Here is a 68,532-nt window from a genome sequence, read left to right on the forward strand (position 1 = left end):
GCCAGTAGATGAAAAAAAACAGAAAACATCACTTTTATCCAGGGTCAAAGCAAACCTCAAGTACACAGAATTGGAGTCAGATCTGGAGTTGAATGTAGGTTACAGCTCAGCTTTTACACATGGAACTGGAGCTCGCAACAGAGGTTAGCTACTAGAATCGAGAGTTAGTGCACGGGCCTTGGAGCTTCCACTCTGGCCTGAGCATCTCCACTGAGGGCCTGCCATCAGCAGTGGCCAGCTCCTCAATGCCTGGGCATCCCTTTCACTTCTGGCCTGCCATCAGCAGTGGCCAGCTCCTCAGTTCTGCCTTATTTCAGCGCCACAGTGCCAGCAAACAGAGCCAGCCCAACCCCTTGTTCCAATAGAAGGACGCAGGGGAGGGGCAGGGCAGTTGGCTGTTCTAACTCCTTGGGTGCCCTGATGGAAGCTTCCACCTCCCTATCATTGTTTTCTTCTGTTTCTAGGTAGTTAAAATGAGTTTCTAGTTGAAGGTTACTGAAGCTTAAAGTTTATACTTTCAAGCATGCGACTCAGGCGTGGTGCAGAGGTTCAAAACAGGTCTCCAAGCCTGCTTTTGTCCACTGACCAAGTGGTGGCACAGGCTTGCACACAGGAGCCTCACAGACCTTCAAACCAACCTGGCAAGAATCCATGGATGTTGCTGCCCCAGCTGTGTTTCAGCCACAGCTGCTGCCCACTGCTCCGAGGAGCTGGACAAAGGGAGAACCTGGCACCACAGAATTTTTACAGGCATCTCACCAGAGGGAAAACCCAACCCTTAGTCACCACAGAAAGCCTCCAAGTGTCATCTTCTGGAAAGGAAACCAAATCCCTAGGAGTGCTTAGAACCTAAAGCCTGAGCCAGGCCAGCAGGGGGAACTTCTGCAGCCCCAGGGAAGAGGATTTGAGTTGGTAATAGTCCAAGCTACAGTTACTTGAAGTCTTGCACTGGGGTGTTAAATTGGCTATTAGTTGTCCTATTGAGAGCTGGTTCCAAGCTTTAGCTCAGCTCTTTCAGTAGCAAATTCCACTGGGATTGAGCAACAGAAACTGGGTTGGAAGTGCAAGAAGTGCAGCAGTAAAAGGCAGCTCTCCCTGTTCACCCACTGACCGCTCAGACAAGGAATGTTCAGGTACCAAAGGACCATTTCCACTTCCCACCACTGCACATTTTTTTCTCCTTCTGGGTGTTTTTGTTGTTTCTTTTTCTAGTATAAAGATGAGATTCTTTTTGCTCTGTAACTCATGAACCTTCCCTTGCTAGGAAGAGGAGAGAGCTACCAAGACAGCTCTCCTCAGCTGTGGAAAGAACCACACCGCACGGCTAGAGGGATCCATGGCAGAGGTAGAAGGCAATGCAAAGATAAGGAGGTTTCCACTGAACTCACCACTCTATCATGTTACTCTAAGACATCTAGCTACTAATTCTGGACACAGGACATTTCAAGGAACAAGGAGAAGTCCCCACCCTGTCACCAAGTCACTAAGGCAAAAACCTTTGGAACCTCCTTGGGCTGTGAGTGAGCTGCAGAGTCACAGCCCTGTCTTGGACCCATGGGACAGAACTGGGGGATGCACACAACTACTTTCAACAACTTCCAGGGATGCTTTTTTTTTTCTGGGGGGGAGGGTGGTCTACTACACCAAAAAAAAAAAAAAAAAAAAAAAGGGGGAAGGAACACAGGAAACCAGTTGGACTTTTCCAGAGTTGGCCAACCTGCCGTTGTTGGCTTGACCAACACACCTAAGGAGCCACTGCTGTTGAAGACTTGGTGAGGGGCTTGCACCACCAAGGATGGGCAGAGCCACACCTCTCCCACTCCTCATGCTTCCCTGGTGTGTCTATTGGCCTACTCATGGGTACTTGGACATGGTTTAGATGGCAAAAGGAAGGATTTTTTTGGTTGGTTGGTTGATATATATACACCCAACTCTAAATCTCTGAAGAAAAAACTCACTGGTTTTAAAAATTCAGCAAATTCCAAATCAACCCTAGGTGACAATTAACATTTTTTTTTTAGCAATTCTCAAGTTCTCCCCTCATAAATGAGTTCTGATGGCAGAGCTGTGAGGTGACCAGACATAAAAACGTCTAATGGTGCTTCTGGATCAGTTTGTTTGCTGCACTGTTTAAGGTTTTTGCCTGTTTCACCAAATCCTTTTCACTGTGGAAGTTGAGTCAGAATGAGGAGGGATGAGGAAAAAAAGAAGCAAAACAATGGAAAAATAAAAACAGCAAGAGAAAAAGAGCAGATCAATTAGCTGAGGAGATACCATCAAACATTTGAAAATACAGACTTTTTCACCCACAAAATGACCTTTTGTGTACAGAATATTCAGAACATAACCAAGAGAGCATTAGTTCAGTGCAGTCACCTACTCAGTGACTAAGCCCAGACATGCTGCTGAGTGATGCCTTCCCCTGATCTGCTCCAGGGTAGTAAGACAGCCAAGGCAATCCACAGAGGCTGAAGTTCTGACCCACCACAAAACCTGGCTTTGAGAACCAGCCAAAAGAAGCACTGCTCCTTCTCAAAGCAACCTGACTGCAATGCTAAAGCTCTCCTCACTTCAGCAGGGTTGGTAACATGACAGCAATGCACCCCCACTAGGAGGGAACTTCATAGAATGCCAGCTTGGAAGGGACCTTCCACCCAAAGACCATCTGGTCCAACCTTTACCCACCCCAACAGCCCAGCTCTCAGCAGATGCTGGAGTCAGGCAGGTTTCTACCACACGTCAGGCCCCAGGGGAGTTCCTCAGAGCTCCTCAGATAAAAGCAATAGCTGGTGCCCAAGGGCTACAAGAGAACTGAGAGGGAGGCACCAGGAGCTTGGAGGGCAGCAGGCTCTTGAGTCCCAGCTTTGTTGCTGCTGCAGAGGACACCCTGGAGTCAACACCCACAGGACAGGGCAGCTGGAGCTGAAGCAAGCATGGAGACAACTTGCCCCAGTCCAAATGGACATTACACCTCAGGGCACGTCAGCTTCTCATCTTCCTCCATCCCCATTTCTCTCTCTCAGTGCTGTCAGAATGATGGCCATGCAATGCCTGGCCAAGACCAAAGTGCAGCTGACACAGATAAGCAGAGCTGCCACCTTCATCACTGCTTTGGCAGCATCTTTGCCAGCAGAAGCCCTCCTGAGCACACCAAACGCTTCTCCTAGCAGCACCTCACCAACTACAGCTCTCCGCCCCATGCTCTGTAGCTAAGCAGAGCACTTGGACTCTCACCTGGGCCACTCAGGGCCAGTGGGACACTATCTCTAGGACACAGAGAGTGCTTGCTGAGTGCAGAAGTGCCATTTTTTACCTTTGCTCCAGCTGTTTGATGGTGGCAGCCATCTGATTTGTTTTCTCTTCCAAGCGGCTGTTTAATTCACTCTTCTGTTTCGCTCCCATGTCCGAACTCTGCAAAAAGCAGCCCCGTGGGGTGGTGTGAGCAGCAGCAAAGCCACAACCACCCATGAGAAACAAGGTGGCAACAAGAGGGGCATGGAGTCATAGAACTAATGGGGTTAGAAGAGACCCGTAAGATCACTGAGGTCCAACCATCAACCTAAGCCCACCATGGCCATTAAACCGCATCCCAAAGTGCAAGTGGAGAAGCCAAAGAAGCAGAAAGAGGTGCCCAGAAAGCAAATGCCAAGTCACTACTGCAAGGACAAACATCTTGCCACCCTGGTGGACACGGAGGGGGTCCAGAGGAGGCCACAAAGATGATCTGGGACTGGAGAACCTCTGCTATGAGGACAGGCTGAGGGAGCAGAGGGTGTTCAGCCTGGAGAAGAGAAGGCTCCAGGCAGACCTTAGTACAGCCTTCCAGTCCCTGAAGGGGCCTATGAGAAGGCTGCAGAGGGACTGTTCAGAGAGCCTGTGGTGATAGGATGAGGAAAATGGTTTGAAACTGGAGCAGGGCAGATTTAGGTTGGACATCAGGAGGAAGTTCTGCACAATGAGGGTGGCAAAATACTGGAACAGGTTGCCCATGGATGTGGTTGAGGCCCCATCCCTGGAGACATTGAAGACCAGACTCAGTGTGGCCCTGGGCAGTCTGATCTAGTTGGAGGCGTCCCTGCTGCTTGTAGAGGGGTTGGGCAGGATGACCTTTGAGGGTCCCTTCCAACCCAATGCACTCTGTGAATCTGTGAACTTCCCTACCTGCAGCTTGAAAGACAGCTCATGCTTAAGGGCCCTGAGATCATCCAGCTGCTGCCTGAGTGCCACCAGTGCATCCTGCTTCTCACAAACATCTTTCTCCAGCATCTTCATGGCCAGCTCCATCTCCTGCCGCATCCCAATCTGCACCTCCAGCTCCTTCTCCACATCCTGGAACACAGGATCAGGCAGTATTACCATCCAGGGGGACAACCACCCTGAACTGGTGCTCCTGCCAGTGAGGGCACTGCCTGGCAGTTGCTGCCCTGCCACAGCCTCACAGTTACAGATCTGAGCCACCAAAAACCCTTCAGGACAGCAAATCCACGCTCCCCTTACCAGCCGCAGCTGGGTCTCCTCCTTCAGCTGTTTCCGTGCCTCTGTCAGTGCTTGTCCATCAGCAGTTCTGTCCTTAGCAACCTAAGTTAATGAAGACACCCAATTAAGCTCTCATTATGTGCTACTGACCCTCACACTGTCTGATGATTTGCTTCCTCCACCACTTCAGAAACAAATTCTGCCACTAGCACAACCCAGGGCTCTGCTCAGTTAAAGCAGCGCTTGGGGCAATGACTCACTGCCCATCTCCTCACCTGCTCAGGGCACTTGTGGATATGACCCAAATGGACCCAAAGACCATTTCAGGACTTCACAAAATCCTAATTCTGGTGACAAAAGCTCAGAAAAAGATCTTAAGGGTTTTAAAAGTAACCCCAGGTTCTGCCACAGTTACCAGCAGAAACTCTTTCCAGTGAGGGTGAAGGTTGTGGTCACAGCCATGGCCAAGGAGGGGTCACAGCTGGGTAAGCAAGAGGAGGAAGGTCTCACAACCAGGGAGGTTGTGGATGTCCCCTCCCTGAAGGTGTTCAAGGCCAGGCTGGATGAGGCCTTGAGCAAGGTGGGCTAGTGGGAGGTGTCTCTGCCCATAAGCAGGGGGTCAGAACTGGATGATCTGTAAGGTCCCTTCCAACTCAAACCATTCTATGAATGCATGAACCAAAAGCCACTAAAATCCTGCCCCTTGATTTCCACAAAGGGTAACATTTCAGGCCAAAAAAAGAACAACTCCTACATCCAAATTTTGTGCCAGTCCCTCAGATCATCCTCCCTCCTGTCCCTTCTGCCACCTCCACCCAGCCAGCCAGGAACACGCTGAGCTAGCTCTGGGCTCTGGCCATCTGTTCCCCCTGGAGTCACTGCTCTCTAGTGCAGTTTGTGTGTGAGCTACAGAAGGGAATGAAAGCCTCTTCCAAACCCTGACTCCTTGGTGACTTTGGGCTGGCACTGCCCAAAAGGCTGAGGAATCACTCCCACAAACCAACCTTACGATTGGACTCTAGGATGTAAGAACTTTCTTCTTTAACCCTTTCCATCTCTTCTTGCAGTGTAATGATCCTGTTGTTTGCAACAGCAAGCTGTGAACAGAACAGAAGTAACAAGAAGAGATCAAAACCATCCACACCAACTTTAACCAAGCTTGAACCAATTCCAACTGCTTAAAACAGAGTTCCCAACTCATCTTGGCTCAGAGGTTCAGCAGCAGCCCCAAGTCCTTTCCTGCAGGGCTGCTTTCAAGCTCATCCCTCAGCCTGGACTGATATCGAGGGGTGCCCCAAGCCAGGGGCAAGACCTTGCCCTTTGCCTTACTGAACCTCCTGAGATTCCTCTCTCTCAGTAAAGTTGCTGACTTCTTCAAGTCTCTACCTGCTGTACTCAGTCTGTGGTTAGTACAGCTCAGCAGAAGCCCTCACTCCATCGCCCTTCCTTTGCCAGAAAACTCCAAGGGAATTCTGAGCACATGGAAGCTAAGATTTGTTGACTTCTTGTCAACAAAGACTTGTGTGGGTTTGCTGAAGCTCCAGCAGTTTAGGTGCACGGCTAGGTGGAGCATCACTGGTGTAAGATGTTCAGCTTTCTAGGCAGGAGAAGCACAATGAGAACCTCAGAGGAGGAAGACTTGGCTGGAAATGGAGGATCAAGAGCACACACCATGCCTACAAGACAGGACATCTGCCTCAAAGGAATTCCCAACTAACAGAAGAATTCCCAACTAACAGATTACTTTGAGGCCAAAAGGACTTCAGCAAACTCCTTCTGGCTCTGTAAACCAGAATTCAGGTAAGCCTGGCACAGAGGGAAAGCTCAGGGACATCCCAAGAGATCAGCAATGTCACTGAGTGCCAAACCAGGCAGAAGCTGCCCTGCTCCAAATGAAAGTCCTTGGTAGAGCTCAAGCCAAGGCCACCTTCACAGAATGGGACCTCTGGAGACCACTGAGTCCAGCAGGACCACTTAGAGCAGGCCACACACCCCTTCAGTGAGGGTGAACAAGCAAAGAAGAATTTCTAGTTCCCAGCTGTGCTGCACAGGCACTGAGAGCCCAAACTCACCCTGCTGAGCTCAGTGACTTGCAGACAGGGACAGTGCTTAACATCAGCATGGGCTTAGTTTTCTACCTCATGCTCAATCAATACCAACAACCTCTGTATCTCCTTGGCAGTCTGCTATTCCAGATCAAACATTAAACATGCACCAGGAACCTGAAGGTAACTCCTCTTTTACTTTTTGAACTCCCAATTCCAAAAGGACATCAGATGACTTTTTTTATTATGCTTACCTCCTCAGTCAGTTTAGTGTTGGACTTCTCCAAGGCATCCACCTTGGCCTGCAGGTTGTTTACTGTGGCACTGTTACAGAGAAGAAAAAAAAAAAAAAACCACAACCTTACAGTAATTCCACTTTTTAAAACACTCCTGGAGTTTATGCTAGGAATAAACAATAAAGCAAAAATCTTGCTTCCTAGTTTGTTATGCAATTTAATGAAGAATAACTCAATCATGTCCTACCTTAAATGTCTGTTGAGTTCTTCTACATAGTTCTTCTGATCCAAAATGGCAGTTATCTGACCATCTCTGGAAACACAAAGAGATGGCCTTCAGCAAAAACATCTGGACTCAAGAACTAAAAGAATCCTAGAATGGCTCAGGTTGGAAGAGACCTCATCCAGTCCAACCCTCCTGCAGTCAGCAGGGACATCCTCCACTAGAGCAGGTTGCTCAGAGCCTTCTCAAGCCTGACCTTGAATATCTACAGGGATGGGGCCTCAACCACTTCCCTGGGCAACCATCTTCCAGTCTTCCACCACCCTCACTGTGCAGAACTTGTTCCTCACATCCAATCTCAGTCTGCTCTTCCCTCATTTCAAACCATTGCTTCTCATCCTATCCCTGCAGGCCTTTGCAAACAGTCCCACTGCAGCCTTCCTGTATTCCCCTTCAGGGTCTGGAAGGCTGCTCTAAGGTCTACCCCCAGCTCCCTCAGCCTCTCCTTGTAGCAGAGGTGCTCCAACCCCCTGATCATTTTCGTGGCCCTCCTCTGGACCCTCTCCATCAGGTCCATGTCCTTCCTGGGTTGAGAGTTCCAGAGCAATTCAGTCTACATAGCTTTTGAATTAAAAACATAACAGCTTGCAGGGCAGCCCAGACTACCTGAGCACAAGTTACCAAGAATTAAGAGCGTGACCTACCCTTCACTGCCTTTTGTGCTGTTCCCATCTTTCAAATACATTGAGAAATCAATAACTCCAACCTAGAAGAGGACAAATTGCATTTGACATTAAACACTTTTTTCGCCTAAGATTAAACACTGTCCAGAGAGACATTCAGTTAGAACATCAGGAGAATCACAGAATGGGTTGGGTTGGAAGGGACCTCCAAAGCTCATCCAGGCCAACCCCCCTGCACTCAGCAGGGACATCCTCCACTAGAGCAGGTTGCTCACAGCCTTCTCCACTCCAGCCTCACCTTGAATATCTCCAGGGATGGGGCCTCAACTCCCTCCCTGGGCAACCTGTTGCTGTGTTTCAGCAGCCTTATGGTGCAGAACTTGATCCTTATATCCAGTCTCAATCTGCTCTGCTCTCCCTTGTCCTATCCCTGCAGGCCTTTGCAAACCATCCCTCTGCAGCCTTCTTGTAGCCCTCTTCAGGCACTGGAAGGCTGCTCTAAGGTCTGCCTGGAGCCTTCTCTTCTCCAGGCTGACCACAGCAAGGATTCACCATGCCAGTGACCTATCTAAAATTAATGAAGCCATGAATATTTCGAGGAAAAGCACACTAAGATAAGCAGCAAGGCCTGGGACATATGGACAATCCCTTGCCACCACCATATCTGATGCAAGCTGCAATACAGCCTCCTTCTCTTTTAGCAGCTACAGTGATCTCATCACACAGCATGAGGGAATCAAGAGTTCTGCCCATTTCTCCTTTCCTTTTGGCTAAACCCTTCCCTGTTTTCATCTCCTTTTTCATTTCACTGCATTTCACTCCACAGAACCATGGCAAAGCATAACAGCAAAGAGAAAAAAAAAATAAAATCAAACCCTGTGTCTCTGAGCTTCCAATTTCAATGAGTAGAAACCCACAGTAACTGAATCCCCAGTACCTGGGAGTCCAGGTCTTCTCCTTTCATGCAGAAGTTCGCATCAATGACATTCAAACCTACTAGGAGGCCAGCAATGATGGCACCTTCTTCTTCCATCATCAGTGCATTAGGCTCATAGAATTCACTGCAGGGTGCACAGCAAGAGAAGACAAATGTTGCATCTTTAACAGGCAACTAAAATGATGTCAGCTAGCACAGGCTCCCTGCTAGCTCACAGGACAGTAAAATGCAGCCTTAGTTAAACCCCAGGCAGCAGCACACAGACCCCACAGAAATGTTCAGATCTTCCAATCAAGCCACAAAATTATTGCTGTTTTCTGAGCAGAGATACGGAGAAATTAAATGAATTGGTCCAAGTCAGGTGGTAATGAAGTGAGGAGGTGAGAGAGAAACATGGGGCCAAGACTTAGCAGACAGAGCAGGGTGTATCCCCTCTGTACCAATATTTCACCCAAATCATCTCTTTGGAACCCAGATTTATGCCATTCCAATGGATATTTGAGACAATAACAACAGCTTTGTTGGCTGAGACAACGGTAACAGGAATAACAGCTCCTGGATTAAAGAAGACTACTGAGCACTCCCAGCCCTCCAGAGCAAGCTCTGCATTCCACAGACTGCTACCATTTCTCTACAAAGGAACACACATTTGGGTGGCAAAGATGGGAAAAGAGCTCACCACAGGGCAGAAGGGAACCTGCCCTAACCCAAGAGCAAGCTCAGCACTCACCTGAGAAGGTCCTTTCTGTTAATCAAAGCTTTCATGTACTCTGAAAGCTTCTTCTGCATCAGAGCCAGGCGAAGCCAGGCTCTCCCTCTCCCCACAGGTGTCCTAGAAAGGCCCAGAGACAAACCAGTTAGGGACATGCTGCAGAACATGGTCACCAACAGCTCTCACCAGCCCACTCTATCCAAAGGTTCTGCACCTCCCATCCTCTCCTTCTGCAGGTCCTTGATTAAAACCAGGGGAGTAATGATCTATTTTTCATTAGCAGAAGGTGACAAATATATTCCTGAAAGTCACATTTGCCCTTCCTTCTCTTCCTGAGGGTCCTCCTTACAATAAAAGCCAGATGCTGGCTCATGCAGTGGAAGATTCTACTTACTTCAGCCCTGGGAGATCCTTCACACTTGCTGTAATCTCTGCAGCCTCAGGAACGAGTTTTTCTACCAGTTCCAGCGGTCCCCAAAATGATTTATTTTGCCCAAGAAAAGTCTTTTTGGCTAGGAAAGAAGAAGATATAAAATGAGCCTGTGGACTACACACAAACATGGTCAGAAGTGAATGAGCAGCTGGCCAAAACTGCCAGAAAAAACTCTTTGGGAACAAGTAGGAACAAGTACTTTGGGCAAGTAGAAAAGATGACTTTTGGTGCTTGCCTGTGGCCTCATTCAAGTAAGGCAAGAGGAGCTGCAGAGGGGTGCCACAAAACATTCCATACATCCCCAAGAGGCCAAACCAGCATCATCCAGTGACAACCAGCAGCACCAGACAGGCAAAGGAGCTGAAGAACACGAGAAGCTCCACACCCAGCCCAGGAGGACTCCTCTGAAGCAAGGTTACCTTTCAAGCCATGTTTAAGGCAGTGCTCCATCACGACAAAGAACTGCTGCAGAGGGGCATAGTCTGAGTCCAGTGTTCTGCCCAAGTTGAGAGCTGACTCAATCAAGCCCTTGATGCTCAGCTTGGCCATGTTCATCAGGTTCATGCGTTCATTAGCCATCAGATAATTAGGATCTGTTGAAAAAAGGGAAGAGAAACACTGGTGAGGAAGAAAAGCTGTTGTTCATTCAGCAAGACATCCCAGCTCTCTTTGTCCCTCAGTTTTAGAATCACAGAATGCCAGGTTGGAAGGAACCCCAAGGTTCACCTGGGCCAACCCTTCTAGGTAATAACCTAGGTGAGATGAGCTGGCCCAGCAGCCTGTCAGGCTGAGTGACAGCTGTGCTGTGCCTTCTGCTGAGACAAATCAAAATGAATTAGTGTGGCTGAAACCACCATGAGATGGGAGCTGGGCACCTACCACGTGAAGGCTGCCTTAGTGTTTCAAATAACTACAAAAGCTTTAAGCTTCTTTGAAACCTGGCTGTAAGATGGAACCAATTCCCACCTCTCTCTCTTTATTTCAGCAACACCACTGGTTTAGACCATGGACAGTAAGGAGCTGATCTTCATGACTCCTCTGACAGCTCACTCCAAGTCCCAACAAGCAGGGATCTTCCATGACTATGTTCTTCCTCTACCATTTTAGAAATATTCAGAGCTTTACACTTGCTACTTGGTTCTCATTGCAAGAAACAAACACAGAGAAACATAGCATGGCAGGGGTTAGAAAGGACCTCTGGAGACCAAGTCCAATCCTCACACCAGGGCAGGGTCACCTAGAGAAGGTCACACAGGAACACAGCCAGGTGGATTTGGAATGTCTCCAGAGATGGAGCTCCATCACCTCTCTGGGCAGCCTGCTCCAGGGCTCCTGCACCCTCACATTACAGAAGTTCCTCCTCATGTTCAGATGGAATTTCTGAGGGTCAAGTTTGTGCCAGTTACCTTGTCCTGTCACTGGGCACCACTGAACAAAGCCTGGTGCCATCCTCCTGCCACCCTCAGACAATCATTTTCCAATCCACACCCTGTCTGCAGGCCTCTTGCTCCCTGACCTGTGGAACATGCCCATGCCAACACCTCTCTCTCCCAAACATTCTCAGCACATTCCCAACACCTCAGTGAACAACCTCCTTCAGCACACCACTCTCCCATAACCAGAGTGAAATTATCCTACATCCACAACAACCAAAGTGTGCTGAAGCTTCAGGCCTGGAGACAGAGAGTGATGGAGAAATTCTGGCTCCTGAACTCACGTTCCATCAGCTGCCAGCTTGCTGTTTGGATCTGTTCCACCTGCAAGCTCCCCCCCAGTTTTGGAGCTAAAGCTCTCCAGCATGAGCAGTTCCATCCCTGTGAGGTCATTCTGGGGCTGCTGGAGGCAGCCATGGACTCTGGAACCAATTTGCCACTCTTGTGAGGTCATTTACTACACCTAACAGCAGAAACATCACCAGAGGGCACCTAAGGCTGCAAAGCTAAGCACAGGGACTCATTTTCTCTGCTCCACTGACAAAGCCTGCTTGTGTTTAGCAAACAAGCACAGGAAGCAAGTGCCAGAGAAGGGAGGGAAGGGATCCATGCAGAGGGAACTGGACAGGCTGCAGAGGTAGGCACAAGCCAACCTCATGAAGTTCAACAAGGCCAAGTGCAAGGTCCTGCACCTGGGTCGGGGCAATGCCAAGCATAAATAGGGACTGGGCAAGGAGTGGCTTGAGAGCAGCCCTGAGGAGCCCTTGGAGGTGTCAGGTGGTGACAAACTCCCCAGGAGCCAGCAATGGTCCCTGGCAGCCCAGCAGGCAGCTGTGTGCTGAGCTGCATCCAAAGCAGGGAGAGCAGCAGCACAGGGAGGGGATTCTGCTCCTCTGCTCTGCTGAGACCCCACCTGCAGCACTGCCTCCAGTCCTGGTGCCTCCAGCACAAGAGGGACATGGAGCTGCTGGAGCAGGTCCAGAGGAGGCCACAAAGATGATGAAAGGGTTGGAGCACCTCTGATGCAAGGACAGGCTGAGGGAGCTGGGGTTGTGCAGCCTGAAGAAGATAAGGCTAGAATGGGTTGGGTTGGAAGGGAAATTAAAGCTCATCCAGTTCCAACCCCCTGCCATGGGCAGGGACACCTCCCACCAGCACAGCTTGCTCAAGGCCTCATCCAACCTGGCCTTGAACACCTCCAGGGAAGGGACAACCACCCTGGGCAACCTGGTCCAGTGTCTCCCCACCCTCACTGTACAGAATTTCTTCCTAACCTCCAACCTCAACCTGCCCTTACAAAACCAAGGTTGGATTTCCTAAGAGAAGAAGCATGAGAGAGATTTAAAAACTGCTTCATTTCTTCTTGCTATGATGTCCTTAATGTTGACTTTTGAGGGGCAAAGTCCACATGGAGCATCCATCAGTCTCTGACAGAACACCAAGGAGAAGTGTTTCCCACACACACCAGGCATGGCAAAGCTCCAATAGCACAGAACAGGGTGGTGGGACATGGGAAACAAAGACACAAGCACAGACAAGACACATCTCAAATGTACCACACCTTGACAAAAGAAATGCAAAGAATCTGTACAATGGGGGGTGGGGGGAAATCTCTTTCCCTTTTTCCACTTCCCTTTGCAGAGTCCCTTGGCTATGGCCTGGGCTGGAGGTGCTGAAGAAGCAGAATCAGTGTGGTACCAGGAGACAGCACATCTCCCAGAGGGGAGGAGAAGGCTGCTGACTCTCTGAGGACAGAACCAAGCAGAGCAGTTAAGAAAGGCACCATCCCCAGCTGCTGACCAGCTAGAGGTCAGTGGAGTTCATAGAATGGCTTGGGACCTTTGAGATCATCCAGCTCCAACCCCCTGCCATGGGCAGGGACACCTCCCAGCAGCTCAGGTTGCTCAAGGCCTCATCCAACCTGGCCTCGAATACCTCCAGGGAGGGGACATCCACAACTCATTGCTTTAAGATGATTTGCATCATCTCAGCTTCCACATAGAAATCAAAATGCAATTTTGCTCTGTCATGGTCGATTTGGCTTTTGGCTTCTGCCAGAAACATGCTCACAGCTATCTGCACTGGAAATTTGCACTGGACTCCCTCCTAAGTGAGTCCCAACCCAAAGTCCATTACTTTGCCATCCTCAACTCTCAGTTATTATTCTCATAACAACCACAGCTCCATATTTTAAGACATCTTTCGTGGTGTTGCTTGTAATAGAGTCCCTTTGGCAAAGCCTTGAGCAGATAAATAGAAATACTTCAGAAAAACTGAAGTTTTGGGGTGATTTCTGCAATACTGATTAAAAATTAGCTTCCACATACTGCTTCAAGCTTGGTATCAGGCTCAGGAAAATATCTGCCTCAAAGAGTATTTAATGCAAGTAAAATAAGTAATATAAGTCTAGTGCAAGTAAACTAACCTCTTCATAATTCCCTTTTCCCCTTCCACTTGAGGTTAAAACACCCCCAAAATCTGGGAAGTCTTTTTTTTTTTTTGCAGCAACATGAGATGCACCAATTGTCAAGTAAGAGATCAGCAAGAATTTAAAAGCCAAAACTGATCTCATGGAACCCAAGAAGGGGCTGATAAAATTTAGCAAAGCCCCACTGTAAATGTAAATTAATACAGTTGCAAGAGGACTACTGCCTCCAGTTCTGGTGTCCCTAGCATGAGAAGGACACATTGCTGCTGGAGTGGGTCCAGAGGAGGCTACAAAGATGATCCAAGGGCTGGAGCACCTCTTGCTATGTGGACAGACTGAGGAAGCTGTGGGTGTTCAGCCTGGAGAAGACTCCAAGACTCCAGGGGGACGTTAGAGCTGCCTTCCGATAGCTGAAGGGATCCTACAGGAAGGCTGCAGAGGGACTTTTCATAAGGGTGTCAACAAGGGGGAATGGTTTGAAGCTGAGGGAGAGCAGGATCAGACTGGAGCTTAGGAAGAAGTTCTTCTGTACGAGGGTGGTGAGACTCTGGAACAGGCTGCCCATCTGCCTCCTCCATGGGGATGTTCAAGGCCAGGTTGGATGAGGCCTTGAGCAACCGAGTCTAGTTGAGAGGTGTCCCTGCCCATGGTGGGGGTGTTGGAGCAGATGATCTCTGAGGTCCCTTCCAAGCTGAGCCATTCTATGAATAAACACACCTGAGTGATGAAAATCATTTTCTCTAGCAGCAGCAACCAAGCACCCATGCGGAGTGCAAGCGGTACAGCAGCACGCTCTGGCTGCAAACCTGGGCCAACCAGACCACCAGCACGTTCAGCCCAAGCCCCAGCTCTTAGCACTGGGAAGGAAAAGTGCCTCTTGTACTCTGGCTCCAAACGTGAGGCCAAAAGCCAAATCATCAGTGAAATACCAGCTGAAAGACGTCGGGGTGGCACGCACCTTCGGGATCAGCACGCAATTGCTCCACCACATCTGTCAAATCCTCCCAAGAGTCTTTGCAAACAGCATAAAAAAAAAAAAAGGAAAGAAAAGAAAGGAAAAGAAAAGAAAAAAATGTCATGCAAGCCAGGATCTGAAGGGAAGAGTCAAAAAAATCAAGGCATAAGGAAAGGGTAAATGAAAGGGAGATTTGCATCATACAAGACTTCATTCACAGTGGCAAGCAGTTTGCAAGTCAGAAGGGTTGATTAGTCTGCATAAAGCAATCCAGCAAAAGGGGTTGGTTGTTCCTTCAGAGTCAACTTAAGGTGGGCTTCAGGGAAGCTTTAGAAGCTGGGCTTCTTTCTGCATTAAGACAAGCAAGGTTTTTGTAAAGCACACCCTAAAAAGCAAAGCAAGAAAAGCATTATTTTGTCTGTGAGATCAAAGAGCACTCAGCTGCTGGTATTTCTGCAAGGTCAGCATTGGAGTCCAGTTCCTCCTACCCAGCCCCAAGAGGAGCCCTCCCCAACAGGGCAACACAGCCAGACAGGACAGCACAGAGAGCACCTTCCGGCAGAAGGACACCAAGGACACCTTAAATAAGGTGAAACAGAGCTTCAGCTCTGCTAGGAGCATCACTCCAAATGAAGGCTGGACTCCATGATCTTGGAGGTCTTTTCCACCTGAAACAATTCCATGACTCTATGACAAGTCCTGCAGAGGTGATGCAGCTGAGCCTAGGCTTTATGTCCTGGCTCTGAGGAGGACTCACCAAGGCCTCCACCAGTAACACACCTCTAGCTCCTTGGAAGTGCCTGCAGATGGCTGACAGGCAGAGGGAGAGGAGCAGGCAGGACAAGGAGAACTCGTTTCAGCACACCCATTGGCTCCTTGGGTTCAAACCTGGAAAACAAAGCCAGCCCAGCCCCGCCCCATAGAGTCTCAGTCCTGCGGGATTTTCAGCTCCCTACTTACATGCTGCTCTCCCCAGCAACAATCTGCAATCAGCTGAAGGTCTGAAGCACAAGGAAAGCTCAACACCCCCCTTTGCAGGCCAACAGTGCCCAAGTCCTGAGCCTAAGTACAGGCACTCCTGGGACCTCCTCCCTCCCATGACAAAGCATGGCCAGCCTCCTCCTGCTCCAGGAACCACCAGCAGCATCCCAGGCACACCACAAGTTCCCTTCTCCCCCCGCAGCTGAGCATCACTGCAATGCTGAGAGCAGCCCCAAAACACCACTCCTTGGGTCCTGTCCAAGGCTAAAGTGTTCACCAGTAGTCGACTGCTTTGGATTCAGCAGGGATTTCTTCTTTCCTTGGCAGGGGTGAAGAGGCAGAGGGGGACAGTGAGTACAGCCCTGCTCCCGCTGCTTGCTAGGAGGAGCAGAGAGTATTGCAGGAGAAATTCCTTGCAAGAACAGAGCCCTGCTGATGCTGTCCCTGCCACCAGCTTCCCCCACACCCTACTTTCATGGAAAAAAAAAACAAACCACTAAAGCTGTTCCTGATGTGCACCGAGTTTAGAAAAGAGGATGACCAAAACTTTTAAGTCTTCATAAAAAGGATTACCTCATTCCAAACCAGATTCCCAGGCAGATTAGCATTAGGGAATTGAATATCCCACAGGAACAAACACACAGTTTCTGCACAAACGAGCTACTATCACTAATATATTAATCAGGGAAATCCCCATTTTAATAATGAAGGGGGCTGGTGTTATTTGAGACAGCAGTGGACCACAGGAGACAGTTCAGCATCAGACTGGGCTGAAGGGACAGTCAGGATTGTGTGGCTTCTCACACAGGAGGCAGGACAGGTATAAACCCAGCAGGAAATTCAAGTTAGAGGGATTGGGAACTGGTGTCTCACAGAATTGTTTTGGTTGGAAAAGACCTCCAAGATCATTGAGTCCAACCATCAAACCACCATGGCCATCAAACCATGTTACAGAGTGCCATGGCCACTCGAACACCTCCAAGGGTGGGGATTCCACCACCTCCCTGGGCAGCCTGTTCCAATTCCTGACCACTCCTTTGTGAGCACAAACAGCAGAAGCATCTCTCTCATATTTTAAATCAACCTAAAGAAGGACTGAACATGTCCCTTTTAACAATGGCTGAGGCACTCCCATAGTCTGGAGCTGCACAAATCCTTCTGGATTCCCTTCCAACTGACAGAACTCATTCATTAAGAAACAGCATGCCATGAACATCATCACCTCAAGCAGAGCACCTCAGTCTATCCTGGGATACCACCTACAAGCTGACTCTCAAGCTGAGCAGCACAACAGCAGTGCCCAACACACACAGCTTCTGATGCCAACCAGTGTCTGCCCACATCCTCTTTACTTTCATTAGTAAACACCTTGTGAGTACAACTTGGAGGGTGGACTGCTCCAAGTGTTCCTGCATCCAAAGCAGCATGGCCAGCAGGTCAAGAGAGGTGATTCTGCCACTTCACTCTGCTCTGGTGAGACCTCATCTGCAGCTCTGTGCCCAGTTCTGGTGTCCCCAGCATAAGAGGGACATGTTGCTGCTGCAGAGGGTCCAGGGCAGGCCACAAAGATGATCAGAGGGCTGGAGAACCTCTGCTATGAGGACAGGCTGAGGGAGCTGGGGGTGTTCAGTCTGGAGAAGGCTCTGGTGAGACCCTTCTGTACCTGAAGAGGCTACAAGAAGGCTGCAGAGGGACTGCTTCCAAAGTCCTGCAGTGAGAGGACGAGGGGCAATGGTTTGAAATGGGAGAAGAATAGATTTAGATTGGGTGTTAGGAACAAGTTCTGCACCATGAGGGTGGTAGAACACTGCAATAGGTTGCCCAGGGAGGTAGCTGAGGCCCCATCCCTGGAGATCTTCAAGGTGAGGCTGGAGAACACTGAGCAACCTGCTCTAGTGGAGGATGTCCCTGCTGACTGCAGGGGGGTTGGACTGAACCTTTGCAAGTCCCCATTCTATGACTCCATGAAACTTCTAGAGATAGAGCATTTTTTTATGGGTAAGGAAAGAAAGTCCTGGATCCACATGGCCTCTTTACAGTTTCCAAGTACCACATAAGAATTGAGTTCCTCCAACGCAGAGTAAATAGGTCAGGATTTTTTGATTTGTTTCTAAGTACAGAAGCTCTCAGTAAATGCATAAAGGAGAAGCTGAAAAGTCAGTAAAATAACCCAAAAAACCACCCCAGCATCAACTTTGGGAAGGGAAAACCCAGCCTGACACAGAAAGTCCTCAGCAACAGAGAACTGTCAGTTATACTGCTCTGGCCCCATGAATGGCTTGACCCAAATCCCTTAAGTTTTTGTGCAGAGGCTTCCAGCAAACATTAACTCTGCTCAAGACTTCTAAACAAACAAAACCACACCAAGCATAGGCTCCCCAGGTTCTGTTTCCAAGCTGTTTTTGAAGCTTGCCTGCAACAGAAACTCAACACAGCAGCAGATGAACACCAATACCAGGAAAGACAACACTGCACTCAGTGCTTCAGAGTTCAATCCCCTTTGCTCCTGCCTGGGGATTTGCCATGACTGGAAAAGCTCTGAAGGAAGAGGCTGGGGTGGACAATCCCAATATGTTTAAAATTAGAGCTGTAAAAGTGCTGAGCAGAGAATGGTAGGGCTTGGAAGGGACCTCAGAGATCATCCAGTCCAACCCCCTGCCAGAGCAGGAGCACCCAGGGCAGGTCACACAGGAACACATCCAGGTAGATTTGGAATAGCTCCAGAGAAGGAGACTCCACAACCTCTCTGGGCAGCCTGCTCCAGGGCTCTGCCACCCTCACAGTGACAAAGTTTTCCCTTCTGTTCCCATGGAACCTCCTCTGCTCCAGCTTGCCCCCAGTGTCCCTTGTCCTGCCACTGGACATCGCTGAGCAGAGCCTGGCTCTGTCCTCCTGACACTGCCCTGCACCTCTTTATCAGCAGGAACAAGGTCACCCCTCAGGCTCCTCTGCTCCCAGCTCCAGAGCCCCAGCTCCCTCAGCCTGGCCTCAGCAGGGAGATGTTCCACTGCCTGCAGCAGCTTTGTGGCTCTGTGCTGGACTCTTTCAAGCAGTTCCCTGAGGTCCTTCTTGAACTCAGGGGCCCAGAACTGGACACAATATTCCAGCTGTGGCCTCACCAGAGCAGAGTAGAGCAGGAGAAGAACCTCTCTGGACCTACTCACCACAGCCCTTCTAATCCACCCCAGGATGCCATGATGATTTAGCTAGGGCATGATGAACTGCACCCTTCTGTTGCCTTTAAGGCTACCATTCTCCTTCACTGCATAGCCAAATATTAATTTTATTGTTGTTACTATTATTACCATGAAAAGGAACCCAGCAGTCACATTCTTATATTTATTTAAATTGCATCAGCTCAGCTTTGTTGCCTGAGGAATGATGAGACATTTGATACCAAATAATTAAAGTAGTCAAGAAAGAAAATTACTCAGGCTCTGTGAACATCACTGAGGAGTGCAATGAGCATTCTCTGATTAGATTTGCAAATCAGGTGGCTCAGGAAGCACTGACAACAGGACCAGCAGGGAGAAGAATCACAGAATTGTTTGGGTGGGAGAAGCTCTCTAACATCACTGAGTCCGACCTTCAACCCAACCCCACCACAGTCATCAAACCCTGGCCCCAAGAGCCACAGCCACAGGTTTCTTGAACACCTCCAGGGATGACAACTCCACCACCTCCCTTCAGGAGCCTGATCCAATCCCTGACCACTCTTTCAGTGAAGAGATTTTTCCTCCTCTCCAACCTAACCCTCCCCTGGCACAATTTCAGGCCATTGCCTCTCCTTCTGTCACCTCAGACTAGGGAGAAGAGCCCAACCCCCACCTCACTGCAACCTCCTCTCAGGGAGCTGTAGAGAGCAATGAGGTCTCCCCTCAGCCTCCTCTTCTCCAGACTGAACCCCTCCAGTTCCCTCAGCTGCTCCTCACCAGCCCTGTTCTCCAGCCCCTTCACCAGAGCTTGGTTGCCCTTCTCTGGAGAACACAAAGTGCTGTGGCACTGCTGCTGCCTCGGGGGAGCTCCATTGCTGCTCCCTGCTGACCTTGCTGCTATCTGCTCCCTGCAAGGAAAGTTAATTTTATCTGCTTCCTCTGAGCACACCAGGCACAGCAGCTCAATCCCTGCACTGCTCTCCCTTTGTTCTCTCCTCACCCAGCATCCCACTGCCCAGAACCTCACATCACAGCCCCACCAGCTGCTGCTTTTGCTCTGAACTGTGACTGCAGTAATTTCAGGGTTAAACAGTTAGGAGATGATGTATTAAAAGCCACTGTCCTCACACACTGCTCCTCATGTGCATCAAGGTCACAGACAAGCACAGACATTTTTCCTGCAGACATTTCTAACCAAAAGAAACAGCAGTGATGGATCTGCAACAAATTGGGAGAAGAGAAAAAGGAAGAAAAAGGAAGATTGAGACTGGAAATTAGGAAGAAATTCTTCACAGTGAAGGTGGAGAGACACTGGAACAGGTTGCCCTGGGAGGCTGTGGATGTCCCCTCTTTGGAAGTGCTCAAGGCCAGGCTGGATGAAGCCTTGAGCAACCTGGGCTGGTGGGAGGTGTCGCTGCTGATGGCAGGGGGTTGGAAGTGGATGATCTTGAAGGTCCCTTCCAATCCAACCCATTCTAGGATTCTATCAACCTATGAAAATCAACAGAGAGGATTTGGGGCTTCCAAGCTCACTCCACATCACACACATGGGACAGGCAAAAAGCAAACATACATCACACACATCAACTGTGTCATCCCAGCCTAAGCTTTAAGCCCATCTCCCCATGACCACCCTCAGGGATTTCAAAGACTGCATCAGACTGGAAGAGACCCTCAAAGGTCATTTCCTCCAACCCCCCTGCAGTTAGCAGGGACATCTCCAACTAGATCAGCCTGCCTAGTATCACCTTCTAGACATTGCAACTACCTGGACTTCCATGGAATGTTTCTCCACAACATTCTTCTTTCCAGAGGGAACCATAGGAGTCTACACATGGGAGGTTTCTGCTCTTATTTTGGCACTCCACAGTTTGCACAAAGAATAGGAAAACCCCAACACCAACTTTTTTCCCCACCCTGTTTTTCATTTCCCCATCTCAGCACCTAAGAGGTTTCTCTGCAACACTTTTGACTCATCTCTGGAGGAAATAAACCTGCACACTATTGACTTCACATTTGTTCTCTTCAAAGATGGTCTCCAGTTCCTACAAACTGTTGACCTGCTGCAGTAAGGTGGGGCTTGGTCTCTTCTCCAAGTGATAGCAGAGGAAATGGCCTGGAATTGTGCCAGGGGAGGGTTAGGTTGGAGAGGAGGAACAATTTCTTTGCTGCAAGAATGGTCAGGGATTGGAAGAGGCTGCCCAGGGAGGTGGTGCAGTCCCCATCCCTGGAGGTGTTCCAGAAACCTGTGGCCATGGCACTTGGGGCCATGATTTAGTGGCCATGGTGGTGTTGGGCTGATGGCTGGACTGAGCTTGGGGGTCTTTTCCAACCTAACCAATTCTATGATTCCATGAAATCCCAACAGCTTGTTGAAAGAAGAATCTGAAGCCTCCAGTTGCTGTCCCTCAGCTCTTGCTGCTTCCTGAGTTTCCTGCCTCTGGCCCCTTCACCCTGTGATCTGCTGTGCCCCCAGCTCACAAGTAACCCTGTTGCCTTCCTCCTCCTCACCATGCACCCCATCATGCTGAGGATGAGCAGCTGCTGCTCCTAGAGTTGCATCCTGGGGGTCTGCACCATCTTTAAGGCCCAGAGCTGCCAGGCAGGCAGTGGGGGCATGGTAAGCAGAGGAAGAGAGCAGTTCTCTGCAGTGAGGAAGTAAATGAGAGCAAGGCTCAAGTGAGAACAGCAGGCGGGGGGGGAGGTTTAAAATCAAGAAAATAACATTTTAGTCTTGAGAACTTTGTCTTAAAGCTCTTGCACTTACACTTTTCTTGGCTATGGGATGAGTTTTTACTTGGCTGTTTTTAAAGATGTTTGATTGTTTTTTTTTCTTGTAGTGCTACCAACAGAAGTGAAACATTTGAGAAAATGGGAAATAGGGAAAGAAATATTTCAAACCCAATGCCTTGATTTGTAAGGCAAAAAAAAAAAAAAAAAAAAAGCATCCCTCTGTCTTTGGCAGAACTCCAGAGCCTTTTCTTTCCTTCCTCTTCATAACCCTACCTTGCAGCATCATTCTTATGCAGGTATTACAAGCCCTACCAGTCTCAGGTCTCCCACTTCTCCTCTCAGAGCAGCCCTTGGTGCCTGCAGGCCCTGTGCCAGGTCCCCTCATCCCTGGAGGCCACAGCAGCAGTGCTGATGCAGTAGCTCCAGGTCAAGCACAGCATAAAGCTGTGTCAGCTTTTCTATTCTCAACGCTTTTTCCTGACCTCATCTCTGTTAAAAACAGGACCTGGGTCACACAATAAAATCCTCTTCCTGCCTCCCACCAACCAACCTTAATTCATGAATGCAAAATTGTTGAGAGTGAGGGTGGGGAGACACTGGCACAGGTTGCCTAGGGAGGCTGTGGATGTCCCCTGCCTGGAGGTGTTCAAGGCCAGGCTGGATGACCCCTTGAGCAACCTGGGCTGGTGGGAGGTGTCCCTGCCCATGGTGGAGGGGTTGCAACTAGATGATCTTCGAGGTCCCTTCCATGGTTCTATGAAGCTTTTATGTCATAATTTATGAATGTGTGGACACTGAAGGTTGGACTTGATAACCTCAGAGGTCTTTCCAACCTTAATCATTCTATGATTCTATCTCCATATTGGTGGTTTTGACACAGCTCTCCCTTGTCATTCATTTTTTATGTCTGAATTAAATTATATGGCAATGAGTAAGTTATATGAAAATAAAAGGAATAAAGGCTATTTCCTAACCCTTTCTAGTCCTTGCAAGAGAGTGACTGTGGTTATAGCTTTAAAACCAATGATTCCTCTAGGTTTGGGGAAGGGTTAGTCCAGGATTCATTTTCAAATGAAGCAAGAGTGTCACCTGCACACTACAAGGACAAACAACCTGTTTCAGAAAGGCCACCTAGAGAAGCTCTTGGATTCATCCAAGCCCACCTTCTCCATCAGTTTCAGTAGAAAAAGAGAGGAAAGAGGCACCTACAAAATAAGGATGCAACAAACTGGCTCACAGCATGACTGAAAGGTTTTCCAGACTATCCTATGGGAAGAGGTCTAAATTTCTTGGGAGGTCAATTACTAACTACAACACCAGGCAAAGGAGTAGTTACTATCGATGGGAGAAAGAGAGAGTAGAGCAGAAAAATCAATCCACCTCCACTGTTCAAAATACACACTGGGAAAAAAAACATACCCTTAAATACATCAAAACTACACCAAAAATACAGCAGTAAGACCAAGCAAGGTCTGGATGAGCCTGGGCCACATACAAGAGCATAGGAATAGGAAGACAGCTGAACTGCTGCACTCTTCATAGATTCATAGAATGGTTTGGGTTGGAAGGGACCTTCAAGATCATCCAGTTCCAACCCCCAGCCATGGGCAGGGACACCTCCCACCAGCCCAGGTTGCTCAAGGACTCATCCAGCCTGGCCTTGAACACCTCTAGGGAGGGAGCATGCATGACTGCCCTGGGCAACCTTGGCTCACCCTGGACTTGCCACTCTGGTTCTGCTGTCTTGAGCCTACAGCACCTCTCTGAAAGCCTGGGCCAGGCTTCAGAGGGAGCTTTTGAAAGCTCTGTCTGGTATCTTCCCGTTTGACTATTTGGTAAGCAAATCCAAACCCAGAAGGTGCTACCATTGCAAGCACCTGTGAAATGGAAATTAAATGATCACCTAGGGAGTTATTTTAAAGCTCCATTCCTCACCACAACTGAAGTTGCCTCATCCAGCAAGACAACACCACAGCCAGGCATTAGTGACTTGACAAGCCAGCATCAAACAGGTCAAGCAGGACTACTTGGTGGAGTTGTACTGCAGCAGCTTCTGGATGAGGGGCAAGGGTGAAAAGATGGAGCTTTATTTCTGCAGGACATCAGCAAGTGTGGTGACCTCAGAGCACTGGCTAGTGGGCAAAATTCCTGCAGAACTTCATCAGATCTCCTTCTTCCCCACTTTCTCACATGTATGTCCTCCTGAAGCTTTAGTACACAGAGTGTTCACTCCTCATTTTACCTGACCTGCTATGAAGTTTTCACCATCAATCCAGATCAGCCATGGATGCCCAGCTCCCTGGAAGTGTTCAAGGCCAGGCTGGATGAGGCTATAAGCAATGTGGGCTAGTGGGAGGTTTCCCTGCCCATGGCAGGGGGGTTGGAACTGGATGATCTTTAAGGTCCTTTCCAAGCCAATCCATTCTATGAATCACAAATGCTTTGCAGAAACTCATCAGATCTCCTTTCCCCCCACTTTTTTATTGGCAGAACAATGTATGGATGTCCTCTTGAGTCCTCACAATGTGTTCAGTCCCCATTTTACCTCAGCTGCTATTAAACTGTGGTCACCATCAACCCAGATCACAAATTCCTTTACAAGAAGCAAGCAAGATGGGTTCCACTTCCACTTTTCAGGCTTCCAAGACCACTATAAACAACAGCATGCTCCCCAGCAGTGGGCTAAAGGACTTGTGATTGCACTAAGCACCTGACAATAGGCAGAACTGCATCATCACTTGGGGCTTTCCAAATGCTACCCACTGACCCTAGGCAGACACAGGGCTGTGAGAGCCAGGATGCTTCATCTGTGACAGCTGCCAGCTAACAGAGCTACAAGTCCTCTTTTAAGAGTAAAGCCGTGATTACATCGAGCAACATCATGGTTATCTTCCCTCCCGAGATGCAGCTCACAAAAGAACAGCAACGAAGCACAAAGCTCCCTCTCTCCAAGGGCTGCATCAGGTAAGACCCAACAATCTCTGAGGGCAAGCTGAAAGCATCACCGCAGCTTCCTGGTGTGTCAAAAGGAGTCCGGGACCTCCAGACAGGGCGAGAGCACCTCATCCTGGAGACCCCCCCTCCCCCGTGGTGCGGCAGGGATGCGGAGGCAGGGAAGGGGACCGTACCTTCGTGGGTAGGCTCTGGGTCGGGTGTCAGGGAGATGTCGTCCAGCTCGCGCAAGCAGAGCCATTCTCCATCCATGGACACTCGGAATTTGCAAAGATAGATGGTCTCCATGGCAGCCTGAGTGATCTTGTCTGTGGTGGGGGTTGGCATGTCGCTTTGAGGCGTCAGAGCAGACATGATGACTCAGCTGGTACAACAACAACGAGGAAGGGGGGCGAAAAAATAACAACTAAAAAGCCAAGCTCGCTGAAGAAGGGAAAAAAACAAATACCTTGCTGGTAAAGGGCAGCGAAGCTCAGGATGGCACAAGGCTGCCTTTTCAGAGATAAAGCAAGGTAAAAATGCTGCTCCTTCAGGCTTGTCTCCTCCTCCCTCCTTCCACCAACTGTCGTCGTTTTCAGCTGTGCTAGCAGCTATTGATCCGGAGCCACCAGGCAGAGCCTGGCTTCTGCATCAGCCACGGGAGGGAAAAAAAAAAAAAAAAAGGCAAAAATACGAGAAAGAATAATAATTTTTAAAAGGCAGGGAAAAAAGTAGAAGGATGTCGTCCTGCGATGATTCCCCGAGCCAAAACAAAGGAAGGTGGCAGAGGCAGAGGTGCAGCCGGCTGGGATGGGAGCGCCGGAGCCTCTCTGCCCAGGCGAGGCAGGAGTGGGGCTGGGATTGGCTGGGCGCAGGCAGCAGGGAGGTGACCAAGATGGCTGACTAACGAACGGGGCTGCACCTTCATGTGATCGGCTGCTCACAGCCTCACCACGGCCCTTCCCGGCCTGCTTCCACAGCCTGCTGATGCAGGGATGCTCGGCAGGCTCTGCTCGTCCCTGGCAGCTCCTCAGCAGGCTGGGGTGAGGCGGTTCGGGAGCCAGCGGAAGGCAGGGCGCAGGTTTGCTCCTCAGCGGGCGTCCTCGTCCCACAGAGGAGCCTTGGGCTGGCAGCAGCAGGGGCACAAAGGCACATTTGTATTCCTCTCACATGCCTGGGTGCCACTGCCCGGATTAAAGAAGCACCTCTGGTTCAAAGCAGGTGTGTGAGCTGCAGTTTATGCTTTATTTCCTCTGCAAACCTTCTCCAGCTCTCTTGGAGCTCTGATTTTTCCATGCCCCAGAAATATAAATAAATATCAGGATGGATTTATCCTTTCAGGGAAACAATAAAAAAAAAAAAAAAAGGAGCTGGCTCGACACACTTCAGAGATCAAGAATTCAGCACGTGGAGGAACAATGAGGGAGGAGAACACCACAAACATCCACAGACTAGGTTAAAATCTTCACTTGAAAACTGGGAGTGCCTGGGGGAGGCTGAGGAAGATGTTCTCCTCTCAGCAGCCTTTCAAGCTCTCAAGGATAAGGTGACAGCACTGCATTGCCCTGTCCCTTCCTGGTTGGCTCAATCTCCTCGGTGTCCTCAACCTACCTCTAAGGGACAAGAAGCCCCAGGTCCTCTTCCTGAGGTCACTGTTTGAGCTGGACACGCCATCACCACCCACTTCAACTGCTATATCAGGCAACAATAAAGGAGCTTATCCTGCTTTATTCCTGCCTGGCTCCAGGGTATTTGTGGAGAGCAGGTGCAGAGGATCCATCTCAAATGGATGTCTTGTCCCTCCATGTAGATTCCAAGAAGGCTGACTTCCCCAGAACATACAAATGATTCATGTCTGGAACCTTCATTATTCTCCCTGCTTTTTCTTCCCTGCGGAAATATTTTGAGGGTGCTGGAGCCCTGGAGCAGGCTGCTCAGAGAGGTGGTGGACTCTCCTTCTCTGGAGGCTTTTAAAACCCACCTGGATGTGTTCCTGTGCAACCTTCTGTAGGTGACCCTGCTCTAGCAGTGGGGTTAGACTCAATGATCTCAAGGTCCCTTCCAACCCCCTACCATGCTGTGGTTCTGTGTGATATGTGCCTGTTTCTTCGGGATGTGAAACACAGGATTCATAGAATGGGTTGGGTTGGAAGGGACTTTAAAGATCACAGAATGTCTCCAGTCCCACCCCCCCGTGCCTCGGGCAGGGACACCTCCCACTAGCACAGGTTGCTCAGGGCCTCATCCAAGGTGGATCACTCAATACAGGATCCAGCATGCCAATGCACACAGCTTTGGGGGGAAATACACCCCAAATTATTTAACAGCCTCATAAAACTGGGGAGAGGGGTAAAGAGTTCTAAGAGGCAAGAGGAAGCAGCTGCTTTCAGTGCAAGCTTCCTGCTCAGCACATAACATTTTGACTCAGCAACTCTGTCCCAGTCCTGTCCCCCCCACCCCCCATCAGCCTGGAGCAAACAAAGAGCCATGCAGCAGATCACTACAGTGATGCAAAGCAGAATTATTCCACCAAGGACAACACTTCCCATTGTTCCTTCTCCCTGAGGGAGCATGAGGTTTATGAAGCCTGCTGACACCATTTCAGTCCTTCGGCTATCTGCATGTCTTCCCATCAATGCCCACCTCAAGCTTCAGCACTCACATTGCACCACTCTTCAAGAGGGTGACAGTGACCATACCCAAAGAGCCCCAGGAGGGCAGCCGTCCCTCCTTGCTAACCTTTTGAAAAGGTCTAAACAAACAGCAAATAATCACAACACACCCCTGAGAACCAACACAGTACCACGGCCTATTGTGCAAGCTCTCAGCCAACCTACCTAATTAGCAGCCAGCTGAATGTCTTTGTTTTGAAGCAATTAGAAAGACAATCAGTGTGAGGTGTCAGATCCCACTTCACACCGTGGGGCTTCTGCTGAATTCAGCACCAGCTAGTGACCCACATAGCAGGATCCCAGGGGAGGGCTGTTGAAGATTAACTAACTGCTCAGCTTCACCTGGCAGGCTTTTTTGTGCCCTTGGCTGCTTCTTCACAGGAAGAAATCCAAGGAGCCAGTCCACAACTTCCAGCTCACTTCTATTTGCAGGCTCCTTTATGCAATATTCCTGCTCAGATGGTCCATAAGGATATTTAAAGCACTTGGAAAAAAGGCTTTTCAGCCTTAATTCCATTTCATTAGCATGATTAATTCCATATCATTAGCATGATTCTTTAGAGTGAGGGTGGGGAGACACTGGAACAGGCTGCCCTAGGAGACTGTGGCTGCCCCCTCCCTGGAGGTGTTCAAGGCCAGGCTGGATGAGGCTTTGAGCAACCTGGGCTGGTGGGAGGTGTCCCTGCCCATGGCAGGGGGTTGGAACTGGATGATCTTTAAGGTTCTTTCCAACCTAAACCACTCTAAGAATCTATTATTGATTTTGGTTTATTATCATAATTATCATTTTATTAGCATGGATAATTCCAATTTATTAGCATAATTAATTAAATTTTATTAGCATGTGCTGCCCAAAAAAACTCTCCACTTCGGACATAATCTACCACCTAACAGAGATTGAACAAGTGCCACCTTACAAGAAACTGAGCTATGTCACCTCTCTAAAACTGCACCTTTTACTTGTCTAAAAGAAACAAAAATGCTCTAAATATGTTCAGAAATTCTGAGGAGCTGTAGTGGAATTCTTTTAAACAAGACTGCCAAGTTCAGAATTGTTTGAGTTCATTTTTCTTGCAGAGTTTTGAGATGGGTGTTTGAGGGCCTAAGAGTTTTTCAGCTGTCCAGAGGAGATGGTCACCTCCAGGTTCCAGCACATGGCTGAATTTACACCTACAGTAAATAGATCAAGATTTGGCCTCCTCAAAACAGTTTTCAGGTGCTTAGCAGGTAGCAAAACCATAAGGAGTGGTCAATGTTCATTTATCAGCTGCAGTGCTATGGGGAAGTAAAAATGCTGCTCAGATAACAAAAAAACCCAAACCCCCATACAGGAGCTATGCCATGACCTACTGGGAGCTTCAGTTTGGCTATGAGGAAGAATTTCTTCACTGAAAGAGGGGAACAGGCTGCCCAGGGAAGTGGTAGAGTCCCCATCCCTGGAGGTATTCAAGAAATGTGTGGCCACTTCAGGACTATGGTTTAATGGCCATGGTGGTCTTAGGTTGATGGTTGGACTCAATGATCTTGGAGGTCTTTTCCCACCTTAATGATTCCACAGCCTATAAGGCTGTTAGCACCACCTGGAAAACACAACACAAACCCTCCTCTACCCTCACCCTGTGCCTCACAGTTCTAAAGCCAAAAGGCATCTTCTAAGGAAACAAAAAGGAAGATCTCAAATACTGGTGTTTTCGTAAGGCTTTTGATAAAAGCTGCTCAAGCTAAAGCTCCATCAGGGTTCAGTGCATGGACAAAGGAAAGCCAAGTGTGTAGGTGTCAGTGGAGAGGAGGCAGCTCACCAAGAAGCACTTTTTCAGTCACAAACAAGTCAGACAGCTTTGACTGGTCTGACAAAACCCTCATATTAGCCATGCTTTGGCAGAAGTGAAGAGAGGCTTTGGCTTGGTTACAAAACTAGGCAGGTTTTGACAAAAATGTTTTCAAGATCAAAGAATCAGGAATTGGCTGTGCTGGAATCTTCAGAGCAACCACCTGAAAGCAAAGCTTTCCATCAGCCACTGCTACTTGAAAGCTCAGCTGTACTGGAAAGTATTTTTCATTTTCAAAGTTAAAGAAATCAGAATAACCCAAGCAGTAGATAATAAATAACCCCCAAACAAATTCACAACCAACCTTTAGACTCTAGGGGCACCTCTGGGTGTACTTTTCCTTGCCAGTGTCAGCAAGCTCAGCCTGTGAGCAAGCTGTTTCAACCATTAGGGGAAAACTTTCCCCCACCACTGGGCAGAGATTGAAGAACAAAAGGGCAAAGCTTGCAGATGAGATTAATGCCCCAGACCAGAGAATCACAGAATGGTAGGGGTTGGAAGGGACCTCTGGAGATCATCCAGTCCAACCCCCTTGCCAAGGCAGGGACACCCAGAGAAGGTCACACAGGAATATGGCCAGGTGGGTTTGGAATGTCTTCAGAGATGGAGACTCCACCACCTCCCAGATGATTGTGCTGCTTCTGGGTATTGAAAATCACACACTACAGAAGGATCAAAAAAGCCACCAGTGCTACAGGCATGGGAACCAGTGCTGAAGGAACTGGCTGAAGGTAACAGCTTACTGCTGAGCCCTCAACCAGCTGCTCAGAGTGGCCAGAGGTAACTCCATGCAAACAGGATAAAAACAATGAAGACACAAGTTTTATCTCAGTCTAAGCCAAGAATGAATCATGAGCAGGTTCTTCTAAGTTTTACTAAGAGTTGTAACCTGCTTGTGGCTGCTGTATCTGAGCAGGCAGCCTGCCAGTCTGGTCCAGCAAGGCGAAACAATTCCCACCTTCCCATTTTCTGTTCATGCTCTTGCCTAACACCCTTACCAGCAACCCTGTGACCATGACTTTTGCTCTCATATCCTCCTCTTCTTTCACTTCAGCTTCAACTCACAGATCAGAGAATCACAGAATGGTCTGGGTTGGAAGGGACCTCCAAAGGTCAACTAGTCAAACCCTTTCTGCAGTCAGCAGGGACATCCTCAACTCAATAAGGGTGCCCAGAGCCCTGTCAAGCCTCACCTTGAATATCTCCAGGGATGGGGCCTCGACCAACTCCAAGCCATGCTGTCCAACTACCAGTTAGTCCCCTCAACACCTGTACTGGTTGTGACAACAGTGCCTGTGTCAAGAGCTGCTCCAGAGCTCAGGCTCTCCCAATAGCCTCTCTTATGGCAATCTCTTAGGTGTAGAACAATCTAAAAAGATTAAATTAATAACAAAGCATCTGTGTCGCAGAGGCTGTGCTGACTCTTCTGCCAGCACAGATTTGATCATTACCTCAGTCAGTGGTGGCACTTTGAACCCTGCACTGTGCAAGCATCAGGGAGCAAAAGAAAGTTTAACTCAGGAAACAGTGAGACCATTTCTTTGTTGCTGTAATAATTCATAGATTCACAGACTGGTTTGGGTTGGAAGGGACCTTAAAGATCATCCAGCTCCGACCCCCTGACACGGACAGGGATACCTGACACCAGCCCAGGTTGTTCAAGGCCTCATCCAGCCTGACCTTGAACACCTCCAGGGAGGGGACATCCACAGCCTCCCAGGGCAACCTGTTCCAGTGTCTCCTCACCCTCACTGTCAAGGATTTCTTCCTAATCTCCAGTCTAAATCTGCCCTCCTCAAGCTGCAATCCATTCCTCTCATCCTATCACTACAAGCCCTTGTAAAAAAGTCCTTCCCCAGCCTTTTTGTAGGCCCTTTCAGGTACTGGAAGGCCTCTAATTGAGAAACTGTTTTTTGTCTATCTAGTGTGAAATATAAAGATGTGATTTTAGAACTCAAATAATTCCCATAATTGAGAGTACAGTTAAAAAAGGAGCAGAAAAGGTCTACTGGAAGTATCACGATATCTTGGCATGCTTTTGGTGAAGCAAGAAATGGTTTGGGAGTTTTTGTGTGTGTTTGGGTTGGTTCTGTGTATTTCTTCAAGGACAAAACATTTGTTTTTTTTAAGCATAGTCAAGTTGCTTTTACTGTACTTCACAAGTATTCTAAGATTTTACACTGCAGTTCAGCATGTTTAAGCAAACCTTTTTCTTTCTGTCTGGAACCAGCTGTATCATAAAAGCAGGTGCTGCTGGCATGAAAAGCTTTTGTAGTCTCCTCCTTCCCTCAGCAGCTCACAAACAGCAAATACACTTTTCCAGGTTTTTAACTTCTGAAAGATAGGATGATTAAGGCTGGAAAAGCCTTCCAAGTCCAACCATCAACCCAACACCACCATGCCCACTAAACCATGTCCTACTAAACCATTTCTTGACTGCTTCTCTAATATTCACACCAGTACAGGCAGGACAACTTTCACAACCCAGCCCATCACCAACATTGCTGCAGCTCAAAGCTGCACAGTCACTGTTACCCAGAGGAGCCACTGTTAGCAAGAAGTGATGTACCTCCAAGGCCACACACCCTCCAAGTACCCAGGATTAAGTTCACCATTTAGGCATACAACATCCTTCCTGCTCCAGAACATTAGAGGTTGGAAGGGACCTCCAGAGATGATCCAGGTCCAACCCCCCTGCCAAAGCAGGATCACCCAGGGAAGTCCTACCACTGCTTTAATGACAACCCCAAAGGAGGGAGTGAAGTCTGGGAGCTGTTCAGTGGTGCCCAGTGACAGCACAAGGAGTAACAAGCACAAACTTGAACATCAGATGTTCCATCTAAACACGAGGAGCAACTTCTTTAAAAGGTGACAGAGCACTGGAGCAGGCTGCCCAGAGAGGTGGTAGAGTCTCCACCCCTGGAGACATTCCAGGCCCACCTGGATGTGTTCCTGTGTGACCTTCTCTAAATGATCTTGCTCTGGCAGGAGAGGGTGGACTGGATGGCCTCCAGGGCTCCCTTCCAAACCCTACCATTCTGTGATTCTGTGAACAAGAGTTTTGCAGCAGAATCCACTGCTCCTGCTGCCCAGCGATGAGCAAATGAAAATGGCTTTTACAGGCATAAGAAATGGGAAAAAAAACCACAACAGGAAAAAAAAAAAAAAGGAAAGAAAATAGGATGAAAGAAATTGATTTACAGGCAGAGTTTGCCCCAGGAGCAAGAGTCCAAAGCACCACAGCAATAGATGATGATTCCTGTTCCCTTCAGACATTGTTCTCAGTACATCACTCAGTTACTCAAACATGAGATTGCACAGGCAGCTGCAGTCCTGGGTGGAGAGGGGAGTGTTTGTGTACATTTGGGAAGGGGGACCTGTTTCAGTCCATTTGGGACAGGTTTTTCCCACAGCTCACAGACACAGCCACTGCAGAGTCAGGCTAACTCCAGGGATAAAGCATTGCTCAGAGTGAGCTTTGACACCAGCTCCTTCTGAACAAACACGCATCCTCTTACAAGGAAGTTAGAACAGCAAAAGCATGATGGCCAAGATTAAATATTTGTCTTCAAGGCTTCTTTTCCATCAGCAAACTCAGTCCCTTGCATGCCACAGGATTACAGTGGGTAAAGATTTCCTAAGTAAGGGAAAAATGAAGGTTGTGACAGGAAGCTATCAGTTTAAATGACAACCCACCAGGGAGGGAGTTCTGGACTGTGGGACAAAGTTTGTAGCCAGAGACAGCCCTTCACAGAGCTCAAAACAAAGTTAGGTCATTTCACCTCCTTTTGGCACTACAGGAGCTGACTTCTTACCTCATGGGTTGTGGCTCTGCTGAGTAATGGCCTAAATGAAGTACACTAGCTTCAAAAGGAGAGGGAGCAAAAGGAAAAGCATGTCCACCTCAAAATAATCAGCTGATGTGTGAGTGGAGGATCACCTGGGATGTAGGCAGAAGACAAAGCAAAGGCAAAAAGCTTGGTCACACACATGCTGGCCCAAGCCCAGAAGATGAAGCTCTTTGCAAGATGGATGGATGGGAAAGGGAAGATCTCTTCTGGGTACACCCATACACACAGCTTTTGTGTTTTAAAGCACACACCACTACTCCACAGCGCTCCAGCCTAGCTAATCACCACCAGAACATCACAAAGAACCTGAGGAAGCACAAAACCCTCTGCCACCCAACACACCCCACACGAGCACAGGTAGGAATGCACTTCAACCTCATCAGCACACAACACCCTCACCTTCCATGTCTTCTCCATCAGGAGCCCAAGTGGGTGCTTCCCACCCCCTAACTACATCCCGAGTCAAAGACAGTTTGTTAGGTTTCAAACGGCACAGATTACTCCCGAAGGGGTACAGGGTGTTGCTGAGCTGGTGGTTCAGCACTGCTCGCAGATGGACACACACAAAACACCTCCTTTCACAGCTCTCCTTGGCCCTTCCCCGACCGCTTCACAGGCACGCTGCCACTTCCCCACTCTCAGGGGAGCAGCCAGACCACCAAACACCCCCAGGTCCCTCCACTGCAGCCCTGCGGGGTCAGGGCGAGATTCGGGGAGCGCAGCGCGACCCCAAGAACGCAGGGCATAGGGCGGCTGCTCGCTCGTTCCTGCTCACAGCCGCTCGCCCGCAGCCTGCCCTCGCAGCCCTGGGGACCCCGCCACACGCAGCCCAGCGGCGCTGCCACCCCCAGCCCCCGCACAGCCCGGGCAGCGCAGGGAGGCCCCGAGCTGCCGCCACCGCCCCCCGCCTGGAGGGAGGCTCCCGGCCGCCCGGGGAGGAGCCCCGCACAGCTACTCACGGCTGCCGGTAGCTCCGTCCGGCCCCGGATAGCTCAGCACCAGCACGGGCAACCCGGCCGCTCCGCGGGGCGCCGGGGGTCTCCACACGCCGGGCGGAGCGGCGGCGGCGGCGCCTCCTCCATGGCCGGGGTAGAGGAGGAAGAAAGGCGGCGAGGAAGGGCGCGCCTCCTCCTCCTCCTCCTCTTCTTCTTCTGCCGCTGCCGTTGCCGCCGCCTCCTCCCCGGGCTCTGCCTGTCGCTCCATAGCGGGAGGTAGCTCCGCGCCGGCCCTGTCCCGGGAACTTTCTGCCAGCGGCGGCACAAGCGGTGCCCGCTCCGCCTCCGCCATCGCCGCCCCGGGCCGCCGAGCCCCGCCCCGGCCGGGAAGCAGGGCCTCGGCCGGCCCCCGCCCCCGCGGCGGGGGGTGAGCGGGCAGCTCGGTTCGCTTTTCCCTTCGGAATCCCTCGATGCAGCTCCCTACCTGCCGCCCCTGCTTCCCGTCCTCCGCCCCGGGGCGCAGCGCTCTCTCCTCGGCCGGGCAAGGCTTCCCCGGCCCGGCCCGGGGCAGCAAGGCCGCCGCTCCCTGCCCGAAGTGGGGATCGCAGAAAGCGGACAACCAAACTCCGCTGGGTGCAGGGGCACCGGGCGGCGCAGAGATGACCTTGTTTCCACCTCTCCTCCGAGAGGGTTTGTTGGGTGGTTATTTTTGTTGTGGGTGTTTGTTTTTCTTTTTTTTGTCTTTATCACACTTTAGTTTTTTTCTTAAAGACAAAGCCTGACCTCCAGCAGCAACTGCCCAGCCCTGCTACAACCCCGACTGCTGTGTCTGGAGATGGACTCAAGATGAAACCAAAGATTTCCTATGCTAAAGGGAAGAGTTTGGGGTCTGGCACACGACACTTGGAAATGCTTGCTAGAAAGCCATCACTATGCATTTAGAGTGCAACATCTCAGCTTGACAAGTTTAGATAGCTGAAAGTCAGACACATGCCTGAGCTAGTCCCCATCTAGGTGATCACTGGAGGTGCTTCCAGAGGCTAAGTCATGTAGAAGAAAGACAGGAAGCTGTTTTATTTCACTTTTGCTTTCACACTTCTGAAGTTCAGTGAGATTATTTCCCACCTTTATTTTATTGCATTAGTTGCAGCTGTAGTAGCCTGTAACACCATATCTGGATTTCTGATCATGGAGAGTTCCCACAGCAGAGCCTGTTTTTTCCTATAGTTACCTACATCCAAAGATGCATTTCACCGGGCCCTGAGCAACCTGATCTAGGTGGAGATGTCACTTGGCAGTGTCAGCACCTTCTCCAGAGACACTGCTGGAGGAGGGAAAAAATTCCAGTGTTAACCATGCCCTTGCTCCCCTTCTCACTTGTTTTCCTGGCCATTAATGGGTGGTCCTTCCCCTGTTTTGCATATGTCCACTTTAACAGGGATCTTCAAAACCCAGTTACCACCAGGGACTTCCCTTCAGCACCTCACATCCCTCTATTTTCTAGACCAATATTAGTGTCCCCCTCCGTGGCACCAATAATCACAGCTCATAGATAAAACTGTACAGAAGTGAACTATTTCTGGCTTGGTCCAATCTCTGAGCCAACCAAGTGCAGATAATGCTCTGTTTAATCTGCATTAAGTGGGGCTGGCACAGCAGGAAGGGCAGCCATGCTGTGCTATCTGCTGGCTGCCTGCACTGGGCACACTGCCCTCCCCCCTGCCTTCAGCCCTCAACCCAACCTTTCTGGGCACTCTAACAGCTCACTGATTAATTATTATTCTTATTTATTGCTCAGATGGAAGTTGCCAGAACTTGGCTTGCTGGCTGCCTAAAGCTTTACGAGGGAACACAAACCCACCCTGGGTTCTTGCAGCTTGCCTGCAGAGCTACCAGAGATTATCAGCCTTTCATTCATGATGAGTGTGCATGAGCAGGTGCTGTGGCAATGATGGAGTGGTTTAGGTTGGAATGGACCTTAAAGATCATCTAGTTCCATCCCTCCTGCTCCACATCCCTTGGATCCAAGGCTATAGTCTTCTTCCTTCTGTTCCCATCTTAGCAGCATGTTGCTGGCATAAACAGGCCTGGGGTGTCAAAAAGGAGATTTCCCTTGCAGAGAACCAGCAGAGCTCCTGCATGTTTGAGTTCTAGCACCTAGCCTGTCACAGGCTCAAGAACACCTTTAGTTTGGCCACCCCTGAGACTATCACACACAAACCCCTCAAAATAAGCCACCTGATACACAACAGTGTTTCCCTAACATGAAATAGCATTTGGTGGCATAGCAGGGGCCTGGAATTAGATGACCTTTGAGGTCCCTTCCAACCTAAACCCTTCTATGAATCTGTGACTGACTGCCCTGAGGTGATACCCCATGGGAAGCAGGCAGCAGTGCCTTGCAGATGCTGCTGGCACACAATTTAAGGTGTGGGCTCACTGAAAGCTGTCCCAATCGGCGGCTACTCTTTTGTGGCTTGAACTGAACTGGCCATTCACTTAATTCCCAGCAGGACAGGCTGAAAGATTTGGGTTTGTGTAGCCTGGAGAAAGCTCTAGGGAGACCTTAGAGCAGCCTTCCAGTACCTGAAGGGGAGGCTGGGGAGGGACAGTTCAGAAAGGCCTGTGGTGGTAAGATGAGAAAAATGGTTAGAAAGTGGGAGCAGGGCAGATTTAGGTTTGAGATCAGGAGGAAGTTCTGCACAATGAGGGTGGGGAAATACGGGAACAGGCTGCCCAAGGATGTGGTTGAAGCTCCGTCCCTGAAGCCATTCAAGATCAGACTGGATGTGGTCCTGGGCAGCCTGCTCTAGTTGGAGGTATTCCTTCTGCCTGCAGGGGAGTTCCAACCCAATGCAATCTGTGAATCTGTGCAGTGAATGCATCTATCACAGCTAAATGGCTGTGAAATCCAGACAGGTCTTTGCTTTTCTTCTCACTGAAGTCAGGAGAGGAAATGGTATCTCAGACCAGAGGAGGTTTAAAGAATAAGTTTCTGCTTAAAGAGTTAAAAATATGAGATTTAAGTAATAGCTCTCTGCTTAAAGAATTGCAAATGTGAGGTTTAACCAATAGCTTTCTACTTAGTTACAAAGTTAAAAATATGGTTTCAGCAACAGCTCTCTGCTAAACACCCTGATGCAGTTAGTTCTTAAACTTGAACACAAGAAGTTAATCAGAACTAGAGAAAATACCACAACCACATCTCCCTGCAGCTCAGCACAGAAAAGTGATGGCCCAGAACATGACAGTAGAAAGAAGGCAGCAAGAGCTACACAAACCCCATTCACAATCCCCCCTCAGGAGGTCCACCCATCCCATCCCATCCCGCCTGTTTCACTGCCTTTGCTCAACACATTCCTTGCAGCCTTTCACAGGTTGGAAGGAACTCTCAAAGGTCATCTTGTCCACCCCCCACTGCAGTCAGCAAGAACACCTCCAACTAGACCAGGCTGCCCAGGGCCACATCAAGGCTGATCTTGAATGGGACTTCCACCACATCCCTGGGCAACCTCTCCAAGCCCGTATTTACAGCACCATGAGACAAGATCACTTCAACACAGAGGCTGGAGGAGCAAAGGGCCCTCTGCCACTCTTTGAGGGTGGCATCCTCTGCAGCCTAACCACCAGCCCACCTCTTGCTTGGTTTTATTATTTTTTTCAGTATAAATCCCACAACGTCTTTATAAAATCTTTATTGGGTGCAGCAGCGCTGCTGGGAGCATTTAAAGCCAGGAGCAGAGAGGCAGCATCACTGCAGCTTCCTGCTCTTCTTGACGCCGGCGCGGATGCCGGAGGGCTCCCCGCCGTAGCGCTGCAGCTCCCGGCGCACCTCCCGCACCTGGCCCCTGCGGCGGATCTTGGCTCGCCGGAACTTCTCCCGATGCTTCACCCGCGGGTTGCGGTCGATCTTCTTCCTCCTGGGAGTCAGCCCTTTGTTCTTGATCATCTGGTAGGTGACGCCTCTCTTCTTATTTGGATCCTCTTCTCCTTCCAACACGTCTCCTTCTTCAAGCATGGCTTGGTCTTCCGTTCTCTTCCTCTTGCGTTTCAGCTTCTCCTCCATCATCTTATAGTACTTCAGGGCAGCTTCTTCATCCGGCTCCGACTCATCTGATGGCTCAGCACCAGCAGCCCGGCCATTAGCAAGTGCAGGAACACGCTTTGAGGTGGTTTTCTTAACGTCCAGTGGGAGAAACACAGCAAACTTCTTCTCCCTCTGTAATTTATTCTCCTTCTTATCATAGAAGCTTTTCAAAAGCATCCTAACTTGTGAGGACAACTTCTGATCAATAACTGCCAGCTCATTGATGAGATTCCTGTAAGCAACCAGCCGCTCGATCACAGGGTGACTATGAACTGGCACCCTCTTGGCCTTCAAAACCAAGTAGAAACTGATATTGGCACAGTAATTTAAGTAGAGTTGATACTTGGTCTGCAAATAACGACTGCCCTTGCCCTGGGGGATAGTCCCATTACTGACCATCTGCAGCAGTGGGTGCAGCTCATCCTTCAGCTCCATTAGCTTGACTTCAAAGTCCTCAATCAGCTGCAGCAGCTCAGGGGACTCCTGCTTCAGCAGCTTCAGCTGCTCCTTCTTAGAAAGGGCCTGCAAATCTTTGTCAATCTTTTGTCCCTTGCTATCCTGGGTTTTCTGCTGCTCAGACAGATAGCCCTGGATCACATCCAGCCCATAATCATCTTCCCCCAAGTCCTGCACCAACCTCTTCTGGATGACTTGAGCCTCCTGCTCCTCCTCCTGCTCCTCAGCATCGACTTCTTGCTGGCTGCGTTTGCCCTTGGCCTGGGCGTTGCTCCCGTAGTCCGTGTCGTAGTAGAGCTGCTTGCGTTTGCCCCAGGAGAGCTCATGGGGGAGCTCGGGGTCCTGACGGCGCTCCTCCAAGTCGCTCTCCATGGACAGGTCCCCATCCTCATCTTCAACTTCATCTTCCTCCTCCTCTTCATCCTCCTCCTCACCTCCATCTTCTTCTGCGCTGTGGTCCACGTAAAGATTCATCCCCTGTATCTCTTCCTCCTCCTCCTCCTCCTCTTTTTCCTCCTCAGCGTCTCCATCTTCCTCCTCGCTGTCCTCGGGCAGCTGCAGCCCCAGCACTTCCTCCTCCTCCTCCTCCTCGCTGTCCCCAGCCTCCTCCCCGCTCTCCAGGGCGGCCATCACCTTCTGAAATTGCGCCTCATGGAAGTTTTCCACCTCATCGGCCAGCTCCTCGGGGCCCGCCTGGCCTCCCGGTGCCTCCTCGCCGCCATCCTCGTCGTCCTCCTCCTGCCGAGCAGGGCCAGACAGACGCCGCAACACAGTACCGCGCCGGATCCTCATGGCCGCGCTCCGGAACTTCCGCCGCGCTTCCCTGACGTCACTTCCGCTTCCCGCGGCTGCGGGAGGGTCTGCGGTGACCCGTCCGGAACGGGCCGAGCTTTCACGGAGCCGCGGCGGGCAGGGCCTTGGGGAGCGCCTGCAGATGCTGGATGTGCAGATCTGAGCCCTTCCCGTTAAACTTCCCCTTCCGTGCTGAAGGGCGTGGGGCAGGAGGGCAGGGTAGGGCTAGGTTGGACATCATGCGGCTGGGAAGGCCGAGAGGATGCCAGGTCACAGCCACCCTGCTGGGCGGAGGAAGAGTTCTTCACAAGGAGGGTGGTGAGACACGGGAACTGGTTGCGCAGAGATGTGGTAGAGGCCCCATCCCTGGAGACATTCAAGATCAGACTGGACGTGGCCCTGGGCAGCCTGATCTGGTTGGAGGTGTCCCTGCTGCCTGCAGGGGGGTGGAGAAGATGCCCTTTAGGAGTCCCTTCCAACCCAATGCAGTCTATGAGATTCCATGAGGGATTTAACTGCTGTTAGATTTATAACATATACAGACCCCTGAGGTGGGCAGCACATAGGTTTTTTTTCAATGGCATTGATTAATAAATGAATGAATAATGAAATAATAAATTAATGAATAAATAAATGTGGAAAAGAAAAAGTGTCTTTTTTTCTTCCTCAGGGGTGTTTCGTCACATAAAAGGACAGAGAAGTTGTGGATGCCTCGTCCCTGGAAATAAATATTTAAGACCAGGCTGGATGAGGCTTTGAGCCACAAGGTGTCCCTGCCCATGGTAGGGGGGTTGCACCTGGATGATTTTAAGGTCCCTTCCAACTCAAGCCATTCTACAATGTTAAAATAATGAGAGAAAAGGCAGGTTAGGAGCCACACCTGACATCTGCCCCTTGTTAACCAAAACTCCATGTTACTCACCTCCCTACAATCAGATCATTTTTTCAGAGATAAAAAGGAGTGTTTGAAAACCTGCCTGGACACACCTGAACTACACAGATAAGCTCTTCTGAGCACTTCACCAAATGGCATGTTCCCAGGCATCTCCTGGCTGCAGCCAGGCCCGTTCCCAGAGTCTTTAAGGGGAAGGAAAACTGCAAAGCTGGGCTGCTGCTGCCCCAGCTTTCCCTTACTTTAGTCTGAGCTCAGAAACCCAGAGCCTGACAAAATTAAGCAGCCTATCAAGACGAGCTCTTCAGAGAAGCAGTGCAGGTGCTTTTCTCTTACCACAGAACAGGTGCATCTTTATTTAGAACCACTCCTGACCACCTTCTTGTGGAAAAACACATTGAGCAAACACTGAAGGTGACTGAAACAGAGCAAAGGGCACAACTTTACTCACTTTTGGGTGATTCCATTGGCTTCTGGTAGATCTGAGGGCAGGCAAGTCTCACTTAGGAGCCTTTTTCCTGGCATGTTCAGCGTCTCCACAGTCACCTCTGGGCCAAAGCTTTCCACACATGCAGCCAGGATATGTTTTGACTCTCCACTCCTCACCCTGTGTGGCAAGGACATTGAAAGACACAATTATTTTGGCTCGTTTGATCCAGGCACCTGCGCAGCTTCCTACTTGGAAAATCCCCGTTCAGTGTGTCCAAGGCTGTGGGGAGGCACAGGCCAGGTGAAAAAAGAGGAAGAGTGGTTCCCATTTCTTCTCAAATTGCCAACTCTTCTCACATTTTCAATTATTGCTCTGTCTCGCAGTGAGGTTGGGAGTCTAGCTCCCCACTCAGTCCAGAATTTAAGCCTGGGCTGATGGCTTGCCAGTCCGTTGCTACAGTTCACAGAGTGGTAGGGGCTGGAAGGGACTTCTGGAAATAATCCACTCCAACCCCCTTGCTAAAGCCAGATCACCTAGAGAAAGTCACACAGGAATGCATCCAGGTGGGTTTCAAATATCTCCAGAGAAGGAGACTTCATAACCTCTCTGGGAAGCCTGCTCCAATGCTACATCACCCTCAAAGAAAAGCAGCTCCTCCTCACATTTAGATGGAACTTCTTATGGTCAAGTTTATGCCTCTCGTCCTGTCACTGGGCACCACTGAGAAGAGTCTGGCTCCATCTTCCTGACACCCACCCCTTAGATATTTGTTAGCATTGATAAGATCCCCCCTCGGCATCCTCTTCTCCAGGCTAAACAGCCCCAGCTCTCTCAGCCAGTTCTTGAATTTCTGCTTCCCCAGGTCAAAATGTCACACAATAAAAAGGGGATCGGGCACAAAAGTAACAATCCATAAACCAAATCTTCTTCTAAAGAGCTTGCAATCAAGACAGAAATCCCCAGAGACATGCAGGTGGCTGAAAGGGGCCAGAAATAGCTCTCACCCCACCACGTACAGACCAAAGGGACTGCACAGATGCGTGGATTTAGCAACTGAAAGTCAGATGTGCTGAGTAGCAGCAGCAGCCAGGGAAAACCACTGAAAACAACACTCCCACAGAGTATAAACCTGCTCTGCCTCTCCTTCTGGGTCTGAAAGCACTCCTGGATGCCTCTGCTTGGATTTTACCTGTGCCATACCAGCACAGCTTGGTGAGACAGACCAGAACCAGACTTTATTCTGCTGCCTGCATCCCTCCTTCTCCTCTGTATCTAAAAAAATCCCTTCTGTAACTGAAAAAAGCAGTGCCTTAGACAGACACCCCTCTCCAGGTTTATTTTTAACCTTCTGCAGATGACAGGGCACAAAAAGCATCTTGCTGCTGCTTCAGCCCCTTCTGAGGAGGGGGAAAGGAGACAAAAACAAATGGTGCCCTCCCAAAGATGGAGCCCAGGGCAGAAAATGAGGTTTGGAAAGGATTATGGTGTAACCCAATGCCCTGCTAACAGCTGGGCTTGTACCTATCAGCCCCCACCACCTCTTAGGGAGAACCTCATGTGTAAGCACTGCTGATGCAACACAGGAGCTCATTGCATCATGCTGCTGCCAGGTGACATGTTTGTGCTAGGAGGAAAAAGCTCAGGACACAGGTCCTGGGGTCTTTGAACAGCTCCAGGGTTAGGGACACAGCCAACAAGGGCTGAAGAGGGAGAGCCTGGAAGACGATCTAGTTGAAGATGTCCCTGCTCACTGAAGGGGTGTTGGACTAGATGACCTTTAAAGAAGGTCCTTTCCAACCCAAGCCATTCTGTGACTTTGTGGCAGGGTGCCCTTTCAAGAGCTGGGGTGCCTGGCAGCATTGCCTAACAACTTCAGCCTCTGGAGAGCCTGCTGAGAGCAACCAGCCCTGGGTGAGCCAAGGGTGGAAGCCCTGCTCACAGGGCTGCTGGTCTGCTGCACAAGGAGAAGCTGGAGAACAGGGGGAGATTTTCCATGTCCTGCTGTTGTTAACTGAGAGAAACACACTTTCTGCAGGTGCAGAAAGTCAGGGGACACTGGTGCAACAACCCTGGCTGAGAATTCTGCCAGCATCCTGCTTTGCCTCCCCTTTTGTGCTCTGATGGAGGTGCTTGGAGGCCTTTGCTAAGACTGAGTGTCCCTTCAAAAGTGGCCTTTTCTGTGCTGGACTCAAGGATACACTATAGAGACAGCTCTGGTCCCACTGCAGTGCTTGTCAGAGTTACATAAATGATGCCAAATCTGGGACAAAAAAATCCCAGCTCCTCACCACTGCCTCCCTCCTTGCCCTAACCTTAGACAGTTTTGCCTGCGACCTGACTCAGAACCTGCCATAAGCCACAAGTCCCATAGAGTCCTTTTTCCATTGAAAGAAACTCCTGGATGAGCTGGCAGAGCTGAATGAAGAGCTCAGCTTTGCCACAGACCTACTGGCTCTACCTCTTTTACCTCTCATCTTCTCTGCTTTGACTGCAAGCACTAAGGGCAGGTCAAGTCCTTCAAAAAGGTTCACACACAACTTTTTGCAAACAGGATCCTGCTCTTGAAGCCTGAAGTGTTTTTGTGAGTCAGGAGATCTTTAATTCTGATTTCTGAAAGCTAGGAGACAGAACTGTGGCCCCTTGGCTATCTAGACATGTTCCTCCTCATGCCCAGATGGGACAGTGTCACTGGTCCTGATTCACAGAATCCTAGAATGGTTTGGGTTGGAAGGGAAATTAAAGCTCATCCAATTCCAACCCCCTGCCATGGACAGGGACACCTCCCACTAGCCCAGGAAGCTCAAGGCCTCATCCAGCCTGGCCTTGAGCACCTCCAGGGAAGGGGCAGCCACAGCCTCCCTGGGCAACCTGTGCCAGTGCCTCCCCACCCTCATTGCCAAGAATTTCTTCCTAATCTCCAATCTAAATCTACCTCTTGATGGCAAGATGTCCCCTAAAGACCAGGGTGGGTTTGCACTCAGCAGCTTTGCTGCTTGTTGGTGATGAAGAGGATGCACAGTGACAGTGTAGCCCCCTGCCCCCTCCACCTTTGAAGGTAATTGTCACTGCAGGAGCCTGGTTTCAGTCCCCAGCACGGGTGCTAGCTGGCTGAGCTGTTTATTTTAAGAAACCAGTAGGAAACCAGTGGCTGTATCATTTGCACACGGCCTTATAGGCAGGCACAGGCTCTCCACTGGTGTTCTTCAAAAGAAGGGAAGGCAGAATGAAGAGCTCTTTGTTGCTGTGCGTGGCCGTGGCTGGCTCCTTGGGGATCGCTCTTGTGGCAGGTAGGTGAGAAATAAGGAGCATGGAAAACTGCTGAAGATTTCAGTGATGGGCTTTGGGGTAATCAACAGTTACTGATTCTAACAGACAAAGATCAAAGCTCCAAGCCTGCTCAAGCAGACGTGCTTCAGGGGAGCAAGGACACCTCCGTGTCTCTGCACCACAGAGCTCTGTGCTTTTAATTGCTGCCTCGAGGCTGAAAAAGTGATGAGGAGCTCCAAATGTAAGACTTGATGGTTAGGCAGTTTGGATCAGCATTGTGAAGCACCAACCAGCAGACGTTCATGCTTGTTCGTCTCCATGCTTGTTTCTCTGCAGTGCTCAGCAGGGCCAGAGAGGGGATTCTTCCCCCAGGCTCTGCTCTGCTGAGACCCCACCTCCAATACTGCCTCCACTTTGCTGTCCCCAGCAGGAGAAGGACACAGAGCTGCTGGAGTGAGTCCAGAGGAGGCCACAAAGATGATCCAATGGCTGGAGCACCTCTGCTGTGAGGACAGGCTGAGGGAGCTGGGGGTGTGCAGCCTGGAGAGGAGAAGACTGTGGGGGGATATTAGAGAGAGGGACAGGGTTTGTCCAAAATTATAAAATCCTAGAATGACTCAGGTTGGAAGGGACCTCAGAGCTCATCTACTCCAACCCACCTTCTCTTGCCCTGCTGGCCACACTCCTCTTGATTCAACCTAGTGTTGAGAAGGGAGGGAAGATCCCAGTGCAGGAAATCATGCAGAAAATCCAACCTGCAGACATTAGGAAGTGTTGTATTTAACCACCTTCTCCTCAGAGGGGCTTTTTAAGGGAATAAATGGAAGTATTGCCCAGAGAACTCTCTTTTTTTTTTTTTTTTTTTAGTACTTCATAATTTTACTCTAAAATGTATGTGGAGTTCCTGTAACTTCTATGGTTACTGAAGGCAAGAAGATTAACCAAGGAATTAAATCAGGACAGTATTTTTAGAGTACAGTCAAAAAAAAGAAGTCCTGAATATTCATCAGATGTTAATAGGAGTTTGGCTGATAAATTCAAGCCTGCTCCCAAAGGTTCTGAGACAACTCCCCAAGCCAAGAGGATCTGACTTGAATATTGGCTGTGGATTAAGGGTTAGAAAGAACTGCTCACAACATTGCAGTCAGTGAGAGACACCAGAGGAAGGTCTGTATGAAGGACAAGAGCTAGAGACTTTCTGTAAGACAAAAGGCTCAAGGAGGCAAAAGCTAAAGAGGCTTTTTGTAGTAAGGGAAATGTTCATGCTGAGTGGTGAGTTGGCAGGGAGGAAGCAAGCAGAGCAACAGAGATTGGACTAGAGTATGGAATCCATCCCTGGGGGCTCTGCCAATCAATGCTGCAGAGGACCTGTCCTTGATTGGTCTTGCAGACAGCTTGAAACTGCTGCCAGGGGCTAACAAGAAGGAAATGTATAGCTGAACCTGGGGTGCACAGGGTGCTCCTGGCTGTGCTGTTGCTCCCACAGGCTTTGAGCACCATCCCTTCCACCCTATAGCAAGAGTGGCTCTTGTTCATAAACCCAGCAGCTCTGGAGGGGAGTTCCATGTTGAGCAGCATGCTGAGAGTGCAGCAGCCATACCCAAGCTGGTTTTTCTCTGTTTGAGTAAGAAGAAGTCTGCAGTTTTCCCCGCAAACCACAAGGACCATGAGGTCCTCTTGCCTTTCACCACCAGGACATCAACTGCCTTCTTGCTGTAGTGCTTCTTGGCAGCTGTTCCCTCAGGGACCTGGAGGACAAAACACCACTTAGAACGGATGCATCTGCTACACTGGCAAGGTCAGAGGAGGTTGTTTAGAGGCCAGGTCCAAACTAGAGGTCAGACTGCTGGGACAGTCCCAAGAAAGGAATTGGGTACCCTCCAGTAAGGAGACTTTCCTTGTCACTTGGCTTTCTTCTAGAACATGTTTCAGAGTTTTCCATCCTGACCCATTTGTGTGATGAGGAAATGCTGAGAGCCCTGGGGCTGTTTAGCCTGGAGAAGAGCAGCCTGAGAGGAGATCTTCTTAATGTTTATAGATATCTGCAGGGTGGGTGTCAAGAAGAAGAGGCCAGGCTCTTTTCAGCGGTGTCCTGTGACAGGGTGAGTGGCAATGGACACAAACTGGAACCCAGAGAGTTCCACCTCAATAGGAGGAAACATTTCTTTGCTGTCAGGGTGCTGGAGCCCTTGAGCAGGCTACCCAGAGAGGTTGTGGAGTGCAGACTTCAAGACCCACCTGGATGCATTGCTGCGTGACCTGCCCTAAATGACTCTGCTTTGGCATAAGGGTTGGACTGGAGGATCTAGAGAGGTCCCTTCCAAGCCCCACCATTCAATGATTCTTATGACCCTAGGACTGCATATCCTGTCCTTGCAGGCTATCCATGGTACTCTGAGGACAAGGAGCATGTGCTGGTCAATAACAAGTGTCAGTGTGTGACAGTGACCTCCAAATTAGTCCCCTCCAAAGAAAACCCTGATGAAGAAGTCGTGGAGAGAAACATCCGCATCATGTAAGTGTAAGACAAGTGCTGCAAGGAGATGGGGAGCAGGAGGTGAAGTGCTACAGGAGTTCCCCTTCCTTTGCATGGTTTCCTATGTCCAGGAATTGATGAACTCTTCTCTGAAGGCTGTTTTCTGTGGTATCTGGGACAGTTTCCTTTTGCTTTGTGTTTTTCTAGCTCACAGGAACCTATCTGGTGTTTGTCCCTTCAGATATAAAGAGCAGATCCATGCTGGAAGTGATCCAGTGGTAATGTCACAAAACAGGCTGGGGAAGCAGAGCGGAATATTTCTGCACTTGGTCTGATCTGAAATCAGCCTGGGCCCAGGGCTTTGTATTTCCTGATCTGATAGCAAGGCTGCTGGTTTGTAGCTGGGGAAGCCCAGTTAATGCCTGAACTGTCAGAAACACTTCATCCCATGAGGCAGATCTCAGCTCAGGAGATTTTGTCCTCTTTATTGACACAAGGCTTACAGAAGGGTCTGTGTCTCTAGAAACATGGAGCAAGCTCAGAGCTGCAGGAGTTCTGGTAGAGCTCACAACAGGAAAAGCACTCAAACATCTCTGTCTAGGTCCTGAAAGTGTCAGGCATCTGCTAGCTGAAAGTGTTGAAAAAAACCATAAATTATTCCCACTCTCACGCTGAAAGTGGCACTTTCAGAACTCCTGAAGTCCTCCCAGGGCGGGTTGTTGCCTTTGAGGGCAGCAAAGGGCTGATCTGCCAGTCCTGGGCTTTGCAATGGAGAAGGGGCAGAGTGGAAGTGACTTGAAGAGCGAGAGTTGAGAGTTGTTCACAGCAGAGCAGTCCCCTCTTTAATCAGCAGTTTTCATGAGTGATTCTCTTCCCTCCTTTGCAGAGTACCCCTGAAGGCTCGAGAGAACATCTCTGACCCCCTGTCCCCACTCAGAACCACTTTTGTCTACCGCATGACTGAGCTGTAAGTAAATTTACTGACTTCATTTCCTAAGACTTAACCTCCCCTGCAGCACTGCCCACAGCAGCTCAAAATGGTGTTTGAAGGCCAGTAGAGAAGGTCAGAGTCCTGCAGAGCCTAACTTCCATGTTCTTCCAAACCAAGCAGTGATGACCTTCGTAGCTCTGTTCTCCATCTCTTGCAGCTGCAGAAGGTGTGACCCTGTGGAGATTGAGCTGGATGGAGAGATATACCAGGCCCAGCAGAGCACCTTCTGTGACCAGCCTGAAACCTGCTACACCTATAACAGGGACAAGTGCTACACCTCAACCTTCCCATTCCGCTACCAAGGGGAGACCAGAAGAGTCCAAGCAGCCCTGACCCCTGCCTCCTGCTATGCCGATTAGCCCCATCCCTGCTGCACCAAAGCCTTGTTGCACTCAGTGTTCCCTCCCAAAACACATCCAGAGCTCTGCAGCACCAGACAGCAGTGTCCAACATTCCAGCTCCCAAAGTCGTGCCAACTTGCCTCTTCATCTTGACGTCCTCAGACTAGTGCCATCTCCCAGGAGCAGCTCCCAGTTGTCACCAGCTCCATTCTCATATCCCAACAGTGCCACTGTATGGTCTCAGATGTTCTCCTCATGCAGACCAGATCCTCAGCAGGTGGAGATCAGTAATCCCCTTGAGGTTAAGGGAATTACACCAGTTTGCAACACTGGGGAATCTGTCTTTGTGGCAGTCTTCTGTTGGTCTTCATCTGAGCAAGGCTGCTGTGGACATCAGCAGGAGTGTCCAAGTACTTCCCTGCGTAAAGCAAACAGCCTTTACCCCAGACCCTTTGATTACCTCTGCCATTATCAGAAGGCTGTGGTACAATCATCCTTGGGAGAAAAGATGAGGGATGAGACCAACAATTCAAAGTTACTTTACAATTGGGCATTCTAGATCCTTCTGGCACTTTGGCAATTGCAAGCTTCTAGTTTTCATGCAGTTAGAGATCAAAAGATGTTGCTACCCTGAAGCATTTTGCAAAGTTGCCAGGAGCTCAGTTGTGCCAGGAATAGCAAATTCTTCTGGGACAGCTCCGGTGCTTCCCTTTCTATGCTTACTTACTGAAACTGCTGCCTTCTTCCACCCCTGCTCCCCATACCAGTCAGTAAAAAACTCAAGTTGTCTCAAATTTCTTTTCATGTTCCTCATTTTGCTTTTAAAGCTTCAAGACACACTCTGAAGGAGACTCAGTTGCTAGAGCAGGACCCTAGTTAGGGCTTCATTCCTTCTTTCAGAGGCTTTTTCATCATACCAGAACCCCCCCCCAGGCAGAGGAGCTGATTCTGCATTTGCTCTGACATTTCAGCATGTCACCCTTGGTACTGCCCATGGAGACATCAGCCAGATGAGTGCATAAGGTGTCCAGCAGCACCTCTGGACGATCAGCTGCTGCCAGAAGTTGATTGTAAAGCCTCAGGCTGTTCTGAGAACAACAAACCAGCAACCTCCTTATCCCCATAACTGTAGCTGTGTTAGTGAAACATGAAATAAACTCTTTCTGCAGCAGTCTCTGTGTGATATTCACAGATTGGTTTGTGTTGAAGGAACCTTAAAGATCATCCAGTTCCAACCCCCTGCCACGGGCAGGGACACTTCCCACTAGCCCAGGTTGCTCAAGGCTTCATTCAAGCTGGTCTTGAACACATCTGGGGGGAGGAACATCCAGGGCCTCTCTGGGAAACCTGTTCCAGGGTCTCACCACGCTCACTGTCAAGAATTTCTTCACAGAATTGTCAGGGTTGGAAGGGACCCCAAGGATGATCTAGTTCCAACCTCCCTGCCATGAGCAGGGACACCCTCCACTAGATCAGAGTAAGGGTCCCATAAGAACGTAAGAAAAAGCCAAGTCCCTAATGACATTCTTTCCTCCTTCACAACAAAGTTGGAGTCTCTCCCTAAATAGTTGCTTAGACTTACAGGCAAAGCCTCCAGAAATACCAGGACAGAAATATTTCCATGTACTTACAGAAACTGTGACAGATTGAGGCTGAACTGCTTTCTGATTTTAGGATCAGCTCTGCATTGCTGAGCTGCTTCAGGGCCCTGTGAGTCAGTGCAGGATCAGAGTTTAAACACTCAAATACTGCCTAAATAATTCTTGAAATTGCAATTTGCAGATCAAAAGTGAACCTCAGTGTTGAAAAAAGGGCCTTTGAGACAGGTGTGTTGGGTGCTAGGCATTCACATGCAAGGTGGATGTCCTACAGAAAAAGCAGTCTTGTGGAAGATGAATTTTGATGAGCAAAAGGTTAAGGAGGACTGAGATAAAAGTTATTATGAAAATGAACTTGGAAAAGCCCTCTTTTTCCTCCTTCCTTCATGCAAAAAGATGCAAAAGGAGGCAAAGAGACCTCAGTTGTGTCTACTCATGAGAGGCATCCAGCAAGAGGACATCAAAGCACAGACTTTTCCAAGGGGCTGCAAACAAGAGTTGGTTGGAGATAAGGAAAAAAGCTTTCAGACTCCCCAAGTGCTGTTCAGCTTCATAATAAATCAAGATTTATCCCTCTCATCTTTTCTAAGAGGGAGAAGCCTACACTGACAGCCCTGCCCACCCTTTAGTTTCAAATTAGGTTTCAAGTAACTCAAAACAGCAGGAACTTAAATGAGGCTCTGAATCCTTACTTGAAAGGCCAGGACAGTAAGGCAGGAGCAAGGTTTGCTGTTCCTGGTTGCTATGCAGGACACACTGGCTTTGAACTTCAAAAACTGAGGTTGCAAAAACCTCACTCCTTTCATCATCATCATAGAATGGCTCAGGTTGGAACGGATCTCTGAGATCATCTACTCCAACCTCCCTGTCATGGACAGCCAGAGTCTCACCACCCTCACACTCAAGAACTTCTTCCTAAGCTCACCTGCAGTCTTCCTGTAGGATCTGTTTCCCTATTGGAAGGCAGCTCTAAGGTCCCCTTGGAGTCTTCTCTTCCCCAGGCTGCACACCCCCAGCTCCCTCAGCCTATCCTCACAGCAGAGCTGCTCCAGCCCTCGGATCATCTTTGTGGCCTCCTCTGGACTCACTCCAGCAGCTCTGTGTCCTTCTGCTGGGGACACCAGAACTGGAGACAGGATTGGAGATGGGATCTCAGCAGGACAGAGCAAAGGGGCAGAATCCCCTCTCTTGCCCTGTTAGCCACACTCCTCTTGATGCAGCCCAGGCTATGTAATACATTAGTGCTGCAACAAAAGAGCCAAGCCAGGACTAGAAATCCTCTGGTGCCATCTAGATCGCTCTACAGCAGCAGTCAACTGTGATTGCTCTTCTCCCACTAGAGCTGCAATTGACTAAACATTTAGCAAGGCTATCACTCCAACGTCACCTGACTTTGCTGAACAACAAACCACTGCTACTGTATCTCATTTTGTAAATAATTTATGAGCTCATAAATAAATATTTGTGTTGGGCCTTGAGAGTTGTTTCTTTTGCTTAAAGGAGAAGAGCATTAACTCTCTTACCAGCTACAGAAATGCAAGAACTAAGTCCAGGAGGACAAACTCTCTGCAACAACTGAAACAAAGCAAAACTAAATTTATTCTCTGTAATCCCAACAACAGCCTCATTTGTTCATGTTTAAGAATTGTATATAGAAATTCAGCTAGATCCCCTAAGAACAGCCACATCTTCCTAACACCCCCCAAAAAAAAAAAAAGTGAGGTTTTCCCACCTGAATTTAAGCATTCCTGTCTTAATTAGCTCATGGAAATCAGACCAGTGAGGGTGCAGGAGGGGAGGGGCTTAGGATATAAAAGGTCATCCTGGACAGCTGTGTAATTTAGTGCTTCTTTTTACCTTGAAGGGATCAAGGAAGTTGTAGGAAGTCTTTTAGGTTTATTTTGGAATCTAGCATGCTTCTTAAATTTATGCCTCATTATTTTGTTGATTAGAAGTCAGGATAAGTTTCAGGACAAGATTTTGGATGTCTTCTATTGTCATGTTGTTATAGCTGTGATAAACCTGCATATTTGTTCTCAAGTAAAAAAATATTTTGCTTTTTATAGCTGTCTGTAGTATTTATAACATCATAATGAAAGGCTTTTTAGCAAGGGGAGTCTTGGCACAGGCAGATTTAACAAAGGTCAAAAGATAAGGTGCCTTCTATATAATCTATGGTGGCTTTAATGCTAAACTTCCTATCTCCAGGAGAACTTAAATTTAGTGTAATGAATTAGGTAGCAGTATAATTAAATAATTAATGGAGCATGTGTGGAAAGATGTTATTTAAAATCAAACAGTCACTCATACAGAGTTTCTTTAATTGTGCTGTTAGAGCTCATGGTGTGCTGCATTTGAAATTTTTCATTTATTACCCAGTTCTGCGGAACAGAAATAAAGCAAATATCTCAACTTCATTGATTTTACACTCTGGGTAAAGGACTTTTATGGGGACTACAGTGTGGCTGTGCTGGGAGTAAGGTGATGCAAGTGAGGGTGAGCAATCCATCAGAAAACTACAGAGGGGGGAAAGCTGTTAAATTCCACTCTTATTGCCTTTACTTTTGTCAGGGCTGGCAAGGAGAAGGATGCCAGCGAGGAACTGTTTTTTGGCTGCTTTCGCCTTGTGAAGGCAATGAGGGAACAGCTACCGCCAGGCCACAGGGAGGCGCCGTGGGAGGAGGCGCCTCTCACTGAAGTTTGTCCCTTGGCGCCGCTGGTTGGTGAGGGGCGGCCCAAGATGGCGGCGTCCAGCTGATCGCTCGCGTGTTCCCGGCAGAAGCGGTTCGGCGGGGCCGGGACCGGCTTGGAGCCATCATGTCGGGCCGCCAAGGAAACAAGCTGCCTAGCAACCTGCCGCAGCTGCAGAACCTCATCAAGCGGGACCCCACCTCCTACACCGAGGAGGTACGGAGCCGGAGGGTGGCGGGGGGGGGGGAGGGCGAGGCGGCTGCTCAGGGAAGCCGAGATGTGCTCCGGTGTAGGGGGGCAGCTGCTGCTCGTCCCGCTCAGCAGCCGCCCCTGTGTGTGCTCAGTTTCTTCAGCAGTACCACCACTACCAGTCCCATGTGGAGATTTTCACCTTCCAGCCGGACAAGCCCAGTAAGGACCTGGAGGAACTGGTGATGTTCCTGGCCCAGGTAAGGATGGCTCACACCTTCCCGGGGGGTGAGGTGACCCAAGGCTTCTGCCGGAGAGTTCAGCCCTATGTGTTTCTGCCCAGGTCGCCCACTGCTACCCGGAACACATGGCTAGCTTTCCCCAGCAGCTGAAGGAGCTGCTCTCCTACCACCACACGGTGCTGGATGCAGACCTGCGCATGGTGAGACCCCCAGAAAAAGGTGTTTGCAGCAGGGCACCTCCTGTGGTTATAATATCGCCTTTGCATGCGAGAGCAGAGCTGCGCTTTGTGTCTAACTTGTTAATAATGGTGAAAAATGGATGAAGTTTGGGTTCTGACTCCCCATTTCTCCATTACAGACCTTCTGCAAAGCTTTGATCTTGCTAAGAAACAAGAATCTAATAACCCCAACGAGTTTGCTGGAGCTCTTCTTTCAGCTGCTGAGGTGCCATGATAAGCTGCTCCGAAAGGTGAGCTGTGCTCTCCAAAACCTTGGCATCCACTGGGCTGTGACCACCCTGGCAGAAATAACCCAGCACTGGCAGGCAGCTGTTCTCCTTCCTTGGTTACAAAGGAAGAATTTTTAATGTAGCTCTGGTTTTGGGGCAGCTGATGGTGCTAGAAGCAAGGAGGATCTGTCTGATCAGTAACAAAGCATGCTGCTGTCAACATCTTAACCACCTTGCAGGCAGTCCTGCCCTTGGAATTGAGCAGCTTGGATGTATCTGCAGGTGGAAACAACAATGAAGTTGCTTGTCAGAGCAGGCCTGACTGAATTCCTTGTGAAAGGAAAACAACTAAACCCAAAGCACCTGCTAGCTAAAGCTGCATTCCAAGTTTCTTGCATTCCAAGTTTTCTGCTGTAGAACTGGAACCACTTGCTTTGTGTCCCCAGAAGCATTGCAGTGGCCATCAGGCCATGCCTGAATGAAGCAGGGATGGGATGATTTTTTCATCAGTGTTTTAAATTGTTAATTTTCCTGCCTTACTGTCAGTCTGCTTCTTAAACACACCAAAGAAAACACTTGATGTTAAGAGAAATTCTTGGTTTTTTCTAGCTGTGACATAGACAAGCACTCTTGATGGTGATCAGTTGGTCTCATTTTAGTGCTTAGATTTTAGGGGAGGGCCACAAAGATGACCCAAGGGCTGGAGCACCTCTGCTATGAGGGAGCTGGGGTTGTGCAGCCTGGAGAAGAGAAGACTCCAGGTGCACCTCAGAGCTGCCTTCCAATAGCTGAAGGGATCTTCCAGGAAGGCTGCAGAGGGGCTTTTCCTGAGGGTCTGTAGAGACAGGACAGGGGAGAATGGTTTGAAGCTGGGGGAGAGCAGGGTCAGTCTGGATCTTAGGAAGAAGCTTTTCAGTATGAGGGTGGTGAGACTCTGGAACAGGCTGCCCAGGGAGGTTGTGGTTGCCTCCTCCCTAGGGGTGTTCAAGGCCAGGTGGGATGAGGCCTTGAGCAGCCAAGCTTAGTTAAGAAGTGTCCCTGCCCATGGTGGGGAGGTTGGAGTAGATGATCTCCAAGGTCCCTTCCAGCCTGGGCCATTCTGCAATTCTGTTCTCTGCATGGCTTGTGTAGCTCATTGGTGTCTTTCTTTACAGACTTTGTACACTCACATTGTGTCTGACATCAAGAATGTCAATGCTAAACACAAAAACAACAAAGTGAACACAGTGAGTAATGCAGCTTTCAGCTAAGCTTCACTTTAACCTCTTGTGGAAAACCTCTAATAAACGTTTCCAACCTTCTTTCTTAGACACTGCAGAACTTCATGTACACTATGCTGAGGGACAGCAACCCCACGGCTGCCAAGATCTCGCTGGATGTGATGATTGAACTTTATAGAAGGAATATTTGGTAGGTCTGGCTGGCTCATGTTGGTGCCTTCTTCATGAGCCAACCACTCCACGTAACACAGGGGACAATGACTTCAATAGGAGGTTTCATTTTCTGGGAATAACTTGAAATTGCCAACCCAAGTGAAAAGGTGATGATTTGGTTTGTTCCAGGAATGATGCCAAAACAGTGAATGTCATCACAACTGCCTGCTTCTCCAAAGTGACAAAGGTGAGGGCAGAATCACTGCAGTTGGATTGGGTTACAGTTGGACTCCATGATCTTCAAGGTCTTTTCTGACCTTAATGATTCTATGAATTTGCTTTGTATAATGACAGGAGGAGAATTTGTCTTTGAACTTGTTCCAGGCACAGTGGAAGTTCAGCTGCTTTTTGATTCTGAGAATGGGCAACAAAAGTGGACTCTAAAACACCTGCAACTTTCAGCCTGTGTTTTGTTCTTCTTTGGGGGAGTTTTGAATAACCTCAGGTGTGGATGTAAGGCTGTTGTAAGTGCCCTTGTTTGTCCTGTACTACACAAGCTTTCTTTGCTTATCAGGTATTAGTTGCTGCTTTGAAGTTCTTTCTTGGGAAAGATGAAGATGAGAAACAAGACAGTGACTCAGAATCTGAGGTGGGTGTTGGGATTATATCTTCTCTCCCTTCTTCAGACTGTCATAGGTCTGGCATCCTGGTGACCATGGCTCTGCCAATCTGTCTGGTCCTATTACTTAGTTTTCCATCTTGTTTCCTCCATATGTTGCTACACCTCACAAGTTCAGTGCTTTTGACAGCTTTCCTTATAGTAGGATGCCTTGGTTGGCTGCCAAAGACAATGCTCAGAATTCCTTTGCTTTTCTCTTGTGAAGGCAGCAATTGAGCCAAGCAGAGGCTCTTAGTCTGGTTCCTGAAGACACATTAGGGGTAGAGGTCATGTAGAGTTGTGGGAAGAGGCTTTCACCTGATGAATTGGTTTAGTTTTTAGCTGTTCTCTTTTGCTTTTCCCTTTGTATTCTGCTTCCTGTTCATGTTCAAGCAAACACCATTCAGGTACCTTCAGAAGGCTGGCAGCTTCCTCTATGATGCAGTTGAGGAAGAGGGAGATTTTTCAGTACCTAATCCTGAAAAATATTGATGCTTTTTCTTTCTTTGATTCCAACTTGAAGCCTGATAACCACCTAAGGCTTATTTTCCTTCTTTCTTTCTCAAGGATGATGTTCCCACAGCCAGAGACCTGCTGGTACGCTATGGAACCAACAAGAAAACCACCAAGCGCAAGAAGAAGCTGGAAAAGGCCATGAAGGTCCTCAAGGTGAGGAGAGTGGCCTCTGACTGGTCAGCTTTGGCTTAGTCCTTCAAGTGCAGAACTCTTGTTGTTGCCCCTGATTTAGCCACCGAAATCATGCTTGTTAAAATCAAACTGGCTCAAGTGAAGAATGGTAACCAGCAGCTTGAAGCTGGAGCATTTGCAGCTTCTTCATGGAAAGACAAAAATGTTTCCTTTTTCGCTATGCAGAAACACAAGAAGAAGAACAAGCCAGAGGTGTTCAACTTCTCTGCAATTCACTTGATTCATGATCCTCAAGGTGAGCATGTGTTGCATTTTGTCTTAAGTGGTGATGATCCCAGACACTGAGGCTTAGAGACAACCCTGCAAGGAGAACGGAAGGGACGAGGAGATGCAGCTGACAGTGTGACACCCTGCAGAGTGCTCTAGCCTGGACTTTCTTAAGCACTTCAAAAGAGTGAGATCAGTCCTGTGCTGGTTGTGGCAGAACACTTGGAGGAGGACAAGGAAAGAGCAATGTTACATCATCTGCTCCAGGCTGCTGCAGATCAGGATGTGGCTTCCTACTTCTTGTATGTGCAAAGGCTTTAATTTGGTGAAGAGAGAGTAGTTTACTACAGCTTGTCTTCAAAAATGGATTTCTCTTCCTAGTCTAATACCACCTGACTTGTACTCAGTCTGATCTAGTGAATATCCGGACATTTTAGACCTTCTAAGCATGTGTAAAGAAACATTACCCCTTGGGAGAACTGCTCTGGTCACCTTTCACCAGGGCACCAGGGCTTAAGAAGCCTCATTAAACTTGCTGCTTTTTTAACTTAACCCCAGCTGAGTTCTCCATTGTGCTCTTGGAGCCTACCACAAATCTACTCTTGCTTTTTCTAGACTTTGCAGAGAAACTGCTGAAGCAGCTGGAGAACTGTAAAGAACGATTTGAAGTGAAGATGATGCTCATGGACCTAATATCTAGGCTGGTTGGAATACATGAGGTACATTCTCCTGCTTTAATAATCATAGAATGGTCCAGGCTGGAAGGGACCTCTGAAGGTCATCCAGTCCAACCCTCTGCAGTCAGCAGGGACATCCTCAACTAGATCAGGTTGCCCAGAGCCATGTCGAGCTTCACTTTAAATATCTCCATGGATGGGGCCTCAATCACCTCTTTGGGCAACCTGTTGCAGTGTTGCAGCACCCTCATGGTGCAGACCTTGTTCCTAACATCCAATCTAAATTTCCTCTTCTCCAGTTTGCAGCCATTGCCCCTTGTCCTGTCACTACAGGCCATAGTCTGATGGTAGCCAGCCTGGTTTGGTGATGTGCTCTGGCCCTTGTCTCTGGAAAATGAGAATTCTGAAATTCACAGAGCTTGGGATTGAGCCTTCTCTTTCCTTTGTACAAGGCATTTCCTCATCTCCATGTCTGTCAAACTCAAGACAGGAGGAAGTGCCATGCAGTAAACCCTAAGGCATTTGGAGAGCAGGCTGTATTGGCTGCTTTACAACCTAGCAGCCTAAGGAGCTGTTCTGACAAGACAGGAAACTAATCTGTTGCAACTTCTTTCCTACAGCTTTTTCTCTTTAATTTCTACCCCTTTGTTCAGAGGTTCCTACAGCCCCATCAGAGAGGTGAGTAGCTGCTAGTAAGTGTCCATTGTGCCCCAAGTACAGTCAGTTCTTGGAAATGGTGTTGTAAATAAGTAGCAGTGGTGTGGTAGGAAGCAGGAATAGTTCAGAGTGTGGGTGAAGGAAGTAAAAGGCCCTGACTGCCAGAAGTGCCAAGTGCTTTGGACTTTTATGGAAGCTTTGTGCACTCTGCTTGAGTGTTTGAGAAACTGCAGTAGTGGAATAAAATCTGAGTCCCTGGTTCTTTGCAGATCTGGAGCAGCTGAGCAATGCATGACTGCCATGTGCTGCCTTGGTTTACTGCTGTTTAAGCCCCAGTTCTAGAGAATTTCTTTCTCTTAGGTACTTGAGAGCCTGCACTGCTGATGGGGTGCAGACCGGATGAATTTTCCTAATGCTTGGTGGAAGAGGAAAACCAGTTCTCCCCAATAACTGCAGCCTGAGGGGGCTTTGAGGCTTAACCTGAGCAGCTTTGAGTTAGCTGATGGATGTTTGTTGGCCAGTGAGCTGCAGCAATGGACTCTGACATCGTCTTCCCTCTTCTCTCCTTCCAGAAGTGACAAAGATTCTTCTGTTTGCTGCCCAGGCTTCACATCAGCTTGTCCCACCTGAGGTCAGTGCTCCAGCTGGGCAGTCTGCAAATGGAACTGATTGCATTTGTGAGAGTGGGGGGGGAAAGGGAATCTAGGCAGAGCCTTTGTCTTGAAAAGCTGGTGGTAATTTTGGCTGCTTTGTTACGAATGTGCAACCATTTTAACAAGTTCATTAGCCAGGTACTGAGCTGAGCCTTCCTCCTTTGCAGATTATCCAGTCAGTGTTAATGACCATTGCCAACAACTTTGTCACTGACAAGAATTCTGGGGAGGTCATGACTGTAGGGTGAGTAAAGAAGTTTACAAATAGAAACATTTCTCAATGTGGAAAAAAGAGTTTTCTTTCTAAACCACTTTCAACTTACTCCTGTCACTCATACTATGCTTTGAGGAACCTGCTTGAAGGAGTTAAGATAATACCTCGGCTTAAACTTTCCTTTTTGCTGTTGGCAGTTCATGGTTGGTTTAAGACTTATTTCTTGATTTATTTTTTTTTTTATTTGATGGTGGTGGTTTTACTTGTTTTTTTTCTTTTTTTGTTGTTTTCCTGTCTGCCTGGACTCAACCTTCAGTCCAGACCCAGAACTGTGAGGCTTAGGATCAGACAAATTAGCTGGAGAGTAGAGTATGGGTCAAAGGTGGAGGGGTTTGGGGAACCATGGCATAGAGAGCTCTTTGTGGTGTTCTCCTGTTACAGTAAATGTTGTATAAATGCTGTTGCAGATAATTCAGTCTGTTCTTGGGCTAGTGGGAGTCTCCCAGCTGTGCTTTTAGCTTCCAGGAATAATAATCATTCACTTTCAATTTCTTAGCATCAATGCCATAAAAGAAATCACTGCAAGGTGTCCCTTAGCCATGACTGAAGATCTGCTCCGAGACCTTGTTCAGTACAAGACTCATAAAAACAAAAGTAAGATGTGGCTTAAATCTTCTCCTGTGTCATTTCTGCCTTGTTAACAGCCTTCACAATACTGAGGTTTTAGTTGTTGTGGGCTGAGAGGTTTCATTTTCAATGTCTGGTGCGTTTCTCTGAATTTTGAGTGAGACAAAAGAGTCAAGGGGAGTTGTTGCAGGGGAAGTGACAAAACTAAAGATGATAAAACTGCTTGTTAGAGATTTAGCCTTAAAGGATGAGCTGGATCCTACCCTGGAGAAATCAGGGAGCTGTAGCTGAGGAAAAGGCATGAGCAGGTGTAAATACTGGTGGAGTGGGCTTTGTTTGCTCTGATTTCTGCTGTTCTGCACTCACTCTTGACTCTTTTCTCTGGGTAGATGTGATGATGTCTGCCAGAACCCTGATACACCTCTTCCGTTCTCTGAACCCAGAGATGCTGCAGAAGAAATTCAGGGTGAGTGCTGCTTTATTCCCTGTAAACTGATGGCTCACATGCTCAAAAATGAGCACTTGACACAATGAGGTGGAACCATGCTTGAGTTCTTCCCCTGCCTGTTCCCTTGCTGCTTTTTGCTGTGGTGTGCTCCTTATTTCAAGATTTTCTTAGCTCAGATTCACCAGACTCCTTGACAAAGGAGTCATGCTGCAGAAGCTCAGCTACCTTCCTAGAGTCTTTAACTGAAGATCTCTTATTTCATCAGGCAGAACCTTTTCCACCTGCCAGCCTCCTCTTCCCCCAGATTTGTTCATGGGTTTAGGGGCATGAAAATGGCTTTAATGTGTGCTTTGTTAATTTACAGGGCAAGCCTACTGAGGCTTCCTTGGAAGCCAGGATTCATGAATATGGAGAACTGGATGCCAAAGATTATATTCCAGGAGCAGAAGTACTGGATGTGGAAAGTCAAAAGGAAAAGGGAGGAACCCAAGAGGAAGGTTTGCTTTTTTTCTTTGACACTTCTTTCTTTGAGCATGCTGTCAGGAAGATTTTATTTCAACATCCAACTGGATGCTCATGCATTTTGTTGCCTGCTCAGATGTGCTGCATGGTTTGAACATCTGTTTGGCAGTTATGAGTGCAGCCTCAGCAAGTCTGCTGATCACACCAAGCTGTGTGGTGCAGGGGACTCATTTGAGGGCAGGGATAGCATTCAGAAGGATCTTGAGAGGCTTGAAGAGTGCCAACTGCATGAGGTTCAACTGAAGTGCAAGGTCCTGCAGCTGGGTTGGGCCAATCCCAGGCAGGGATGTAGAATGGGTTGAGAGCAGCCCTGAGGAAAAAGCCTTGGGGGTGTTGATTGATTGAGAAGCTCCCTATGAGCCAGCAGTGCCCTCATGCAGCTCAGAAGGCAGCTGTGTGCTGGGCTGCAGCCAGAGGAGTATGGCCAACAGGGCAAAAGAAGATTCTGCCCCTTCACTCTGTTCTGCTGAGACCACACCTCCAATCCTGCCTCCAGTTGTGGTGTCCCCAGCATGAGAAGGACACAGATGTTGGAGTGAGTCCAGAGGAGACCACAAAGATGATCCAAGGGCTGGAGCACCTCTGCTATGAGAACAGGCTGAGGGAGCTGGGGTTATTCAGCCTGGAGAAGAGAAGACTCCCAGGGGGACCTTAGAGCTGCCTCCCAATAGCTGAAGGGATCCTGCAGGAAGGCTGCAGAGGGTGTCTAGAAACGGCCAAGGGGGAATGGTTTGAAGCTGAGGGAGAGCAGTCTGAGGGTGGTGGGACTCTAGAGCAGGCTGCCCAGGGAGGCTGTGGCTGCCTCCTCCCTGCAGGTGCTCAAGGCCTGGTTAGATGAGGCCTTGAGCAGCTGAGTGTAGTTGAGAGGTGTCCCTGCCCATGGTGGGGAGGTTTGAGTTAGATGATCTCTGAGGTCCCTTCCAACCTGAGCCATTCAGAAGCAGTATTGCTGTCCTTGGAAGTGCAGTTTGTCCAGTGAGGTTTGTTACTGTGCTGATTTATGATACAGAGATAGAAGGATGGAAAAGCTGAGGGACAGACATTGCATGGCTGTGAAACTTCACATGTTCAGCTGCCTCCTAAAAAACCCTGTTTTGTTGTATATTATAAACCACTGAAAGATTAAAGAAGCCAAATACTATTTCATTCCCTTGTGTAAATGCTCCACACAACCTGGAGCTCAAGCAGTTAAGCAGGATCTGTATTAACAGCTCTGTGCACTTCTTCCCTTGAACAGATGGGTGGGAAAGTGCTAGTCTGAGTGAGGAGGATAATGAAGATGGAGAGTGGATTGATGTGCATCACTCTTCAGATGAGGAGCAGCAAGAAGTAGTAAGTTCTAAGTGTCCTTTACCCCAGATAAAATGAATCTTCTTACAGCAGAGTAGGTGTCCTTGCCCTGTACCTAAACAGGGCTGTGGAGTAATTTGATCAGAATTAGTGAGGCCAATGTTCTGTCACCTGTGCTGAAGAAAACACGACGGTAGAGTGAGCAGGACAGATAGGGCAGTTCTGTCCCACTAAGGACCTTCAAAGCTGTGACATTTGGTGCTTTTCTTCACTCTCCTTCATGGAGTTGGATGTACCTTAATCTTATATCCACCATGTAGTATTAGAAGGGGGAGGACCCAAACAGCACTGCCCCAGGGTAGGTGTTTGGGAGGCAAGGGTCATGGACTGTGGCACAGAGATGGTTTCAAAGCTCTGGATGAGTCTTGTGCTTTTCTCAAAGGCAGAGAAGGTGAAAAGCATGCCCCTAGAAGAACGAAAAGCCAAGGCTGCAGCAGTCAGTACAAGCAGGCTGCTCACTCAAGAGGACTTCCACAAAATACGCCTTGCCCAGCTGTCCAAAGAGGTCAACGCTGCGCCTGGCAAGTCTGCAAAGAGGAAAACGATTGACATAGATGATGAAGAGGAGGAGGGCAGGTAGGACCTTTGAGACACAAGGGCTCAAGAGGGCATCTGGTTCTTGCCAGATGAAGTTGTGTGATGGCCTTTTTGTTGGATTTTTGTGCGTAGGGGAGAGTTGCTTTCGCTTAGAGATATTGAACACCTGCACAAGAAACCTAAATCAGACAAGGAGACCAGGCTGGCAACTGCAATGGTGAGGAACTTGGCTATTCCACAGCCCTTCTCTAGGTTTGGGGTTGGGTTTGTTTCCTGCAGGAGAAGCTGGTGGGGTTGCAACTGTAAGACAAATGCCCAGCTGCCATCTACATCTTTCAAAGTTCAGTGTATCTCTATCCTCACTGTACCAAAACCACCTCTTCGTGGTCACAGGTGACAATAAAAAGACACAGCCAGTTTTCACTGAATTAAACACAGCTGGCATTGAAGAATGCATGAGGCACACCCAAAAGGTCACTCTCAACCTGGATTGATTCCTGTCAGCAGCTGATGTTAACTGTGGGGAAAGGCAAATGTGACCCCCTCTTGTTGTTACACTCTTTATTCTAGGCTGGAAAGACAGACAGAAAAGAATTTGTGAAAAAGAAAACAAGAATTAACCCTTTTGCCAGCTCTTCCAACAAAGAAAAGAAGAAGAACAAGAACTTCATGATGATGAGATACAGCCAGAGTGTCCGGACAAAAACCAAACGTTCCTTCAGGGAGAAACAGGTAACATTCCCTGCTGCAAAGACCTGGGGCAGCCTGAGCAGGATGCTTGAAATGCAGCTGAGGTGTTGTCCATCCTGTGCCTTAAGTCAAATCACTGAGGTTGGAAAAGATCTCTTAAGACCATCAAGTCCAACTAAGATGTGGCTGTTTAACTTGGGTTTAATTGCCCTCAGGGAGTGTGGGCTGGGTGGCTTCCCTTGAACATTACCTCAGAGTAGGTATCAAAGGTGAAGAATGCTGTTGTCAGCTTCTTTGAACATGCACTGAGGACCAAGCCCTGTTGTAAAATCCTGTGAAGGTTAGGAAGGCAACGATCACAGAATGTTAGGGGTTGGAAGGGACCTCTGGAGATCATCCAGTTCAACCTGCCTGCCAGAGCAGGAGCACCCAGGGCAGGTCACACAGGAACATGTCTAGGTGGGTCTTGAATGTCTCCAGAGAAGGAGACTCCACAACCTCTTTGAGCAGGGCTCTGCCACCCTCACAGTGAAAGTTTTTCCTTATGTTCCACATGGAACCTCCTGTTCCAGCTTGCACCCTTGTCCTACCATTGGACATCACTGAGAAGTGATGATGGGGTTTGTTTTCACTTATATAGGTTAAAGATCCTATTAGAGCCCTGACTACAATCCTGTGCTAGAAGAAAGATTTTTCTGGATATAGAGGAGTTTTCAGGACAAGCTTTTAGTGTTTCTTCACTCTCTAGTTTTTCTATGACCTTTCTCCTGTTCCCATCTTATAATGGACACGTCTGTCCTTCCCTTGAAGACAGCTTGCTGTAACTGGACTTAAAGCACAGACATAAATGCTTCTTATCACCTATTTGAAACTGCTCCAGTGATGCCCCTCAGCTGGGGATAATGCCTGAACTGGGTGGCAACTGATAGCAGACCAATTGTGTAGCAGGCATATTAAGCTTGCCCTGCTGTGTTTCACCTTGTCAGGGTCAGTTTGTGCTAACAACAACAATCTGCCTTAAAATCCCTTTATATAAGCTGGCAGCTGGCCAGTGTGGGGTTTATAGGTGTTAGAAAACTGAGCTCCTTGGCACAAGTTCATAGAACAATCCACTTACGCAGGTTCTTTTTTCCTAAGAAGGCATCTTGTATGGTTTCAGTCCTCACTCCGAATTAATATTTCAAGTTTAAATGTAACAGCCCAACAGTGACAGAAGATTTTCTTGTTATACTTTTCACTAAAGTTAGGCCAAAGCATCAGTTCTGACCCTCACTTGGAAATAACTGTTCCCAAGTGGCTTGGAGTACTGTAGTTACAGGCTGCTGTGTTCTGCTGCCCTGTGAGGTGGCAGATGAACATGAACCATTGTCTGTAGTCCAGAGCTAGATCCCCTTACCAAAACATGTCTCAATTACACAGCAAAAATCTGGTTAGAGTGATCTGCAGAACCTGTAGCACCCCTTCTTTCCCCCCTTGAGAAGAAGCTTTGTAATACTCTCTCAAAATAAGCCATTTAATCCTCCTTACCTCTTAGCTGGACTGGAGTTTTTCTTCATCTCTTCTACCTGAATGAGTCAGTGGCAGAAGAATTTTTTTTCCCTAATGGGTTATATAGGATTTGGTAATGAAATACTGAATTTTTTTTTTTTTTTGAAGCTCAACTCTCTAATTGTCCTATGGAATTGAGCAAAATAACCACAGCACTTCTGCCACTCTAGTCACTAGCATTTGTCAATTACTGCTCACGGTTTTATCATAAAATCACAGAATGGGTTGGTTTGGAACGGACCTTAAAGACCATGAATTCCAACTCCCTGCCATGAGCAGGGACACCTCCCACTAGCCCAGGTTGCTAAAGGACTCATCCAACCTGGCCTTGAACACCTTCAGGGAGGGGCCATCCAGACACTGGTCTAGTGTCTCCCCACCCTCACTGTCAAGAATTTCTTCCTAACCTCCAGTCTAAGCTGAAGCAGTGTTTTTCTGAGGTTGAAGAAATGGAGGTAGGTTGTTGATGCGATGGTGGTGTCTCCTTACCTGAATATTCCCCTCTTGTTTGATATTTAGCTGGCTCTTCGAGATGCACTTCTGAAAAAGAGGAAAAGCCTGCTGAAGTAACAGTAACAGAGGGGAGTGCTTCATCACTGCAAGAAACAGCCCTATGAACACTGAAAAGGGAAAAAGTGACTGAAATGCCTTATGGATATGTCTCAATTCTGTTCAGAACTGTACACTGAAAGCTGCCAAGCTGTTGTACAGACAAAAGAAGCTTTATTCCTTGCAGGATTTATTTTTGCTTAAAGCATTCCAGGGGTAAAAGACAATTTCTTTTTTATGAACTGTAACTTCCACCTGGTTTTGTATCTAACTATTAAAACATACAACTTATTGTAAAAATATATATATATACTTGAAGCAATGATTAAATAATTGGAAAGAAAGTGGAAAAGTTAGTGGAAAGAAAATATTTTGGTTGGATCTGTAAACTGTGTTTAATAATCTTTGTCTCTTACAAATGTGACTGTACAGCCTGAGGCCTTTCTAAAAGCAGTTTTTTACATGATTACTAGTAAGAGCCACATCCTTGTACTACAGGTAAGGTTAAGTGAACAACTCAGGGGAAGAACAGTTCCATTATGGTTTGTGAAGAATGAATTAGTGTGTAAGGGACAACTTCAATGTTGCCATTTAAAATAGCATCACCTACAAGAAAACTTTGGAATGGGGGGGTGGCCTTTGCTGGTGTACAAAAACTGCCTGCTGAGGAGGAAAGAGATGCAATTTTTGTGTTTTGTCCTGTTAAGGCTTAGGCCAAGTATATTTTATCTCGTCTTTTCCTGCTTTTATGGCCCCTTTCACTCTCCCTTATTTAAAGAGCATTGCACTGCCTTGTTTTTAAACTATTAGACAAACAGAATCCTAGAATCATTAAGGTTGGAAAAAAATTGGGTCCAACCATCGACCTAAGACTACCCTGGTCATCAAACTGTGTCCCCAAGAGCCATGTCCACGCTTTCCTTAAACACCTCCAGGGATGGTGACTGCACCACCTCCCCGGCCAGGCTCTTCCAGTGCCTGACCACTGACAGCACAGAAATTTTTCCTGCTCTCCATCCTAAAGCAGAGGAGGAATGAAACAGCTGCTACCCCTTAGCTTTGCCCCTCCTTTTCCTTGTGTTTTCATTCCCTCATGCACTACCTGCTTCACTGGCAGTGCTCGGGGCGGGCGCGGCGGCTGCTCCCCGGGCCGTGAGGGGAGTCAGCGCTGCGGCCCGCTGCCGGCTGGGTCCCCTTCTGACACAAGCCGCCGGCGCACCCCAGGGCCGGGCTCAGGCCGCTCGTCCTCGCCTCAGGGCGGGCACGCGCGGGAGGCGTTTCCCGCCCGCAGCGCTCTGCGGCGGGGCTGAGGACGATAGTCCTCCCCTCAGGGCGGGCGGGAGCTGGAGGCACTTCCCAGCCCGCAGCGCTCCGGGGCCACCGCCATGTCCCAGCCCTTCGCCTGGGGCCGCCCCTCTGTGGGTGGGGGTGTGTGTGTCGGGGGCTGACCGCTGCCGCTAGCAGAGCGCGGCCGCGGCCATGGGGCGGCTGTGGGGGCTGCTGGTGCTGCTGTGCGGGGCGGCGGCGGCCCCGACTGCCCCCGCGGTGGCGCCGCTGTTGTGTAACGTGAGCCTGGACAGCCCCCCCGAAGAGCGCTGGCTGCCGGTGCTGCGGCGCTTCGATGCCGCCTTCCTGCGCGCCGCTGTCACACGGGTCATCGAGTGAGTGCGGGGCCCCGCGGCCCCCGGCGGGGCATGGGGAGGGTGAAGCGGCCGCGGGTGCCGTGGAGGGAGCGGGGAGGGGGACAGCGACACTTGTCACCCCCTGCCAGCCCTGCTGCCCAAGCGGAGAGGCCGAAGCGGTGCTGCACGGCGCCGGAACTCCGCGTGTCAGGGGTTTGGGAATCTTAACCCGGTGCTAGCGTGTCACCTGCCATTTGAGAACCTGTCAGAGGACGCATGGGGAGATCCCTGCTAGGAACAAAACACCTCACCAGTAGGACGCCTGTGCGGGATGTTAGGCCAGTGTTGTGCTGGGTTCTCTGTGCTCTGGCATTGGGGTTGGACTTGATGATCTCCAGAGGTCCCTTCCAACCCCTACCATTCTATAATCAACAAACATGTGGACATGGCACTTTGGGATGTGGTTTAATGGCCATGGTGGTGTTGGGTCAGTGGTTGGACTCAATAATCTTAGAGGTGTTTTCCAACCAAAACAATTCTGATTCTGTGCCCATGCTCACTGCAGAGGGGTTGGACAGGATGACCTTGGAGGGGCCCTTCCAACCCAATGCATTCAGTAATTCTGTTGTATGATTTCAGAGGTCTCTTCCAGCCCTTACCATTCTGTCACTCTATAAACTGCAATCTTGGTTGTAGTTTCTCAGCTGATGCCCTGTGTGTGTTTTGCAGTGAAAGTGTACCAAAATGGGTCCACGAGGTCATTCGGCCCATAGCAGCAGAGCTGGAGCTCTTTATACCACAGCCCTTCGCAGGGGAAATCCTGGGAATCTGCAGAGCCCTGGGAATAAGTCTTGGAGATGGAGTCCTGCTCAACTTCGCCTATGAGTCGACTGCGTAAGTGGCTGAGACTTGCAGCATCAGGTAGAGGTTTGTTCTAGCTCTGTGTGGGAGGATGCACAAAAAGGCAGGTGAAGACACGTGGCAGGTAATTGGCACTTCTTATTCTCATTCCCTTTTCATGTCTTCAGCTGGCAGGTTTCATTCTCCTCAGAGAATGTTTGTATCCTGGATAGAAAGAGAAACACAGAGCAGTATTTTTAGAATCATAGAATCATTAAGGTTGGAAAAGACCTCTAAGGTCATCAAGTCCAGCCATCAACCCAGTAGCACCATGGCCATCAAACCATGTCCCTAAGTACCATGCCTACATGGTTTATTTGTTAATAAAGGTAACATGTAGCTGTAATGGGGGTTTTTTTATGTATATCTGTATAAATACATGAAAGCATGAAAAAAAAATCTGCTAATGAGGAAGGGCCAAAGTATTTGCATTAATTTATCTTCAAACTCCTAACACCAAAGCAAAGAAACTTTGAAATCTTTGCTGATTTAATAGATTTGATTAAAAAGCCTGCTTTAATGAAACTAAAAAGAGTTTCAACATGCTTCTTCTTGTGGGTAAGATGTGAAATGGCTGACACCTCAGCTGCTGTTTTCAGTTTGAAAGGATTTTGTTTGACCTTTTTATCTTAAGTTGTGATTAGAAATAAAAGCCAGGTCTAAAGTGAAATAATCTCTAATAGTCAAAATGAAATCCAGAAAGTTTCAGACTGATCTTTGTGAGGTTTTTTTTGTAAGCTGTCAAGCATCTTATTTAGCAAGTTTCATACTGATACTCTGTGGACTTCTTTAGCTGTCAGCATTTTGTCTTGTTTAGAAAAGAGCTAACATGAATCAATGAAATTTTCCCTAAGTGGAAGCGCTGCTTCCTCCCTGGACTGTAATCTGCCCTGAAGCAAATAACAGTTTGGCTTTTGATTTTCTGAGCCAGGCTGAACTGTTTAGTTGAATGTGTATAACACTCTGTGGGATGGGACTTCTCCTTATGGATTTCATGCCTATGTCATGTTGAGCTAATTCAACTGCCGTAAGTTTTCCTTAAACCCTTCTGTTTCTTTCTGAAGGTTCTGTACCAGCATTGTTGCTCAGGATGCCAAAGGAAACATTTACCACGGTCGGAACCTGGATTATGACTTTGTGGATATCTTGAGCAAGATTACAATTGATGTGAGGTTCCTCAAAAATGGGCAGGTATGATCTGTGGTGAGCATGGCTGCGGGAGGTATTCCATGAAGGAAAGGGCTATGTAGGCAATGGGGTTTAATGTAGGCATGTGGTTTCCATCCCAAGTTTGCTGGATTAGAGCATCATAATCACCCTCAAGGAATGCAGGATGAATATTAGTTACTTTTGCTTTCTGGACTTCTAGTTTGTGGTGATATTTTCAGTAGTGCTAAAATACTTTGTGTTTCCTGGTTCCAGGTAGCATACCAAGGCACCACCTTTCTTGGTTATGTAGGCTTATGGACTGGCCAAAGTCCACAGAAGTTCACAATCTCTGGTGATGAACGAGGTAAAATCAGTCTCCCACACTTGCTGTTGTTGTTCTGTTTTAGCTGGTTACTGCATGCTCTGGCTCTTCCTAGAATCACTGAATGGGTTTGGTTGCAAAGGACCTGAAAGATCATCCATTTCCAGTCCTCCTGCCATGGGCAGGGACACCTCCCACCAGCCCAGGTTGCTCAAGGCCTTATCCAAGCTGGCCTTGAACACCTCCAGAGAGGGGGCATCCACAACCTCCCTGGGCAACCTGTTTCAGTGTCTGCCCACCCTCACTGTACAGAATTTCTTCCTAATCTCCAGTCTCAAAGCCATTGCCCCTTGTCCTAGCACTACCTTGTAAAAATTCCCTCCCCAGCTTTCTTGTAGCCCCTTTCAGGTACTGCCCCCTTCTCTCCTGTTCTCCAGGAGGAAAAAACCAGAATTAAGATTGTCAGGAAGGAGCTGCAATGGAGTGACTTGTTTAGCCTTGGGTAGTGGAAGCAGACATACTGCCAGGTTTGGCTGCTGCAGAAGAGAGACATTTGTCAGCACAGCGTCATCT

The 68,532-nt window shown here is 48.8% G+C and overlaps 5 protein-coding genes across 7 annotated transcripts in view; 3 read left to right on the top strand and 2 right to left on the bottom strand.

Annotated features, from left to right (window-relative positions):
* Positions 1–2,092: 2,092 nt before the first annotated feature.
* On the bottom strand, positions 2,093–24,736 carry RUFY3 (RUN and FYVE domain containing 3). Of its 2 annotated transcripts, XM_054392195.1 has the most exons (15): positions 24,559–24,736; positions 14,565–14,618; positions 10,165–10,338; positions 9,707–9,824; positions 9,331–9,432; positions 8,601–8,724; positions 7,685–7,746; positions 7,005–7,070; positions 6,776–6,845; positions 5,481–5,573; positions 4,752–4,763; positions 4,498–4,569; positions 4,162–4,329; positions 3,314–3,411; positions 2,093–2,165 (listed from the first exon to the last, which is right to left on the bottom strand). In XM_054392195.1, exons 1-15 carry the CDS (start codon positions 24,734–24,736, stop codon positions 2,093–2,095), a joined length of 1,464 nt encoding a protein of 487 aa, XP_054248170.1. The 2 variants fall into 2 exon arrangements, with proteins under 2 accessions (XP_054248170.1, XP_054248171.1); XM_054392196.1 differs by lacking the exon at positions 14,565–14,618.
* A 12,663-nt stretch (positions 24,737–37,399) lies between these two features.
* UTP3 (UTP3 small subunit processome component) lies at positions 37,400–38,983 on the bottom strand. Its single transcript, XM_054392358.1, has one exon. The coding sequence runs from the start codon at positions 38,981–38,983 to the stop codon at positions 37,400–37,402; it is 1,584 nt and encodes a 527-aa protein (XP_054248333.1).
* Positions 38,984–43,528: 4,545 nt separating this feature from the next.
* Positions 43,529–47,398, top strand: JCHAIN (joining chain of multimeric IgA and IgM). Its single transcript, XM_054392415.1, has 4 exons — positions 43,529–43,592; positions 45,952–46,087; positions 46,935–47,015; positions 47,197–47,398. The coding sequence occupies exons 1-4, from the start codon at positions 43,529–43,531 to the stop codon at positions 47,396–47,398; spliced, it is 483 nt and encodes a 160-aa protein (XP_054248390.1).
* Positions 47,399–51,795: 4,397 nt separating this feature from the next.
* SDAD1 (SDA1 domain containing 1) lies at positions 51,796–64,090 on the top strand. 2 transcript variants are annotated; one of them, XM_054392297.1, is made up of 22 exons: positions 51,796–51,885; positions 52,014–52,118; positions 52,202–52,300; positions 52,459–52,569; positions 53,703–53,774; positions 53,858–53,958; positions 54,111–54,168; positions 54,496–54,570; positions 55,147–55,248; positions 55,453–55,522; positions 56,110–56,213; positions 56,792–56,849; positions 57,401–57,459; positions 57,649–57,725; positions 58,252–58,349; positions 58,712–58,788; positions 59,135–59,267; positions 60,530–60,628; positions 61,029–61,218; positions 61,312–61,396; positions 61,750–61,911; positions 63,937–64,090. In XM_054392297.1, exons 1-22 carry the CDS (start codon positions 51,796–51,798, stop codon positions 63,985–63,987), a joined length of 2,076 nt encoding a protein of 691 aa, XP_054248272.1. In that variant the 3' UTR covers positions 63,988–64,090. The 2 variants fall into 2 exon arrangements, with proteins under 2 accessions (XP_054248272.1, XP_054248273.1); XM_054392298.1 differs by lacking the exon at positions 52,459–52,569.
* Positions 64,091–65,445: 1,355 nt separating this feature from the next.
* NAAA (N-acylethanolamine acid amidase) overlaps positions 65,446–68,532 on the top strand; it is a 9,463-nt gene continuing 6,376 nt past the window's right edge. Inside the window, exons 1-4 of the mRNA XM_054392315.1 lie at positions 65,446–65,627; positions 66,318–66,482; positions 67,553–67,679; positions 67,911–68,001. Coding sequence (XP_054248290.1) covers positions 65,446–65,627; positions 66,318–66,482; positions 67,553–67,679; positions 67,911–68,001 — 565 coding nt within the window. The remainder of the gene's footprint in view (positions 65,628–66,317; positions 66,483–67,552; positions 67,680–67,910; positions 68,002–68,532) is intronic.

This window comes from Indicator indicator, chromosome 25 (assembly GCF_027791375.1).
Source record: "Indicator indicator isolate 239-I01 chromosome 25, UM_Iind_1.1, whole genome shotgun sequence".
Taxonomy (NCBI): domain Eukaryota; kingdom Metazoa; phylum Chordata; class Aves; order Piciformes; family Indicatoridae; genus Indicator; species Indicator indicator.

Bases quoted from the DNA above. Each gene is read 5' to 3' on its own strand.
- RUFY3 (XM_054392195.1), bottom strand. From the start codon at position 24,736: ATGTCTGCTCTGACGCCTCAAAGCGACATGCCAACCCCCACCACAGAC. The intron at 8,725-9,330 runs GTGAGTGCTGAG...TGCACCCTGCAG, and splicing joins AACAGAAAGGACCTTCTCAG to TGAATTCTATGAGCCTAATG. The intron at 6,846-7,004 runs GTAGGACATGAT...TCTCTGTAACAG, and splicing joins GAACTCAACAGACATTTAAG to TGCCACAGTAAACAACCTGC.
- SDAD1 (XM_054392297.1), top strand. From the start codon at position 51,796: ATGTCGGGCCGCCAAGGAAACAAGCTGCCTAGCAACCTGCCGCAGCTG. The intron at 53,959-54,110 runs GTAGGTCTGGCT...GGTTTGTTCCAG, and splicing joins CTTTATAGAAGGAATATTTG to GAATGATGCCAAAACAGTGA. The intron at 58,350-58,711 runs GTAAGATGTGGC...TTCTCTGGGTAG, and splicing joins CAAGACTCATAAAAACAAAA to ATGTGATGATGTCTGCCAGA.
- UTP3 (XM_054392358.1), bottom strand. From the start codon at position 38,983: ATGAGGATCCGGCGCGGTACTGTGTTGCGGCGTCTGTCTGGCCCTGCT.
- JCHAIN (XM_054392415.1), top strand. From the start codon at position 43,529: ATGAAGAGCTCTTTGTTGCTGTGCGTGGCCGTGGCTGGCTCCTTGGGG. The intron at 46,088-46,934 runs GTAAGTGTAAGA...CCTCCTTTGCAG, and splicing joins GAGAGAAACATCCGCATCAT to AGTACCCCTGAAGGCTCGAG. The intron at 47,016-47,196 runs GTAAGTAAATTT...CATCTCTTGCAG, and splicing joins GTCTACCGCATGACTGAGCT to CTGCAGAAGGTGTGACCCTG.